Here is a 71,909-nt window from a genome sequence, read left to right on the forward strand (position 1 = left end):
ACTGCTCCGCTCATCTGGGTGTCAGGCCAAGACCTACTGCTGGATAAGGCAGATGGCAGAAAGGCTGGGCAGGCACAAAGCCACCACTCCTACCTGAGGGACTCAAGAATGATATCGAGACACAGGCAGTATTATTCCTTCTCCTTATCCAGGCTGCTCATTTTGTTTGTTTGTTTGTTTGTTTGAGACAGAGTCTCGCTCTGTCACCCAGGCTGGAGTGCAGCAGTGTGGTCTCCACTCACTGCAACCTCCACCTCCCAGGTTCAAGCAGTTCTCATGCTTCAGCCTCCCAAGTAGCTGGAATTACAGGCATGCACCACCACGCCCAGTTAATGTTTATTTATTTATTTAGTTTAGTTTAGTTTAGTTTTTTTTTTTTTTTTGAGACAGAGTCTCACTCTGTCGCCCAGGCTGGAGTGCAGTGGCATGATCTCCACTCACTGCAAGCTCCACCTCCCAGGTTCACACCATTCTCTTGCCTCAGCCTCCCAAGTAGCTGGGACTACAGGCACTCGCCACCACGGCTGGCTAATTTTTTGTATTTTTTTTAGTAGAGACGGAGTTTTGCCATGTCGGCCAGGCTGGTCTTGAACTCCTGGCCTCAAGTGATCCACCTGCCTTGGCCTCCCAAAGTGCTGAGATTACAGGTGTGAGTCACCACGCCCAACCTGTTCTTTTGAATATCCTGCTCAAGTAAGCACCTTCTATCCACCAAACCCAGACCTGTAAGCTCCCCTCTATCCCTGCCTGCACTCCATTTTTCTCTCAAGAAATTTATTTCTCCTAGGTTCTCATCAGAGGCAGTCCCTGGCCTTGGACCTTAAGTCAATTAGTCAGCAAGCAAATATTTATTGAAGACTTCCACAAACCAGGGCCCCTGCCAGGTACTAGGGACAAACCAACTTCTTGTCCGACAAGCATTAAACTGGTGCTCACAAATAATTACTAATGTGATGAGTGTTACACAACCCAAGAAACAAAGGGAGAGGACAGAAAGAAAGGCATGTGAGGAGTAGGGGGCCCCACAGGGACTCATTAGCTGAGCACTGCTATTTTACAGAAGAAACTGGTTTGCCTCGCTCTTTGAAAGGCCCTGCCTGGTGTCTGTGAATACCTCCCATAGCCCCATGTGTTGCAGAGGACAGAGCAGACATGATCTCCACCCTCAAGGAACATCTCCTTTGATGGCTCATTAACATGAGAAGATGGCGAGTGAAACCTACAAGCGGCTCTGTGCCTGCTCACTTATCCGGGACAGTTACTCAGAGTTCACTGATTTCATCTCTGGAGGAAGAATCCTTCTTTCTTTGGAGGAGAAATCCTGGATTGTGCATCCCTGGTAGCCCAGAACCTCAAATAGAGGGGCCCAGTAAATGATTGTCCAATAATTGGATGAGTAAACAATTCAGAAAAAAGTGAGGACCAGAGGAAGAATTCAATTAGTGAGAAGGATGACTCATAGGTAGGGTGACCATATGACCCAATTGGTCAGGGTTAGTCTCCATGTAAGCCTGTCATCCTATAGTAATTATGATTCCCACCCCATTTTACTCTTGGAAGTGTCCCAGGTTATATGGTCCATGATGCTCACCCTACTTAGAGCACATTTTGTAAAGAAATGCAGTTTTGTTGTTCTTCAGATCGTAAGTGGGGCTAGCAGCCAATGCCATTTGCTCCAGGTGGGCTAACAGCTCATGTGGCGGGTCCATTGTGTGCCCCAAATCTATCTAATCTTCAGCTGTGAACACTCAGAAACACTAATGCAGATGGAGATTCAGGGAAAAAAACTACACAAACCAAAATCAAAATGCATGGATCCAAAACCGAGGTCCTCCAATGTCTTACTGACAAAGGGCACTGTAATTCGTAAAAATCAAATCATTCATTAATTTATTTTTCCTGAGCTTCAATCTCATTGTCTTGGAAATGCAGGAAATCATACCTGTTCTACTTCCTTGCCAAGCTGCTGTCATAGCCAATGGGCTCGTGCGTGTACCTCCTAAACTGTTAAGTGCTAAACCAATACAAGGTGCTATTATAAGCTAGTTCGATATCATTATTAAATCTTACGTATTCAACTACACCCGCGTTCACAGGTCCATCTGACTCCTCACCGTGCCCCTCCTCCACTGCACTCCCAAGACAGACATGAGAACGAGACCACGCTCCTTCCTTCCTCCTCGGTCAGCATCAGAACCTTTGCCTCCCCTGTTCCCCTGTGGCTTCCTTCAGGGCAGGAACCTTCTCCTGGTCCCTCCTTTACCATGGGGCAGAGCCTACTGCTTGACACCAAGTAGATAGATGTTCAATCATTCTTGCTAACAAATGAATAAAAGAAAGCTCAACTCTGGTGCCACCTCCAGAAAGCCTGCCTCAACTTCCCTGGGCAAGGCCTCTGAACAATTCCAGCTCCTTCTCTATGTTTCTTATCAAACTGGACTCCAGGGTCAGTACCAATTTATATCATCTGACTCGCACTCCTCTGGGGCTAATTTCTCATGTTTTGTCTCTGTCTTCTAGTGCCCGACATTCTTTTCAAACAAGGAATTTGCCGAAAGACACTTTTTATCTCTTTAGTTTGGGGTTTTCTGCACATGCTGTCCCCTCTGTTTGGTGTCCTTTTCCCTCTCTTCTTCACCCACTTACCTTGTATCATCCTTCAGATCCCAGCTAGAGCACTCCTCCCCGCTAGGAGCCCTTGCTGCTCTCCCTGACTTAGAAGAGCCCCTTCTCTTAGCTCACTCAGCGCATCGTGAACCTCTGTTTTCCAGGGCTCACCTTGGCAGGAATAGTACATAACTGTATTTTTTTTAATGTCTGACTCCTTAACTGGACTGCAAGCCAAGGTGGAACCAGAGAATAGAAATCTGGCCTCCTTGTGCATTGTGGTATTCCCACAACCTAGCACAGTGCTGGAGGATAATACATACTGGTCAAATGAATCAAGGTGATGGAAGGGCACTCGAGAGGAAATGTCAGGAGTCCTTTGGAAGATGAAGGTGGACATTCTTCTGGCTCCACTAAAATCATCATCATCACCCTCTCTATCAAGTACTTTATATGGGTCTGGCCCTGAAATAAGTGCTTTTGTATAAATTTACTCCTTTAATCCTCACAACCACTCTGAAAGAGGGGTCCCGTGTTACAGATGAGAAATATGAAGCACCGATTTTTAGGCCTGAATATACTTGTGAATCATTCAACTGAACAATTTTCTCAACCTTGTAACCTGTAAGTTCTAAAAAATTGGGAAGGGAGGTATACGTTTGAGAATGCATTGAGGGGACTTTAAAGTAACTAAGAAATATCTGAAATAACATCTATTTTTTTGTCCTAATTTCTGTTTTTTATATGTATGAGGGTATAGGAGGGGGGATGGCAAAAAAGATCTGATTTGTTTTTTCTGCTTTCTTCTAAAGACGTGTTTTGGCAATTCTGGAATGAAGGTGGGAATGGACACCCATCTAGACATTGCCCTGGGAAAATCACTGCTCTTTGTGCCTAGATGTCTTCATCTACAAAAGGTGGATAAATAATATTTACCTCATGAGGTGTTTGGAGATTTAATTAACACTTGCAAAGCACTTTGAATAGGAGATGAAAGGCCCTGTTAAAGGAACTATTAGTGTCAGCACCTAGCGCTCTTTGGCCACTGAGGAAATTTAATCAGGATGGGGAAGTCGGTGCAGGCCCCTCCTAGGCCATCCTCTCCTCCACCAGAAGCCATATTGGCCTTTCACTATCCTCCAAGCCTGGAATTCTCTCCACCAAGCCGCTGGTTATGTCATTTCTCTGCCTACAATTCCCTCTCTTCAATTCTCTCCCTCCTCTTTTCCAAGTATTAAATCCTCCAGGACCACTTCAAGCCCCATCTGCTCTGCAAAGTCTTCCCTAACCATTCATTGACTGATTCATTCATTTACTTATTCATTCGACAAGGCTTTGGTGAGAGCCTCCTCTGTCCCAGGCTCCACGAAGAGCCCTGAGGTTGCTGTAAATTGCGTATTCTTGACCTCGTGTGCCGGAAGGCGAGACTGGAGCTCAGACAGGTTACAATGCGTCCAAGGTCACACAGCTAGTTAGTGAGTAAATCTGGATTGAAACTTACATTTCCCAGGCTCCAAAGCCTGTGGCATTTCCTCTCCTTTGTGCCGCTTCCCACCACAGATCAAGGTACACGATACAACAGAGTAAAAGATTCACCTGACTAATAACTCACAAGCTCAATACAAACTATGTCACTAAATCTGACGTATGGGTTGTCCTTGAAATTCCTTTCATAACTAGGTCCCTCTCCGTGGCATCACCAAGGGCTTACCTGGGGGTAGGAGGAGAAGAAGGGAAAGCGCCTCATTCTAAGAGAAAAAACAAAAACAAAAACAATAAGCTGTGCCTGCTCTATAGGCACTGCTTTACACGTCCCACAGCCTGACCCTCCTCCTATCAGATTGTCATCGCTCAGTTCCTCTCCAATAAGAACTCAGAAACCCCAGTGCTTTCTTTTTTTCAATGCCAGGGAGAAAAATTACGGCAGAGTAGACAAGAATATAGACTTTTAACAGTCCCAGAAGAGATGCTGCCCTGCCTCTTATTGGCTGCAAGACCCTGGACAAATCAGTAAGCTTCCCTGGGACTCTGTTTTCTCATCTGTAAATGAGAACAATGATAACACCAATCTTCCAGGGCTGTTGGGAGGATTAAATAAGCTTCTCTATGCACAGCCCCATGCTTGCACACAGTTAGCCCCATGCTTGCACACAGTAAGCCCCATGTTTGCACACAGGAAGCCCCATGCTTGCACACAGGAAGGCTTCCATAAACTCACTGTCCTCTCTCTAAGATATGGACACTCCCACAGCCACATACCAGTGTCTTGAAAAGTCACTAGGTGGCCAACCCTGGATGCTATCAGTAGGTATCATGGCTTCAGAAATGCACAAAGTGCTCACTGTCCACCAGATTAACTGCCTTACATTCTGTAATTTTGCTTTGACACCTTTACCATAACAGTATTGGGCTATAGAGGGCTTTGCTGAGGAGCTATGGAAGTCTACATGTGAATAAACACCAACTTTCTTTCCCCTCATGGGAGATCAGTGGAGCTCAGGTGTTACATGCCACCACTTAGAAAACTATTGAGACAATTAATCATTGCACTAGTCACACAGGACTCAAGCTAACCAGAAGGCAGAGGACAAAGTTTGGCAGTCAGCACAGGAGAGAAGCTGAAGTCTCCCCCAGCCAACTCATGGAGCCCCTGAACAGAAGGCTGGAAAGAGACAAATTCGACCACAAGTTTGGGCTGGCTGCCTTTTGAAAATTAGGAGACTTTATACTAAAATTCAATTTCTAGATTATCTTGATAAATTGGAAGATCTGGCCAGATTTGGGCTTACATTCTGGCATGCCAGCAAACAACTGGAGCTGAGAAATGGTGGGCCTCTCTTGGGAACTGGGCTCTCCACTTCTCACTGGCCTCACCCCTGACTCCCAGTGCACCACGCAGCTTCACTGGCTTGCATTACTTGCCTAGCCCCGGTGGGCATTTGAGTTTTCTACGCCTAACCAAGCAGTCTCAGAATATGCAACTTACAGCAACCCCAGTGCTCTGCATGGAGCCCGGGATATAGAATGCTCTCATCAAAGCCTTGTCGAATGGATGAGTAAGTAAATGAATGACTCAGGCAGTGAATGGTTAGGGAAGATTTTGCAGAGCAGATGGGGCCTGAAGTGGTCCATTATACATATTGTTCCTCCTGCCCAGAAAGCCTTAGCACCCCAACACTCTTTGCCTCACTAACTCCTACTCAGAACTCCTCATTCTACAAGACATAACTCAGCTAACACCCCCTCCAGGAAGCCTCTCCTGATTACCATCTCCATCCTTCCCAGACTGGGCTCCTGTTTACGGAGTTTCCATTATCTACTGCTGCATAACAAATGAACTTAAAACGTAAGTGATTTGAAACAACCATAAACATTAATTATTTCACAGTTTCTGTGGGTCAAGAATGTGGGAGCAGCTTGCCTGGACAGTTCCGGCGTGGGGCCTCCCATGAGACGGCAGTCATCTTCAGGCATGGCTGAGACAAGAGGATCTACTTCCAGGATGCACTCACATGATAAGTAAATTGGTACTGGCCATAGATTGGAGGTATCAATTCCTCACTACATGGAACTTTCTACAGGGTTGCTTGAGTGTCCTCATAACATGGACTGACTTCTCCTAGAGGGAGAGATCCAAGAAAAAGAGTCAGAAACTGCAAAGTCCTATATGACCCACCTTGTAACTCACACGCCTTCATTTCTGCAATACCCTATTCGCTACACAGTTTACAAGGTGGGAGGGAACTGACTGCATAAGGAGACACACAAGGTGGCAAGGAACGTGGGGCACAGTCCTGAGTGTCGGTGGCCTCTCACCTCCGTCACAGCACTTTTCATTTGGACTGTAGATGTTGCCCTATATTTCTCCCTTAGTAAAACCATGACTTACTAAAAGATTGTTTCTTTAATCCTGATATTCCCAACACTGACAAATAGTAGCTGCTCAATAAAAGTGTACAGACTGGGCTCAGTGGTTCATGCCTGTAATCCCAGCACTTTGGGAGGCTGAGGCAGGCAGGTCATTTGAGATCCAGAGTTCCAGGCCAGCCTGGCCAACATGGTGAAACCGTGTCTCTACTAAAAATACAAAAAATTAGCCAGGTGTGGTGTCACATGCCTGTGATCTCAGCTACCCAAGAGGCTGAGGAAGGAGGCTCACTTGAACCCGGGAGGCAGAGGTTGCAGTGAGCCAAGATCACACCACTGCACTCCAGCTTGGGGGACAGAGCAAGACTCTGTCTCAAAAAAAAAAAAAAAAAAAGCATACCACGTCACTCCTTTTCTCCAAACCCTCCAGTATCTTTCTATTTCACTGAGTGAAAGCCAATGTCCTTTGAACAGTCTAGAAGGCCCCACACTGCCTGGCCGCATCACCTCTCTGCCTTGCTCTTGTGTTTTTCTCAGTGCTCACTCTGCCCCGTCACCTGGAGCTGAAGCCTGTGGTTCCTCGATCACTCCGGGCAATCTCCTCTCTAAGATCTTTTGACGGACTGCTCCCTCTTCTTGACGGGTATCCCTAGGATTTATCCCATCACTTTCTTCAAATATTGCCCAAACATCACATTCAGAGAGACCTGTACTGAGGCATCCTCACTAACAGCACTTCTGACTCCCTTAACCCTCTTCAAATTTTTCATATAGCACTTGTCACTACATCATTGATTTATTTGTCATGTTTATTGCTCATTTTCTGTCTCCTCACTCCAAGACATAACCTCTCTGAGAAGTCTTTGTCTATCTTGTTTGCTGATAAAGTTGTAGCACCTAGATCATGGTAGGTGCTCAAAAAAATGTGTTGATGGGCCGGGCGCGGTGGCTCACACCTGTAATCCCAGTACTTTGGGAGGCCGAGGCAGGTGGATCATGAGGTCAGGAGTTCGAGACCAGCCTGGCCAACATGGGGAAACTCCATCTTTACTAAAGATACAAAAAAATTAGCCGGGAGTAGTAGTGTGCGCCTGTAATCCCAGCTGAAGCAAGAGAATCGCTTGAACCCGGGAGGCAGAGGTTGCAGTGAGTCAAGATCACACCATTGCAGTCCAGCCTGGGCGACAGGGTGAGACTTGGTCTCCAAAAAAAAAAAAAGGTTGATGTTGGCCAGGCACAGAAGCTCAGGCCTGTAATCCCAGCACTTTGGGAAGCCGAGGCAAGTGGATCACCCGAGGTAGGGAGTTCAAGACCAGCCTGGCCAACATGATGAAATCCTGTATGCACTAAAAATATATAAAAAATTAACTGGGCGTGGTGATGGGTGCCTATAATCCCAGCTACTCAGGAGGCTAAAACAGGAGAATCCCTCGAACCGGGGAGGCAGAGATTTCGGTGAACTGACATCATCACACCACTGCACTCCAGCTCCAGCCTGGCGACAGAGCAAGACTGTCTAAAAATAATAATAATAATAAAGCATTGATGTAAATGAATAAATGAACCAACTAATTCATTGGTGCCGCACCCCTTGAGATTAGATGTCAGGAAACTGCCAAATTATTTAAAAGTGTAAATTAAGAAAATTCAAGATTCTCTTTTGGTTTAGACAGAAGGTTCTAGAGATGCCCAGAAGTAGGTGAACCTTGCTCCGAATTTAAAATGAGACTCTGTAGGCAAAAGATTTAGCCCTTTGCTCAGCATGCAGCAAGCAAACTTTGAGGATTAGCTCCCTTTGCTTCTGTCACCTGCCACTTTCAGCACATGAAAGAACTTCCCTGCCCCACAGCTGCAGGTATCCCCATCATTCAATAGCGTGTGACCATCAAGTGCATAAACTCACAGAAGAAACTTGACTTCAATCCCCAAGAAGCTTCCTTACTTATGAGCTGAATGGATTTCAGCAAATTGTTGCACTTCTTTTTGCCTCAAGTTTCTCATCGGTAAAATGGGAGTTGAAATATGTGTCTTTTGACACTTGTATGGTAAGGATAGAATGAGACAATGTGTGTTGCTTACCACAATGTCTGGCACAATCATAATAAGCATTTAATAAATGCTAAACATTATCATTATTCAGCACTTACGCTGCAAGGCTGCAATGGAATATATTAAAAGTGTCAAAAAGATAAATTTAATAAACAGTGTTTTTAATGCCCCCATTAGTATGGATTGGAAGATTAAATCTGTTCTAATTCCTGCTGTCTGGGTAACATGCCAGCCAGGAAACCTCAAATATAAAATCGCTTCATCTACCTTTCATATGAGAAAAAAAAAAAATCAATGCATTTTTGTTCTCCTCTCTTATCCTTGGCTTATTTATATGCCCAAATAAGGTTACTGTACAAAACACAATTGTGTGGTCTATAAATAATGAACAGCTCCTCCATGTAGTCAGCATCAGCAGAGAAAAGTTCTAAATGGATTTCCTTTGCCGGCATCGTTTTCTGCCCTAGATCTGACCCTAAACGTAAATATAGGCAGCCTGGTTGGCATATAAAAGGCCCAATTGAACTGTTGACCCAGTTTGCAGAGACAGCTCCATGCACAACCACTTTAGCAGCTGCTATAGAAAAACCTTTTGGCCACACAAGCCAAAAGCTGCTCACTCATTCACTGCAATTACTCCTTGAGCCCCCAGTGCGCCGGGCACTGGACTCAGAGACATTCCTGCACCATGCTTTGAGACACCCACTTCAGTCTAGCACTGGTGGACTTGAGTCTTGCATCTGTTATGGACAAAGAATAACAAAGGCTTTTTAGTCATTCCTAAGAGAAGTGGCTGGCCTGGTGCAATGGCTCACGCCAGCACTTTGGGAGGCCAAGGCGGGCAGCCAGGAGTTCAAGACCAGCCTGGCCAACACAATGAAACACCGTCTCTACCAAAAACACAAAAATTAGATGAGCTTCGTGGTGCATGCCTGTAATCCCAACTACTCTGGAGGCTGAGGCACGAGAATTGCTTGAATCTGGGAGGCAGAGGCTGCAGTGAGCCGAGACCACGCCACTGCACTCCAGCCTAGGTGACAGAGCGAAATTCCATCTCAAAAAAAAAAAAAGAGAGAGAGAGAGGCAGAGAAGTGGCTCACCGTCATGCGGCAAGATTTAGTGATAAATTCTACCTTAATCTTCTTCAGGATCCAGCTTTTCCTAGTGAAGTAGCAGATCTTCTCTATTTAGCAAACTTCCATATCTTGTTTTCCTTCTGTTGCCCTCATCTGCCGTATTATTCCAGCTGAGTAATACAGAAAGGCAAAGTGATTCTACAGGCGTGGTTATAACCTCACAGAAATAGGAGGCAGTGAAAGAACGGGGGCTGTGGGCTGAGTCCCGTGGGTCACTGTGAAAAAGAGCATTTCATGCACACGACGTTGTCTTGTGGAGGCTGGCAGTCAGGTAGTCATGGCTTCTCTCTCTCCACTGCCATTGGAAATCAGAGCCCCAGGTCACTAAAAGAAATCATAGTCAGTCTTCCTTCTAGCTTTTTCCAGTTGACAAACAGCTATCCCATGTTTTTATTTCATTTGATCCATACACCACTCTGTCATGGGAACACTAAGAACTTGTGAGGAAAAATAGCTTACCCAAAGCCACAGGGTTAGTAAATAGCAAATCCATTAGTGAAAACTGTGTTTATCCATTCTGGAACCCTCCATACAGCGTGGTGGTGGTGTAGCCTCTAAAGCTGGCTTGCCAGGGGTCAAATCCAGGCTCTGCCCTCGGGCCTCCTCATCAGTACAATGGGCATGCCGCTAATAGTGCCCATCTCATAGGGTGACTGTGAAAATATTATAATAAAAGCAGCTCTGTAATACATGTGGTTGGCACACAGTGAGTGCCCATGAAGACTTCCAGGTTATGACCACTATCTTTGCACCAGACTGTCCACTGAGGCAGAAGCTGCTACTTGTCCCCCTTCTTCCAATAATAAAATCTCAATTTTCCAGCCTTCCTGGCAGCAAGGTGTAAATACAAACTCAGGTTTGTCCAAAGGGATATGAATGGAAGTGAGGTAACTTCCAGGCACCATCCTATGGATGAGACAGCCCATCTCTCCACCCTCCTGCTGGCCCCTAAGCAACCATCTTGGACCGAACGGGAAAACCACATGTTGAGGATTGTAAAGTATCAGGATAGAGCCACCACACCACACCACACCGTAGGCAGCTGTATTTTGATGAGAGCTAAGTCACCTTCATCTCCTTCTCACAGCAGGGAGAACTAAAGAAGTTCCACCCATCTCGAAGCAGCCTCTGTCTCAGGACCAGACCTGGTGTCCCCGCTCACTGGTGCTCCAGACACCTTGGATGCTGAGGGCCAGCTGCCCTGCCTCTGCCGCCAGATGGGCCCAGACAGGCTGACTGCAACATGAACTGACTGCCTGCCACATGCCAGGCACGAGGACGAGGACTGCACATCCTCACAGGAGGTCTATAACAGCTCTGCAAAGTGGCTGTGCAACCCGTTCCACAGGTCAAAAGTCTGAGGCCCAAGGAGGAGCTGTGGCACTGCCTTGAGACACAGCCCAGATCTAAAATTCAGGCTGCCTGACTCCACATCCCGCACTCTTCTCACAGAGCACCCCAGAGTCCTGCACCCTCACGCAGAGCTCCTCATGCCCCAGCTCTCAAGCCCTGGGGTGTATAGAGATGAAGTTGCCATGGAGTACTTGCTATCAGGGAACCAAAAGCCAGACTTCCTAGGTTTGACTCCCAGTTTAGCAGCTGTGGGAACTTGAGCAAAGGAACTCTAACCTCTCCGAGTTTCAGCTTCCTCGTCTGCAAACCAGGAATAACAATTCACAAGGTGTTATAAAAATTAAATCAGTGAACATGTACAACGCTGCAAATATCAAGTTACGAGTAGTAGTACTATTGTTGTTGTCCTTGTTGGTTTTTGTCTTAAGCCTGAATCCCTAGAAGCATAGCCCAAGATGGGGACTCTTGTGTAAGTAGTATATTGGGGCACTGTCTGGAGAGAAACATAAGGGAAAAGGGAGAGGAGAAAGGCCAAGGAGCTAAGCCACGTGGTGACTTCAGCTGAAATCTAGGCTCAGCCCGAGCTCTAGAATGTGAATGGCACCACAGAACTGCCGTACTTTGAGTTGAGGCATGAATAAGTCATTATCTGGGAGCTATCCATGTGGCGAGAGCACAGCCACTCATGGGGATGGGGAGTGGGGGCTTTTATTAGCAGAGGGAAATTCTTCAGAGAAAGGTGCCACCGTTGGCCTTAGAAACCAACCACCCTGGCAGCTGGACCCAGTGAAGGGGAACCAAGTGAGGCACGAACAACATTGACAAGGTTAGTGTGAGTCATCAAATGCCACCTCTTTCACAAGGTCTGTCCACCCTCTCAGCTAGAAGTCATCTTCACATGCCCATAACATTTTCTCTCTACCATGCCTACTAAACTGAACTTTGTTTAATACTGTATTATAGCCATTCACATACAATTCTTGATGAGTATTCTTCTTGCTCCATGCTCATCCCTCTGAGCCCTTGAGAGCTGAGATGGTGCTGAAGATGGGGCTGTCCCTCATGCCTGCACTGTACCCCCAGTAAGTAGCACAGGGCTTGGCATGTGACAGGCTCTCAGCCAACCTGACCAGAGACTGAAGGATGCCCTTATCTCACACATGCCAAGACACAGGGTAGTATAATGCCAGTTCTTGGAAATACATGGACAAAAACATTAATATTCAAGTTTTAAAGCCCAGATGCCAGTAAAAATTGTCTTGTGCAATGATTGTAGATGAAGAGTCTGATATTTTCAGTAACTCAGAGTGTCCACCACGAGTGTCCTGATGCACCTCCTTAAACGTTGTGTTTTAGGCAGGGCATGATGGCTCACGCCTATAATCCCAGCACTTTGAGAGGCCGAGGCAGGTGGATCTCACTTGAGGTCAGGAGTTTGAGAGCAGCCTGACCATTGTGGTGAAACCCCATCTCTACTAAAAATACAAAAATTAGCCAGGCGTGGTGGTGCATGACTGTAATCCCAGCTATTTGGGAGGCTGAGGCAGGAGAATTTCTTGAACTCAGGAGGTGGACGTTGCAGTGAGCCGAGATGGCACCGCTGCACTCCAACATGGGCGACAGAGTGAGACTCTGTCTCGGGGAAATAAAAAAAAAAAAGGTGTGCCTTAGGTACCTCACTCATTTCAACCTAGTATCAACCTTGATGCCCCAAATCATCAGATTGATAGTCATTATGTGCACCCGAGGCAGCATTAATTTATTCACCAACTGCTTATTCTGGGCCAGGTATTATGGTCACGAATACGGAAACCACATTTGGTCATTTCCTCAAGGAGCTGCCAGCATTTGGAGGATACAGACATGAATGCAGACTATCTCAGCATCAGATGGAAGGCACTGAGAAGGAAGGGTATGCTGGCAACACCTCTGATCTCTGCTATAGGTGGAGGTGATCATGGCAGGCTTCACAGAGAAGGTGACACTCCAGCTTTGTCTTGAAGGTTGAGGAGGAATTTGGCACAAAAGGACAATAGAGAGAAGTGCAATGTGCATATGGGTGGGAAAAGCGACAGGCTACATGGCTGGGGAAGGGGAGAGGGATTTGGAATGGCCAGACTTTCTGGGCCAGAAAATGGCTCATCTCAGATTCTTGAAAGAAATATTCATTGAGGAGCTTCCAGGTTGGTGAACACATGGGCATACTGAGAGCACAGCACACATGGAGAGGACACAGAAGCTCCACGCAACCCATGTTTCTTCCATTTGGCTGTTTATGAGTTGTACCCTTTATAATAAGGGTATAATAAACAGGTAAACGATAAAAAAGGAAAGTGAAGGAGCCGGGCACAGTGGCTCACAGCTGTAATCTCAGCACTTTGGGAGGCTAAAGGGGGCAGATTGCTTGAGCTCAGGAATTCGAGACCAGCCTGGGCAACATAGTGAAGCCCTGTCTCTATCAAAAAAAATACAAATTAGCAGGATATGGTGGCATGCTCCTGTAGTCCCAGCTACTCAGGAGGTTGAGGTGGGAGGATCACTTGAGTCCAGGAGGTTGAGGCTGCAGTGAGCCATGATTGCACCATTGCACTCCAGCCTGGGCGACAGAGCGACACATTGTCTCAAAACACACAGAGAGAAAAGAAGTAGAAGAAAGGAAAGGAAATAAGGAAGGAGGAAGAGGGAAAGGAAGAATGAAAGGAAATAAAGAAAAGGGGAAAATCGTCACTAAGGTAAATAGTAGCATTGTAATACTATAACAATCAATAATTTGTTGAGAATCAACTATATTTCAGAACCTTTATAGTCATTCATTATATCATTTAACCTCCACTACAATCCTATAAAATCCATATTAGAACTCATCCCCCCATCTGACAGGTAAGGGGGCCCAAAGGTTACATGACAGCCCATCATTCTCTAGCTACTAGGAAGCAAGGCCTCGGTCTTTCTGACTCTCTCCAGAGAGGGAAAGCAGTTACCCCTTCACATTGACCAGGCATTTAAAATCTGCATATCTGTGCCCAAGATAAAGTTGGTTGAGTCTAATAAATTTCTGAATAGACTTCCTCCTATAGTTGATTGGGATTTTTTTGTGGGAGTTGTTTGTTTAATTTTTTTTAGTGAGATGGCGTCTCGCTATGTTGCTCAGGCTGCTCTTAAATTCCTAGGCTCAAGTAATCCTCCCACCTCAGCCTCCCAAAGTGTTGAGATCACAGGTGTGAGCCACCATGTCCAGCCTTCTAGTTAACTGTTGATTCCTTAAATGTTTTTTCCCCCACCTTAAAAGGATGACAGATTCATTAAGCTATGAGACAGTATCTGCTCATTAATGTGTGCTAAATTGCCATGGAATTTCTATAGAATTAAATTACACTTCAATGAATAAGCAAATAATTCGTCAAGACTAATGTTACTCCCATGAATGCCAGAGTAAGACTTGGACCATTTACTTATCAAATGCTGATTTAAAAAAAAAACTCACAATGAAATAATAAATAAATCATTAACTCAAAAGTTTAATTTGGTATTCTGGCTCAATCAGGAAAATATGCATAGCACCAGGTACCCTCCTTGGTTTCCAAATAAGGTAGCAGTCAGAAATATGAGCCCATTCATTTTCATACAGCTGTACAATTACCTGCTAAGGCTATGTAGCTAAAATACAAGCACACACACACACACACACACACACACACACACACCCCTCACTCACACACACAAAGCCAAGCACCACAGCATCTATGCTACTTGATAGGAACCATACTCAAATGCAATAGAAATATTCAGAGCACATTTGGTATTTTGTACAATCTGCCTGGCCCTCAGCACCCCTGTAGATCGAGATAAGGAAGAGGAGCATCTTCCTACTCTAGAGTTCTCAAAGTGTGGTCCCTGAACCAGCAGCAATAGCATCACCTGGGAAGTTGTTAGAAATGCAAATCTCAGGTCACTCCCCTCCCACTCCACCCCCAGACCTGCTGACTCAGAAATTCTGGGGGTGGATGATTCTTCCAGGTGATGCTAATACAGCTAAAGTTTGAACCACTAGTGTATATGTATAAAATACCAAAGGAGCTAGGGATTTTCCCTCAGATAGACCCAAGTTTGAATTCTAGTGGCTAAACACCAGTTGTATGACTAGGCGGGTTATTTCACTTCTCTGAGCCTCACTTTTATCATCTTTTTCAAAAGAAAATTAAGAGATGAATGATACCACCTTCCTGACATTGCTGATGAGGTCACTGAGATGACCCAAGTGATGCCAGCGGAGCCAACACAGACCTCCATGGATTCGGCATCATCCCCTCTCCCTTCTAAGTTCCCATTCTAAGGGCTCATTTCCAAGAATCCACTTCCCGTGTGGTTCCCAGCAAGAGTTTGCCAGTGAGAGGACACGGCTAGACCCAGAAGGCACAGAGGAGGTGGGGTCATTAGCCTTGGAGGTAGTTGCAGCCAGGCCTGTGTGGTTCACAGCAGCTTCCCACATGGTTCCTGAGAACCACCAGCTTTCCCACCATAGTCTAAGAACATTAGATTGGCATTTCCACACATACTTGAGCATTAGAGCTCATGAGAACTTCTGTTATGGCACTTCAGGATAAGATCAGCCACAGTGGAGATCCAGATGTCTTTTATAGTCCCAAGTCCTTTGAACAAAGCCCTTACTCCCTGGAATCTATGGTGCACCTTCTGCTGTCCAACCAAACCCTGAGATACACATCTAATTTCCACATTTACCCAGGAATATCTTATTTCTATAATAAGCAGAAAAACCTACTTTCTCCAGACTCGAGGGAAAGTCCTGGGATCAAAGAAATCCCCCTTTCTTTAAAGACCTTCCTTCAAAGAATCATATAGGTTCACTGTCACATTACACTCATATATCCATAACCTATTTTAGTATTTTAAATGACTGCTTACAGATTTCCTGCAATTTTGAGTGTGATTTTGCTTCGTTGCAAGCCACCTGCCCCCATGGAAACCAATCATCATTATTTATGCAAATCAATGGAGAAATATGATTCAATTAACAGAAACTTGCTCAACAGTCATCAAGCATTGGCTTGTTTTTTTATTTGACTTTTAATGTTTTTATAATGTCACATAAGCCGTTTTTCTCCCCTCTTGCAGAAAATGACTAAACGTAAAAGACAAAATAATAATGAAACCTCAAATAGGTAAAGCATTTACAGCACTTCAAAGCCTCCTGATAGTTTATCTCTGGTCAACAGATATTCTCAGACTCCTGCAGAGAAAGAGAACGAGATGCAGAGAGGTCACACAGGTTGTTAGAGAAGAGCAGTAACTAGTACTGTAGTTCTCTGAAGGCACTAACAAATCCCAGGTCCTTGTTGCATGAAAATAAGTCTGTGATTAGATACTAAATAAATTATCTAGTCCTCAGTAATAAATTCCTTATTAGCAGAATTAGGTCACAGCTACAAAAGTGGTTCTCTCTCTCTCTCTCTCTCTGTCTCTCTGTCTGCTAAAAAAAGATTTTTTTTTTGGAATTTTACCCATGAAAATCTGAATGGGAATTTGAGTTCTTTGGCTAAAAGGTTTTTCTCAGAACATGGGCAGCTTTCCAGACTTCCGTTTTATAATGAATATTCCTACTATTTTTGACTTCTCAGTTTTCCAAGGCCATGGCTACCCAATTTGGCTGTTATAAGAATGTTGTTACTCTAAATCCGTTAAGCTCTGCAATGCAGAAATTTTCCCGAAACCAATTCACAGAGATGGTATCACTGAGGATATGGTGGAGGAAAATATCCCAAGATATTGGTCCCATTGATTTTCAAGTTGGGTAAGAAAATATAACTGGTGGTGAAAATGAAAGTTGAGGCATATTCTAAAATGAAACCTTAGAACAAGATAGAGAAATAAAAGATAAAAATAAGTGGCAAAGATATCTATATAAATCTCTCATATTAAATTTTTAAAATCTCTCACACTGAGTTGAGTGTATAAACAGGATCAATGCTATCCAGACAACTGCAGCTTTTCTCTCCTAGGGTTAGATGGTCCCTCCAGGCAGCCTGCTTCATCAGGACCTAACATGACCCTTCAAATTGTCTCTCAGAGATGACCAGCCACGTCTGGTCCATGGGAAGCATGGAAATTGAGAGACAGGATGCTTGAAGATTTGTTTGAAAAGAGCTGTTTCCTACCTAAAGGAAGGCTTGCTTTCTAATACTGTATTAGTTATCCTTTGCTGCATAACATATCATCCCAAAGCTCAGTGACTCAAAATATCCATAATGATCTGTAATTTCTCACAGTTCTATGCCTGCAGAATTCAGGAGCAACTCGCCTGGTGAGTTCCTACTTCAATTTTCACGAGGTTGCAATCAAATGTCCTCCAGGACTGCTGTTATATGAAGGCTTGATGTGGGCTGGAGGACTCACTCAAAGGTAGATTATTCACACAGATAGCAAAGTGGATACTGGCTTTCGACCAGTTCTTCTCTGCAATGTCATCTCCATGGGGTTACCTGAGTGTCCTGGAGGCGTGGTAGCTGGCTTCCTCCTGAGTAAGCAAATCAGGAAAACAAAGCCAAAATGCTACAACACCTTTTATGACCTACCCTCAGAAGTAATGCCTTGTTATTTCTGCCATATTCTATTGGTCACAGAGGTCAGGGCTAAATTTTTACGGGAGGTCATAAAAATCAAGAGGCAAGGATCACTGGGGACCTTTTGGAGGTCTGGCTAGCACAAATACTGATGCAGGCTGGTCACAGTAGCTTACATCTGTAATGCCAGCACTTTGGAAGGCTGAGGCAAGAGGATCACTTGAGTCCAGGAGCTCGGGACCAGCCTGGGCAGCAGAGTGAGGCCTCCACTTCTAAAATAATAATAATAATAACTCATGCATTGCATATGACTTACACTGAGAAATCTAGAAAAGGCTGGCAAATGCAATAGTGTCAACAGAGTGCTGGGCAAAGGATGTGGCATTTCATGGGCCAGATGTAGAGCTCTCTGGGAGAGACCTGATGTGGAGTTACCTAATTGCAAACATGGATATAAAGGCCAGAGGCAGGGCTAGATTCATGAATATGAAGCCTGTACAGCCACACAGGGTCCTCCACTAAGAGGGACCCCACACTTAGGTGTAATGCACTGCCATTGCCTTCTCGAAATTCTGAATACTTTCTGAACAAGGATCGTGACATTTTCATTTTGCACCGGGCCCCACAGATTATGTAGCCATTCCTACCTTAGTAGCCATGGGTGAAAATAATGACCCATGGAAATAAAGAGGTGATTGATTGCTCTGTCAAGAAACCATGGATGAGAAGTCCCCAGGGACAGGGTTTTCTAATGAACTCATAAAAGCATCTATAAGAAAGTAAGTTCTAAACTGCTGCAAAAACTGAACAGATATCTAATTGCTTGATATCTCCAATAGCCTGAGTTCCTCCAAAACGCAGAGCTTAAGACAAGGGTTTTCATGCAGGTAGTTTGTTTTGGGAAATGACCACTAAAATAAAAAATGGGAGTTAGAAAGAGTAAAAGGGGAGGAGAAAGAGCTGGTCCAAGGTTGCATCATTGAACTCATTGCTCTGTGAGCAACTGGGGCTCAGTCTCATCAGAGGGCTTGCTAAGGAGCTTTTTAGGATGCTCTGCAAGATTGACCTTCTGAGACAAAGAAAGAGGAAGCATTTGTCCTCCAGTTGCCACCCTGATGGCCAAACATTGCTCTATGGGTTTATAACGCTCTCAAGCATGCATCAGAAAGGCTGAGTGGGTCCCTTTGGGATGCTGCAGGGTGGAAGCAAAGAGGCCCTAGAGCAGAAAGCAAAGAATACACTATGTTTCCAAGCAAATCCCATTACAGCTGGTCGCTGAAGCAAGAGATGGAGTGAAAAAGTGGATGCGAGGGGCTCCCGTGACACTACAGTCTCCATGCCAAAGTCAGCCAAGCAATAACTTCCTTGCTCCTCTACTCACTCCTTCCCTGAGCTCCACCCCTGGGGAAATGGGGGAGGGAAAAACTAGCAAAGATAGAAGAAACCATCTCTAGCCCTTCCCCAGTTGAGGCTTCCCTCTTGAGCAAGGAGAAGGCAAAAGCCTCAACTGTAATCAATTTGGAATTACATCAGAACGGGTAGTTTAATTCCTCCATTTGAGACATTGCTTTATGATAAAGTGAAAAGAGCCTAGGAACGTCCTGGGGCCTGCCTGAGTTTTCTTCTAGGGCCATGGGGATTAACAAGCCCCCAGAGTGGACTTAAAAGGGGTTGGATGGTGTAAGCTGGAGAAAGCTGCTTTGTGATTACCTCCTCCAAGCTTGTTCATCCTAATCGAAGACATTAGAAATATCCAGAACGCACTTGATAGAACAAGAAGACAATGTTAAGGCGGTGAGGGGGAATGTGTTGTTAGTTGAATTCCTTTCATGACACAAAAATGGAAGCCAGAACTCATGCGCATTTCACATTTCTTTGCTTTTTGAGATGGTGTTCATTCTGCCTGAAATATCCTGTTCCACTATCCAATTCACCTCCCCTATCATTTGTCCCCTCCTGAGACAGGGAGGGTTTTGTTATTATCATTATATAGTATTATCATATATATAGTCTGCCTTATACTAGAAATATTCATGGAGGCTTTTTAAAAATAGAGCAAAAATGACACAAATTAAAAGGCATGGAAAATGAAAGATAAAAAATAAAAACCAAGTGCAGGAAATTACAACAGAGTACAGAGAGAGACTCTGTCTGTTGCTCTACACATACCTTAAGTTACTGACAGCTGATAAGGGTACAGTTTTGGCTCTCAACTCTCAATTTTGTACCAGCAGCTGATACAAAAAAGGGAACCTGATCCAGTCTCAGTTAGCATCCATAAGGCAAAACCCACACCACTTCTCAGGAAAAGCAGAGCTACTTCTGATTCTGAAGTCAGGTGGACAATTGCCTCTAGGGATCTCCTAAAGAGACACACAGTGTACAAAAATTGAACAACATCCTCCATAATATCTTTTCTATTTATTTGTTTTATTTATTTATTAGACAGAGTCTCACTCTGTCGCCCAGACTGGAGTGCAGTGGCATGATCGTGGCTCACTGCAACCTCCGCCTCCAGAGTTCAAGCGATTCTTGTGCCTAAGCCTCTCAAGTAGCTGGGATTACCATGCACTACCATGCCCGGCTAATTTTGGTATTTTTAGTAGAGACAGACTCCTGGCCTCAAGTGATCCACGCGCCTCAGCATCCCAAAGTGCTGGGATTACAGGCATGAGCCACCTCACCTGCCTAACATCTTTTCTACAGGCAATTTTTTTTTTTTTTTGAGACAGAGTCTCACTGTCACCCAGGCTGGAGTGCAGTTGTGCAATCTCGGCTCACTGCAACCTCCACCTCCGGGGTTCAAGCAATTCTCCTGTCTCAGCCTCCCAAGTAGCTGGGACTACAGGCGCCCGCCACCACGCCCAGCTAATTTTTGTATTTTTAGTCGAGATGGGGTTTCACCATATTGGCCAGGCTGGTCTCAAACTCCTGACCTTGTGATCTGCCCACCTCAGTCTCCTAAAGTGCTGGGATTACAGGAGTGAGCCACTGCACCCGGCCCAGGCACTTCTTATAATGTCCCTGAATCTGTGACACAGACATGACAAACAGGAGAGAATCACCAAGACCCAGGCTGACTGCAGACACCTTCGGGCCACCATGCACTATGGCTTTAATCCCCTTCATTGCACTCACCATTTCTCGTTGCAATCATTTCTACATGCATCTTTCTCCTTTTATTTTTTATTATTTATTTAATTTTTGAGACAGGGTCTCACTCTGTTGCCAAGTCTGGAGTGCAGGGTTGCAATCACGGCTCACTGCAACCTCAACTTCCCAGGCTTAAATGATCCTCCCACCTCAGCCTCCTCAATACCTGGGAACATAGGTGTGTGTCACAATGCCCCACTCATTTTTTTAAATTATTTTTTATAGACACAGTGTCTTGAGGGCTAAAAGCCATGTCTTGTTTATGTCTGTGCCACCACTGCCAAACATTTGGGTTGGTATGTATACCGCAACATATTTTCTGCATAAATGAGAGAATTACAGATTAATGCTTTTAATTAATGCGAGGCAACATAGAAAGCAGGAGACAAATGATCAGATGCCATTTCGTCTGGAGCTCTTGAGAAACTAAATCATGCACAAATGAGATCAGCCAGCCTCTAAGCTGCAAGAAGCAAGGTGGGACGGAATCTTCCAGTCAGCCTCTGAGTGAAAGAATCAAAATGTATAGTACAGAGATCACAGATTACAAAATGTCTCAAAACTTGTCATCAACGCCCATGTTGGTTCCTTATTTCTCGTAGCCATATCTGCACAGCATGTGCACCATGTTGGCCAGGCTGGCCTCGAACTCCTGACCTTGGCCTCCCAAAGTGCTGGGATTACAGGCGTGAGCCACCATGCCCGGCCCCTTTTCTTCTAAGAGTTCATCTTATAATTTCAGCCATCTCTGATTTTCACTTAGATGGGCCTCTTTGGTTAGAGGAGCAGCGTGATTAAGTCTTGATGTAAATTTTGACTTAGAAGTGTAATAGATAGTGTTCTTTTTTAGTTTTGTTTTGTTTTTGAGACAAGGTCTCACTCCATTGCCTAGGCTGGAGTGCAGTGGTGTGATCACAGCTCCCTGCAGCCTTGACCTCCTAGGCTCAAGCAATCCTGCCACCTCAGCCTCCTGAGTAAAAAATTAGCATGTGCTACTGTGCCTGGTTAATTTTTTTTTTTTTTTTTTTGAGACAGAGTCTTACTCCACCTCCAGAAGTCAAGCGATTCTCGTGCCTAAGCCTCTCAAGTAGCTGGGATTACCATGTGCCACCACACCCGACTAATTCTGGTATTTTTAGTAGAGACACAGACTCCTAGCCTCAAGTGATCTACATGCCTCAGCCTCCCGAAATGCTGGGATTACAGGCGTGAGCCACCTCGCCTGGCTAACATCTTCTCTACAGGTAATTCCTTTTTTTTTTTGAGACTGAGTCGTCCTCTGTCACCCAGGCTAGAGTGCAGTGGCATGATCTTGGCTCACTGCAACCTCCACCTCCCAGGTTCAAGCAATTCTCTTGCCTCAGCCTCCCTAGTAGCTGGGACTACAGGCGCCAACCACCACACCCAGCTAATTTTTGTATATTTGGTTGAGACGGGGTTTCACCATATTGGCCAGGCAGGTCTCAAACTCCTGACCTTGTGATCTGCCCGCCTCAGACTCCCAAAGTGCTAGGATTACAGGTGTGAGCAACCGTGCCTGGCCAATTTTTAAATTTTGTAGACACGGAATCTTACTCTGTTGCCCTGGCTGGTCTCAAACTCCAGTGTATTTATTTACAAAATAAAATACACTAAGATTTGAAGAACACTTACTCATCTTTAAAAAGATTCAATGACAATGAATCACTTTTCTACAAAGGCTAGAGTTAGGAGAACCCTCGGTTGATGGCTTTGTTAATTTTTTTTTTTTTTTAAAGATTCAGGTTCACACCTGTAATCCCAGCACATTGGGAGGCCAAGGTGGGCAGATCAGCTGAGTTCAGGAGTTCGAGACCAGCCTAGCCAACATGGCAAAACTCCATCCCTACTAAAAATACAAAACTTAGCCAGGTATGGTGGCGCATGCCTGTAGTCCCAGCTACTCAGGAGGCTGCAGCAGGAGAATCACTTGAACCTGGGAGGGGAAGGTTGAAGTGAACCAAGACTGTGCCACTGCACTCCAGCCTGGGTGACAGAGCAAGACTCTGTCTCAAAAAAACAAACAAACAAAAAACGAAGTGCACTGTTTGGTCAAGAATTCAATTCATGATAATCAAGCAGCTCCTAACACAGCTCTCTAGTCACACTTTCAGATTTAGCTTTTGGGGGAAAAAAAAAGTCTGTATTTCCCTGTAGCTCTATGGGATAAGCCTTCCATACCCCTCTTGGGTTATTATATTTGAAGGATTCCTGAGATATGGAATGAAAGAACTAGCAAAAAGCTATAATGATCGCTCACATTTGATTTTAATTAGAGAAAAAAACAAATCCCTTGCTCTCCTCCCTCAGCTGGGATGGGATTCTTCTCCACGATGCCTCTATGGTTTTTCTTTCCTTGCCTTGAGTGCAAAGGCAATGTGCATTTTTCAGAGGGAAAGAAGGCAAACATGCCCATCTCAACACACATACATTTTATTAAGTATATATACTATGCAGAACCCCCCCAAAAAATTTAAATGTGCTTTTTTTTTTCTAGATCCCTGAGGAATCGACACATTGACTTCCACAGTGGTTGAACTAGTTTACAGTCCCACCAACAGTGTAAAAGTATTCCTAGTTCTCCACATCCTCTCCAGCACCTGTTGTTTCCTGACTTTTTAATGATTGCACATACATTTTATTAAATATATATACTATGCAGAACCCCCCCAAAAAAATTTAAATATGCTTTTTAAAAAGGCTAGGCTGGTTTCAAATGTTCTCAGAACCAAAGCAACACACCCCTTTCAGAGGGCTGGAGAAAAGGCTGTTGAACAAGCTCTCACGGCTCAACAGTGGAGATCTGAACGATGTATCTGACTATCAACATCATTTGAGAAGAGAGGCTCCCTCTTAACCTGTATTTTTGGCTCACTCAAAAAAAGTGCTCCTGTCAGCCTTCAATTTCTCTACCTGGGTCTCTAGTCTGAGGACAGCATCCTTTGGAAGGCTTCGGCAATTTCTGTGGAGCCATGTTTAAATTGGGTGAGTGGAAAACTAACTCCCTTTAAGAAAAGTGGCATTGTTTTGCAGTCAGGTAATTCCAAGTGGGCTCGCTGGTTACTTTCCATGGGAATAGTCTTTGAGGAAGAAAGGGCCTTTGTTGAGTTTTGTTTTGTTTTGAGAACAGTCAATTGGTTCTTTCTACTCTTCCTTCTGGGGCGCCAATCTTTCCAAGGATAACCACAAAGTGCAAGCAAAAATAATGAAAAAGGAAAGAAAGAAAGAAAATCTGTATGCAAACCCCGGTTGTCATTATCTGGGGTTGTTTTTTGCCATTCTTGTCTTCTGACTCCTACCTGGCACACAGATCACTCCTGCCCATTACTCACTGTCTTGTACATGCCTTGCTGGTACCTATGGAGGACCATGGAGGAAAATCATTGCTGTAAATTTCCTCCTTCTCAAGGAATCCTGCTCCCTGAGTTTCTGCTTAAGTGACTTCTCACCTTCAAACTCACTGAGGTTATTCTTGTTTGGCTTCAGATAAGTGGCAGAGATTTTAATTGTTCTCAACTGGTCTTTTTATCAGGGTAACTGTTTCAGTTTTCTTCAAGACAAATGATTAGGTCCTTCGGTCTTTATCAGTATATTAAGTATGTTCTTCAGGTGTGGACTTAACTTTGCCCTCCACTCCTGGCAACTGTTTCCTTTCATAACTTGGGTGTAGTTTAAACACAAACACACACACAGACACACAGACACACACACACTTGCTCAGAGTTATTTTGGAAAGTGTATTCTTTACCAGTGACACCAAACCAACCTCAAAAGAGTTAAGGATTCCTTAAAAAGGAGAAGAATTTATATATTAAGTCTGAATTGAGAAAGGGGGAAAGAAAGGAATAAAACAGAGAGTGATAGGAAAAATTAGGAGGTCTCAATGGATTGAAAAGGTAGCAATAAAGGACACTAAGTGTGCACAATGGCTGGGTTCTCTGTATTTTCTCATTTCATTCTTAGGACAACTTAGGTAAGAAACAGTTTTTTCTCTTTTTAACAGATGAAGAAATTGAAGTGGAGAAAGATAAGAAGCTTGCTGAAAGACAATGAATGGTAGAATATCTCAATAAGCCAAACTATGTTCAACTTTTTACTGATGAAGTAACTAAGGTTCAGAGATGTAAAGCAATTTGCTCAACGTTAACCAGTAAATCAGTAGAAGAGCTGTGATTCAAGCCAGGTGTGTTGCTCCAAAGTAATTTCAAGGCAAAACCTGAAAAGCGGGAACTGGAAGGTGAATGACTGTATACTGTGAGATGATCTTTTCCTAGTTTAAATAAATCTCAGCCAGCAGCCACCCAAAGAATCTACTGCAGGAGAAGTGCAGGCTTTTATTGCTCAGGATAGGCTAAGCTATGATGCAATAATAAATAAAGCCTGAAATTTCAGTGGCTTATAAAAAAAAAAGAAGAAGAAAGAAAAAATATTTGATTCTTACTCACACAAGTCCACTGCTGGTCAAGCAACTCTGCAGTGCAGCTTTCTTTGGTACTTCTAGTATTCAGACTTCTTTCATCCTGTAGTTCCATCATCCCAATAGAACAATTCTATGGTCACCCCAAAGAAGAAAAGAAAAAAAGAGGAGACACAAAGCTCTTAATGACCTTGGCTGTGAAATAATATGCATCATTGCCACTCACAGTCCATGGCCAGAACTAATCACCGGCATCAGCCTTCCTGCAAGGGAAGCCAGGAGACATACGCAGCCCCTTGGGTATTTGGTGAGTGCTTAGTACAACTGTGCAACACTCCCCAACTTTCCTTGGCCTCATTTTCTCTTTTTTCTTTTTTTTGAGGCAGATTCTCACTCTGTCACCCAGGCTGGAGTGCAGTGGCACGATCTCAACTCACTGCAACCTCTGCCTCCCAGGTTCAAGCTATTCTCTTGCCTCAGCCTCCTAAATAGCTGGGACTACAGGTGTACATCACCATGCCTGGCTAATTTTTGTATTTTTAGTAGAGATGGGGTTTCACCACATTGGCCAGGCTGGTCTTGAACTCCTGGCCTCAAGTGATCTGCCCACCTTAGCCTCCCAAAGTGCTGGGATTACAGGCATGAGCCACCATACCTGGCCTCCTTGGCCTCATTCTTGAGTTTTTAATATCTCTGTAAAAAATGAACACTATTGAACCTTAGTATAGGCCTTTTGGGAGTAGCAACAGGTTAAAGCAATTGCAGAATGCTTTCTTCAACAAAATAGTAGCATCTGAAATTTGAGTCATGATGGGGACCTTTAGAAGCTCTAGGTATTCCTGAAAAATCTGGAGGTTACTGCTGCAGCCCTCATATGATGGTTTAAAAAAAAAACTGCAGGAGATCCTCCCACCTCCACATTTAAGAAAAACTGAGAACACCCACCTTTTCAACTGGTTTATGATGGGTTATCTTCAGAACAAAAGAAATATTCTAATTTCAGCGGCTTTCAAACAAACTGAGTGTTTAACACATAGGCCTTTTGATTTCCACGGGAGGAACCATCACATAAGCTTATATTGTTAAGTGAAATATGCCCAGGGTAGAATCTCATTCACAAGCCATGGAGAATTAGCCCTGGAGAACTTAAGATCACAAAGCTATGGAGTAAGAGAACAGGGATTAGAATCAAGCTGTTGGACCCCCAAGCCCAAGCTGGTAACTACTGTGTATTCCCCCACTCTTTGCTATATTATCCTCTGCCACTCAGTGCCCACTTAATAATAGGCTCAATTCCAAAACACTGCATAGTTCTTGATGGGGACTGAGCAGAATTTGGCCACTATGTGCTAAACTAAAAACTCCAAATACCCATCACCTTCCCCAGTGGAATAATTTCCAGCATTGTTATTCAAGCTCCCCTCTCCTAAAACTACAGTTATTTAGAAGCAAAACATTAGGGAGCAAGATAATGAGGCTTTGAAATTACCAACATTACTTAACCCCAAAGCTCAAATGGAAGCATTCACAGCTTCCCTTCCTCTCCTGGTGACAACCAATGTCTCCAGTTCACCACTGAGGAACTGGGAGAAGTGTGAAGATGCAAAATTCTACACTTTCAGAGCTGGAAGGGAGTTTCACGCAGCTAGTCCCAATGCACAGATGCAAAAATGAAGCCTGGAGAGAAAGGGATTTGTCCACAGAGCTAACCAGAAATGTGAGAAATCCAAAGGGTTTTTCTGTCCAGCATTGCATTTGATCCTGACGAGAACAGTGTGGAGCAGCAGAGCACATACATTTACGTTAGAGAAGACAGGCTGAGTTAGCCACTGCAGGGCATCCAGAGTGTCTGGAGCAACACTGAGACTAGAACCACCTTCCTACTCCTAGAGCATCACACAAGACTTGTCTAGGCTGATTCCGATTCTTTTTTTTTTTTTTTTTTTGAAATGAAGTCTGCTCTGTCACCCAGGCTGGAGTACAGTGGCGCAATCTCCGCTTACTGCATCCTCCACCTCCCAGGTTCAAGCAATTCTCCTGCCTCAGCCTCCCAAGTAGCTGAGACTACAGGTGCCCACCACCACACCCAGCTAATTTTTGTATTTTTTTAGTAGAGATGAGATTTCACCATGTTGGCCAGACTGGTTTCAAACTCCTGATCTCAGGCAATCCTCCCAACTTAGCCTCCCAATGTGCTGAGATTACAGGCATGAGCCACTGCACCGGGCCTGATTCTGGTTCTTAACTGTGTGTCTTCAGGTAAATTATGACTTCTCTAACCTCAGTTTTCTCATCTATAAAATTAGAATCAGGATGATTCTGAGTGCTAAGTGATTAAAATGAAATAACGATGCATCAAGCTCTAGGTGTAGAATTACCATGTGACACATGCTGCAAAAATGATAGCTGTTTATATGATAATTTTTGTACCAAATCTGATTTTTTTTTTTGACACAGGATCTCTTTCTGTCACCCAGGATGGAGTGCAGTGGAATGATCTTGGCTCACTGCAACCTCCTTCTCCCAGATCCAAGCAATTCTCATACATCAGCCTCCCAAGTAGCTGGGACGACAGGCATGCACCACCACACCTGGCTAATTTTTGCATTTTTAGTAGAGACGGGGCTTTTCTATGTTGGCCAGGCTGGTCTTGAATTCCTGGCCTCAAGCAATTAACCCACCTCAGCCTCCCAAGTTGCTGGGATTACAGGTGTGAGCCACCACACCTAGCTAAATCCAATATTCTTTAAAAATACTACTTAATAGGATAAGGCTGGTGGCTCACGCCTATAATTCCAGCACTTTGGGAAGCCAAAGCAGGAGGATCCCTTGGGCCCAGGAGTTTGAGGCCAGCCTGGGCCATATGGTGAGACCCCATCTCTTAACAGAAAAAAATAGCCAGGTGTGGTAGCACAAGTCTGTAATCCCAGATACTAGGGAGGCTGAGATAGATGGGAGGATCACTTGAGTCTGGGAGGTCGAGGGAGGTCGAGATAGTGGGAGTGAGCTGTGATCAACCACTGCCTTCCAATATAGTGAGACGGAGTCTCACTCTGTCCACCCAGGCTGGAGCGCAGTGGCACAATCTCAGCTCACTGCATCCTCGACCTCGCTGGACTCAGGCAATCCTCCAAACCTCAGCCTCCTGATTAGCTAGGACTACAGGCATGTGCCATCATGCCTGGCTAATTTTTGTATTTTTCTGTAGAGGCAGGGTTTTGCCATGTTGGCCAAGCTGGTCTCGAACTCCTGGACTCGCAATATGCCTGCCTCGGCCTCCCAAAGTGCTGGGATTACAAGCGTGAGCTACCGCGCCTGGCCATTTTTTTTTTTTTTTAATCACAGGAAAAGTGATTCAAAGTATCACTTCAGAGACACAAAATTTTGTTTGAGCTCTGATGTAATATTTAGATGATTTATTCACAGAAGGTGATCTGCTAATTCAGGGACCTTGTTTTATGGCCCAAATTCTTTCCAGTTCATTCAATTCCGCTTTCTCAGAGACGGGGGTAAACGTAGCTTTCTGACAGAGGTCCTCATTTTGACATTAAGTAGCAAAGAAGTGCTAGTGTTTGGGTTGTTTCCTTTTGTTCATCATAGACAGCTAAATGGCACATAGGCCGCCTTGGCTCATACCTGTAATCCCAGCATTTTGGCAGGCTGAGGTGGGCAGATTGCTTTAGTACAGGAGTTTGAGACTAGCCGGGGCAATATAGTGAGACCCTGTCTCTTCACATCCCTGTGGTCTCAGCTACTCAGAAGGCTGAGGTAGGAGGCTTGCTTGAGCCTGGCAAGTTCAAGACTACAGTGAGTCGTGATCACACCACTGCACTCCAACGTGGGTGAGAGTGAGAGATCCTGTCTCAAAAGAAATAAAAATGAAAGACACATAATTCACAATCCATGTCGAGAAGACCTTGCTCACTGTTTTCTCAGTGGACTTTGTGGCCATTCTCTTTCTCCTGAGCTATCTGTATCATAGGTAAGTTATGCAGTCCTAGCCCTCCAAAACTCTTACCTTTAAACACATTTCTTGAAAGAGGGTTTTGCAGCTGAAACCTTTACCCTCAGAATTTTATCTTATCCATTAGTGGGTCATCCAAGACATTTCCACCAACCCAATAGTGCACAAGTAAAGCTAAGTGAACATTTGTTGAAAAAAAATTACTAAATATTAAGTTTACATTGATTGAACACATAATATGCGCCAAGTACTATCAGCAAATTATATGCATTATCTTAGTTATTCCTCCAAGAATTCCATGAGGTATTTATTATCCCCATTTTAAAGATAAGAGGATGAAGGCCGAGAGAGTTTGAGTAGTACAGATTTATGGAGTAGGGACAAAAGCATTGGAATCTGATGTCCTCTCTTCTCTAACCACGACACTGCCTAGTTCAGAAATTACAAATCTGAGGAAGAACAAGTGAATGGACAGTTAATAGGAATGTCCTATTGATTTCTTCAGGCTCTTTCTCTCAAATGGCTAAATGAGGGTCTCCTGACCTTCCCTGCCATCCATCTCTTCTGCTTACTTCAACTGCTTGATTTAATTGATATCTTTCAGGAAGCCAAGGTTGGCTAATATCAACTTCAATGAAACTTCAGCTTTAGAGATGAACCAAAATGAACCACATTTTCCCAGTGATAATCCACTAAGCTTAGCTCATGCTCTCCAGCTTCAAAATCTCCATCCTGTCCTCTTCACACTGCCTGAATTTGAATCCCTGTTCCACCATTTACTTTTTTTTTTTTTCTTTTTGAGATAGTCTCACTCTGACGCCCAAGCTGGAGTGCAGTGGCATGATCTTGGCTCATTGCAACCTCTGCCTCCTGGACTCAAGCAGTTCTCATTCCTCAGCCTCCCGAGTACCTGGAACTAAAGGCATGCACCACCACACCTGGCTAATTTTTGTGTTTTTAGTAGAGACTGGCTTTTGACACGTTACCCAGGGTGATCTTGAACTCCTGGCCTCAAGTGATCTGCCCACCTTGGTACTATTTATTCTTGAATCCCAGGCAAGCTAACTTTCCCACACTGCAGTTACCTCTTTTGTAAAATGTAAATAAAATGGGCACTGATCTGATTGGGTTGCTGTGGGGACTAAATGATGAATACATGTAAGTGCTTATTGGAGAGTCAAAGGCTGAAAATCTCTCCATCCTTTCAGTATGTCTCTGAGACTGCATTAATGATCTTGCCTGGAGACGCAGAGGTTGCAGTGAGCCAAGATCGTGCCACTGCACTCCACCCTGGGCAACAGAGTGAAACTTCATCTTAAAATGATAATAACAATAATCTCACCCAGAGACAATGGCCAATATCTCAAGGCCCTTGATGAGTGAGAGAGTGGACCAAATCACCCTTCTGTTTTCCCCTGTCCATCCCCACCCCAGGTTTCATGTTGAGATTTTACAGAGAAAAAAAACATAGTCCACTTGTAAAACAAACCAAATAAAGGCTGGGCGTGTTGGCTCATGCCTGTAATCCCAGCACTTTGGGAGGTCGAGATGGGTGGATCACTCAAGTCCAGGAGTTCGAGACCAGCCTTGCCAACATGGTGAAACCTCATCTCTACAAAAAACTGCAAAAATTAGCCAGGTGTGGTGGTGTGCACCTGTAGTTCCAGCTACTCAGGAGGCTGAAGTGGGAGGATCACCTGGGCCCAGGAGGTTGAGGCTGCGTTGAGCCGCGATCATACCACTGCACTTCAGCCAGGTGACAGAGGTGAGAGGCCTTGTCTCAAGAAAAAATAAAATAAAATAAATCCAATAAAATGTCTGAAAACTCCTAACCTCTCAGTGTTCTCCAAGGCTTCTTTCATTGCAACTGTCAGCATCTTCAGTTCTGTGTCTTCTGCACCGGGAGCCATCTCTGCAGCTCTTCCCATCCACCCACAGCACTTTTTATTACACTGCCAGGTGTAGCCATCATTTACAGGGGAGCAGCCCTCTATTCTGATAAGGCATAAAAAATGAGCTACGGACTGATAGTCCAGCCATGTGTCCTTCTGCTTTATCTGCAAATCCCATTATCAGCAATTTTCTCGGGCCTGTTCAGGTCACTTCATTCTCTTATCCTCACCTACAAATGCTCCTGTTCAGTCTTTCTTGCGCTCCTTTAGGAAAATGCACTAATAATGTACTATCTATTTTTTTAATTGGAGTATCAATTAAGATGTGTTTCTGTCATTTGTGCAATTATTAGATGTGTTTCCACTGTAAATCAAAGAAATGCAGACTACAGCAAAGCTGTTTTTAAAATGATAATAAACAGTACTGACATGAGTCTGGTTAGTATAGCATGCTCAAATATTCCTGAGGCAGTGCAAATTACAACATCTCCTTTTCTCCTCAAGCTTTAGTAATATGAATCAAGGACTTTACAAATGCCTCTGATTCAATAACTGGATTCTACACTAAGAAAAGTATTCTAAATATTAAAAACAGATTTATTCCCAAAGATGTTCATATCAGTGTTATTTACCATAGCAAATCAATGACACACTTCAAATTTTAAAAAGGAAATGATTAAATGAGATATTTTATAACCACATAATAGACTATTTTGCAGCCATTTAACATTTGCTTTCAATGATGCTGACAATTTTTGTAACACAATGTGAAATAGGAGAAAAGGCAGATACAAAGGAACATTTATAGCATGATTACAAATTTATAAAACAAAAACTTTCATTTAAAAGAAAGATAAGGCCGGGCGCGGTGGCTCACGCTTGTAATCCCAGCACTTTGGGAGGCCGAGGCAGGCGGATCACGAGGTCAGGAGATCGAGACCACGGCGAAACCCCGTCTCTACTAAAAATACCAAAAAATTAGCCGGGCGTGGGGGCGGGCGCCTGTAGTTCCAGCTACTCGGAGAGGCTGAGGCAGGAGAATGGCGTGAACCCGGGAGGCGGAGCTTGCAGTGAGCCGAGATCGTGCCACTGCACTCCAGCCTGGGTGATAGAGCAAGACTCCGTCTCAAAAATAAATAAATAAATAAATAAATAAATAAATAAATAAATAAATAAAAGAAAGATAAGAAAATATAAAGGCACAAAAATAAATGAATGTTATTATGGTAAATCCACATATTATTATCCTTATTCTGTGAAAAAGAATAAGGGTCCTAATTTAGACAACAAGGTCAGGAAAGCCTCTCTGAAAATGTAGAAGATAAACAAAAATTAGTCAAGGAAAAAATTAAACAAGGAAATAGCCAGGAAAGGCCAGGTGTGGTGGTTCACGCCTGTAATCCCAGCACTCAGATGGGCAGATCACCTGAGGCCAGGAGTTTGAGACCAGCCTGGCCAACATGGTGAAACCCCATCTCTACTAAAAATACAAAAATAGCTGGGTGTGGTGGTGTGTGCCTGTAGTCCCAGCTACTCAGGAGGCTGAGGCAGGAGAATCGCTTGAACCCTGGGAGGTGGAGGCTGCAGTGAGCCAAGATCGTGTCACCACATTCCAGCCCGGGTGACAAATCGAGACTCCATCTCAAATAATAATAATAATAAAATTAAAGCAGAAATAGCCAGAACAAAAATTTACATGGAAAATTTAAATTAAATTTTAAAATTAAATTTTTAAATTAACCAAGGAAATAATTAATCAAGGAAAAAAATAGCATGTACAGTTTCTGAGTCAGGAAAAACAGGATGAATAGGAATTATTGAGGCATTGACTATTAAGTGCTAACTATACATTGACAGTTGAGTCGGAACTAAAACGTCCTTGCATTGAATAGTATTCATTTTATTTGTTGACAAGAAAGCTTGCAACTTAAAGTCTGAGCCTGGCATGTGATAGGAAAAGGTAGTAACAATAGTACTTGTCCCCACGGCTGTCATGGAGTAAAGCATTGCTAGACCTAAGCACTTACAACAGGCCTGGCAAATGACCAATAGGCACATGGAAAGTTGCTCAATGTTGGCAGGACATGGTGGCTCATGCCTGTAATCCCATCACTTTGGGAGGCTGAGGCAGGGCAGATTGCTTGAGCCCAGGAGTTCAAACCAGCTTGGGCAAGGTGGTGAAACACTCTCTATGCAAAAAATACAATAATTAGCCATGCATGGTGGCATATGGCTGTAGTCCCAGCTGTCCCAGCTACTCAGGAGGCTGGGATGGGAGTATCAATTGAGCTCTCAAGTTCAAGCCTGCAGTGAGCCGTGACTGTGCCACTGCACTCCAAGCTGGGTGACAGAAAAGACTCTGTTTCAAAAAAAAAAAACAAAACAAAAAAGAAAGGTAAGTCAAAAAGCACAGTGAGATACCACTTCACACCCACTGACATGACTATAATGAAAAAGAGAGAAAGATAACAACAAGTATTGACAAGGATGTGGAGAAACTGAAACTTCATATACTGCTGGCAGGAATATAAAATGGTGCTGGCCGGGCACAGTGGCTCATGCCTCTAATCCCAGCACTTTGGGAGGCCAAGGATCACCTGAGGTCAGGAGTTCGAGACCAGCCTGGCCATGGTGAAACCCCATCTCTACTAAAAATACAAAAAATTAGCTAGGCGTGGCCGGGTGTGGTGGCTCACACCTGTAATCCCAGCACTTTGGGAGGCCGAGGCGGGTGTATCATGAGGTCAGGAGTTCAAGACCAGCCTGGCAAAGATGGTGAAACCCCTTCTCTACTAAAAAATACAAAAATTAGCCTGGCGCAGCGGTAGTGGGCGCCTGTAATCCCAGCTACTCAGGAGGCTGAGGCAGGAGAATCACTTGAACTCAGGAGGCAGAGGTTGCAGTGAGCCGAGATCATGCCACTGCATTCTAGCCTGGGCAACAGAGCAAGACTCCTTCTTAAAAAATGTGGTGGCAGGCACCTTTAATCCCAGCTACTTGGGAGACTGAAGTAGGAGAATCACTTGAACCCAGGAGGCAGAGGTTGCAGTGAGCCAAGATTGTGCCATTGCACTCCAGCCTGGCCAACAAGAGCAAAATTCCATCTTAAAAAAAATAAAAATAAAAATAAATAAATAAAATGGTGCAACCACTTTGAAAAACAGTTCAACATTTCCTCATATGGTGAGAATAGAATTACTATATGAAGGCTAGGTGTGGTGGTTCATGCCTATAATCCCAGCACTTTGGGAGGCCAAGGTGGGTGGATTCCAAGACCAGCCTGGGCAACATGGTGAAATTCTGCCTCTACCAAAAATACCAAAAATTAATTGGATGTGGTGGCATGCACCTGTGGTCCCAGCTACACAGGAGGCTGAGGTGGGAGGACTGCTTGAGCCCAGGAGGCAAAGGTTGCAGTGAGTGGAGATTGTGCCATTGCACTCCAGCCTGGGCAACAGAGGGGGAGACCCCATCTCAAAAAAAAAAAAGCAAAACTATATCAAAACTATATGATCCAGCATTTCCATCCATCAATAGATAGATAGACCCAAGATAAAAGAACACATATATTTACACAAACATTTGTACAGAAATGGTCATAGCAGTATTATTCACAATCCCCAAAAAGTAGAAACAACCCAAATGCCCATCAATGGATGAATGGATAAATAAAATGTGATATATCCATGCAATGGAATATTATTTATCAATAAAAGGAAGTGAAGTACTGATAATGCTATACCATGGATGAACTTGGAAGTGATTATGCCACATTAAAGCAGCCAGGACAAATGACCACACATTGCATGATTCCATTAATATGAAATGGCCAAAATAAGCAAACTCATAAAGACAGAAAGTAAGTTGATGTTTGCCAAGGGCTGAATATGTTGTGGGAAACGGGGAGTAACTGCTAATAGGTACAGGGTTTCTTTGGAGGTAATGAAAATGTTCTAAAATTGACTGTGGCCGGACACTACAGCTCACACCTACAATACCAGCTACTCTGGAGGCTGAGGTGGGAGGATGGCTTGAGCCCAGGAGTTCAAGACCAGCCTAGGCAACATAGTGAGACCCTGTCTCTAAAAGGTTTTCTAAAATTAGCCGGGTGCATATGCCTGCAGTTCCAGATTCTCAGAAGCCAGAAGTGGGGAGGATCACTGGATTCCAGGGGTTTGGGGCCACGGTAAGCTATGATTGTGTTACTGCACACCAGTTTGGGTGACAGAGCAAGACCCCTTCTCTCAAAACAAATAAATAAAATTGTGGTGATAGCTGTACAACCTTGTGAGTAACTAAAAATTGTTGAACCATGCACTTAAAGTGCATGAATAATATGGCATGTGAACTTTATCTCCATAAGGCTGTCATTACAAAGTTAAAAAGGGAGGCAGGTGCATGAGCATATATGTGTCTAATATTAGCTAAAATAGTATCACCATTATTAAACAAACCTTTAAAAAATACCTTCTTTCTGAATGCAATTCTTCCCTATAATCCGAACCATGAATATACCAGGAAACTTTTTAAATCAGGGAACAAATGCCTACGAAGGACAGGCACAAGCCAGAAAGGGACTATGGATGAATAAGTGGGCTGAGCATATGGGAGCAGCGGAGACTGGGGCAAACTGAACAGCTCCTGGCTCTTTTAAAAGAAACCGGCTGCTCCTCAACTCCCATCCACTTCTGAATGCAGGCCCAGAATTACCAAATCTGCCTGTTTAAGGAAAGGCACAAATTCAGATTGTTAATGTGAAATCTATTGACTTGTAAGTGTTGGCACCTATTTTTAAATGTTATAAATGCTGAGAGGGTCAAAATCTGTCATCCAAGCCAGCCTACCGGTAAGCAAGACTTGGTCCTCAAGCAAGTTTGCTGCCTCTGCTCTGAGTACGTTAGCATGACTTTCAAAACCTCCCACCTCCCTCTCGCCCTGCCTAAACCCACTTTACCCCTCAACACCACTGCAAGAAGTTATCCAAGCTATGAAGAGAGACAGAAGAATTCATACGTAAATAAAGAGTCCCATAACATTCTCAAAGATGCCAAAGTCAGGCTACGGTGGCACGGAGAAGGAGTGGGGCATAAAGTTTTTGATTCCTAATCTAATTAAAGAGCCCTATAACAGATTCTTTGTTCAAAGACCAAATTTAATTTACAATTTTATATTTCCAATGAAGTCAGTTTTTATTAATTTCCAGCACAGTATTTGGATATACTGGCCAGAACTTCAATAAGTTCATATTTAGTGTTTCACCTTCTAATGTATTCCAATTAATTATTTCAGTTTTACGGCAAACTGTCTTCAGCCAACATCCAAGCTGGACACCCCATGCCTCTCCACCCACCCAAAAAGCCAGCTCGGGAGGTGTCAATATAATGACTAAGGAGCTGAATGGTAAAGGACAGGAGTGGAAGGAAATTGCGCCTGCAATTATGCACTAATGCTTCACCAGAGAAGCAGATGGCATTCCTTGCATAAATTATTATTTATCCTTGGAATTCCCCTCTGCCTATTACCAAATCAACCCTTGAAAAAAAGTCTTTGTTGGGTCTGTGAAGTCCCCTGGCCAGTTTCCAACATCTGCTCCCTCCCTCACATCCCACCCTGCAGAGCTGCAGCGAGGGTAAGAATTCCAACATGGCCCACAGGCAAGGGTTTCCGAAAGCATCGACGTTCTAAATACGTTTGGATGGAGGTGCACAGAAAGGAGTCTGCTTTATTTTGCAGACTGGGAATCCGGATGCAATGACCACAAGCAGAAAGTGTGGAGCAGAACTTCCCAGCCTCGGCTGTACCCCCAGTGATAAGGCTTGCCACATATAGACGTCACCAGGTTGCCCACCACAGCACGGGGCTTAGGCTGTACTGTGCATTCTCTCATGGAATCCTTGAATAAGGATTGAGGTGGGCAGTGATGTTCCACCCTGAGGACATGAAATGAAGAAAACAGAGACTCTGAGACAAAGAAAAGGACTTTGGGTTTTTTTGTGGTTTTTTGGCTTTTTATTTATTTATTTATTTTGTACAGATGAGGTCTCACTTTATTGCCCAGATTGGTCTCAAAGAATGGTGCTTTGGATTCGATCTTTTTGTGATGAAAAATAAAAATAATTAAAAAAAATTTTTAATTTAGGCCGGGCGCGGTGGCTCATGCCTGTAATCCCAGCACTTTGGGAGGCCGAGGCGGGCGGATCACGAGGTCAGGAGATCGAGACCATCCTGGCTAACACAGTGAAACCCCGTCTCTACTAAAAATACAAAAAATTAGCCGGGCGTGTTGGCGGGCACCTGTAGTCCCAGCTACTCAGGAGGCTGAGGCAGGAGAATGGCGTGAACCCCGGGGGGGGTGGAGCCTGCAGTGAGCCGAGATCGCGCCACTGCAGTCCAGCCTGGGCCGACAGCGAGACTCTGTCTCAAAAAAAAAAAAAAAAAAAAATTAATTTAAAAAGAATACTGCTTTTTTTTTTTTTTTTTGACACAGTCTCTCTCTATAGCCCAGGCTGGAGTGTACAGTGGCACAATCTCAGCCCACTGCAACCTCTGCCTCCCAGGTTCACGCGATCTTCCCACCTCAGCCTCCTGAATAGCTGGGACTACAGTCATGTGCCACCACGCCTGGTTAATCTTTTTAGAGATGCGGTTTCACCATGTTGCCCAGGCTGGTCTTGAACTCCTGAGCTTAAGCGATCTGCCCACCTCAGCCTCCCAGAGGCTGGGATTACAGGTGTGAACCACCACGCCCAGCCAGAACACAGTTAACCTTAACATCAACAGGCAGCTACAATTTTTGAGTGCCTGCAATGTCATTTAAGCTTCAGGACAGCTCTAGGAGACAGCTATAGTTGTTGCCATTTTCGACAGATTGAGAAACTGAGGCTCAATTAAGTGAAGTAATTCTAAGGCACCACACCCAGTCAAGCGCAGTGACAGAATTCGAACTCTGGCTTGTAGGGATTCACAGGACTGCCAAGGCTTATGTTAACCCATTTCTTCTCCTGTGCACCCATCATTGCCTTGTTCTCTGCTCTCATTTTCTTTATTTTTTTTTATTTTTTTGTTTTATTTTTTGTGATAGAGCTTCACTCTTGTTGCCCAGGCTGGAGTGCAATGGCATGATCTCGGCTCACTGCAATCTCCGCCTCCCGGGTTCAAGGGATTCTCCTGCCTCAGCCTCCTGAGTAGCTGGGATTACAGGCATGTGCCACCACGCCCAACTAATTTTGTATTCTTAGTAGAGACAGGATTTCTCCATGTTGGTCAGGCTGGTCTCGAACTCCCTACCTCAGGTGATCCGCCCACCTCGGCCTCCCAAAGTGCTGCGATTGCAGGCGTGAGCCACCGTGCTTGGCCGCTCTGCTCTCATTTTCTTACCAAAACCAAAGTCTACTTTACAAGCACAGATATTATTAACTTGTCTTATGAAACTTTCCAGAAGAAAGAGAAAGAATATATGTTTTAACAAGCCCCTTGGAGGACAAGGATTTGTCCATTTTTCTGTATCCACTGTCTCGATACTCATGGTGCCTTTTACCCCTCGGCATTATGCCCCCGGAAAATGGCAAAAGTAAGAGGTAACCTCTCCTTCCTTCCTTATTTCCCTAAGAAAATTTGCTCGGGTCATCACCAGCAGCAGAGAAATAGAAAGCACCGGGCACCTGGCTCAACTGGGGCAGTGACAGGGCAGAGGCAGCCCAGGTTATGATATCAAAAGGTTTCTGGTGCTGAATCTCATGACTGCTATTCACCGTGTGAGTTTAAGCAAGTCCCTGTAAACCTCAATTTTCCCCATCTGTTAAATGGAATTTTAACCTACACCTCCTGGGATTACTGTGGAGATTTAAGGAAGGAATGCAGTGGGGCTTTCTAACCTTTTTAACTCACAGAGATACATTTCCCGTATCGTCCAAGTGCATACACACACACACACACACACAGAGAGAGAGAGAGAGAGAGAGAAAAGATTCATAAAAGAATACTTCATCTGCAATACACTTTGATATTTTCTGTGCTAGTCCATTTTGTGAAATTGCTCATCATGAGTCATTAAATTCATTTCTTATTTACTATTTTTAAATTTTTATACCATGTAGAGGGCTCAAGTGAGGATTTCTTTCACGTATACATTGCATAGTCGTCAAGTCTGGGCATTAAATGTATTCATTATCCAAATAGTGAACATTGTTAAATTGATTTCATGATCCACTAAGGGGTCATCATTTGCCATTTGAAAACTCTGACAGTATGAGCTTCTCCCTAGCCCAGTTTCTGTTACCATCTTCCCATTCTTCCCTTCCTTCTTCAATTCAGATAGGGTTTTCCTCCAGAGGGATTATAAAGTTGTGAGGAAAGCACCTGCAGGGGGTGCTGTCCCACACTGTTGTTGAAGTGTGGTTTGGTTTTTATTTCATTGCATTTGCTTTTTGGTCAATGAAGGCAATTCATATGGAATGACTCCCATCCTCATCACCCTTGCTCCAACAATGTCGGGGCCCAGCTCATCAACAAGGACACTTGAACAGAGCCCTACCCATCAATGGAACCAAAGCAAGGGCAAGGAAGAGTTCTTAACCCTTCTCTCTATATATGATTAAAACTGGGTTAGGCTAGGTGTGCCTTCAGCTCGGAAGCTCTCTCTAATAGCATTCCTTCAATAAGCATTTACAGAGAGCCTACCACGTGCCAGGCACTGTGCTGGGCTCTGGAGACCACCTACTCTGTAAATAGCACCTTGAGGCTTGATGGGTGAGAACGGGAGTAAAACACAATCCATACTGACCCCAGAAGCTTCTCCTCAAGGAATCAGACATTAAAAAGGACAAAAACTATAAAGTTGAATTTTTTTTTTTTTTTTTTTTGTGATAGAGTCTTGCTCCGTCACCCAGACTGGAGTGCTGTGGCACCATCTGGGCTCACGGCAACCCCCGCCACCCAGGTTCAAGCAATTCTCCTGCCTCAGCCTCTCGAGTAGCTGGGATCACACGCATGCGCCACCACGCCCAGCTAATTTTTGTCATTTTTAGTAGAGACAGGGTTTCACCATGTTGGCCAGACTGGTTTCGAACTCCTAATCTCAGGTAATCTGCCCGCCTCAGCCTCCCAAAGTGATGGGATTACAGGCGTGAACCACCGCATCTCTGGCCAAAACTTGAACGTTTGTTTGTTTGTTTGTTTTGAGACAGGATCTCACTCTGTCACTCAGGCTGGAGCACAGTGACACAGTCTTGGCTCACTGCAGCCTCAACAGCCAGGGCTCAAGCGATCTCTCTCCTCCACCTCAGTCTTCCGAGTAGCTGGGACTACAGGCATGAGGCACTGCACCCGGCTAATTTTTTTTTTTAATTTTTTTGTAGAGACAGGGTCTCACTGTGTTGCTCAGGCTGGTCTCAAACTCCTGGGCTCAAGCGATCTGCCAAAGTGATGGGATTACAGATGTGAGCCACCACGCCTGGCCAGACTTGTATTTTCTAACACAGAAGAATGAGAGGATGGTTTAAACTCTCAAGGGAAGGGGAAAGGATCATGAAAAGCTCCTACAGGGAGACGCTTGAATTGGATTACTAAAACATATGAGCAGAGATGTCAGGCTGGCAGCCTTAGGGCCACCTCTGCCCATAGACACACTTTGCTTCTCCATTTCTTTTTTTTTTTTTGCCAACACACTGCTGCTGACTTGAAATCTCCATATAATTCTTACAATAAGTTGCTAACATTTTAAAACCTGGATTTCCACCCTCCCTGAAAAACTGGAAGCATTGCCACCCATGGGCCCATATTTCAGGGTAACCACCAGAGCAGGTGCCAAATGGGAGCCACCAGATCTACACAAGCAAATACTCTCCAGTTTACCATAGTCTCCACCACTCCCTATTGTATTCTTCGTTTAGATTTCCTGCCAAACCTCTGTAAGCATCTGAGTTGGCAACCCTTGATGTGTTAGCAGAAAATGTGGATCAGAAGTTAGAAAGAGTTTCTAAACCTGGGTGTTGATCTATGCTTTACGCTTTGAAGGAAAACAGTTTTTCCAATGTCCAGATCCGCTCACCAAGGCAAAAAAAAAAAAAAGCAAGCTGTAGATTTCAGTAGCAGCCTTGTCTAGCTAGCAATAAAGGTGCCCTGGGTTTCCAGGACCACACCCCAGGGATCAGCCCCGGGGCATCATATGAATTCAGTGAAAGGAGGGAAATCCTAACATAAAGCATTGATTCCTATTAAGTAGGAACAATGCCTAATTCTGCCTTCCTGAACTTCCAGAATTTTGCTTTTTCTGAATAGAATGATCTGCAAAACAGCATACACTTGGAATAGTAAGTAAGTCGTGCAAGAGTTGGAGACAGGAAGCGGGTGGGTTTGGAATTGTCTCCAAACATTAGATAATCTCTTTGTGATTCTAAACCTCAACTTGACAAGCTTGTATTAGTCCACAATTTTTCACACTTGATGAAGTGATAAAGGACATCAATTTCATGGAACTCACTATGAAACACCATGAAATATTGATACATTTAACTTAAAACAGCTCAATACATAACTTTCTGCTAAATCTGGAACTCACATTAACAATTGCTAACATTTGCTGAGTGTGGGCCAGACAGCAGGCTCTGTGTTGAGTGGCTTATCTCATTTAATTCCTGTAACACCTTCAATAAGATAGGTGCTACAATTATAGTAGTCCCATTTTACAGATGAGAAAAGTGAGATTCAGAGAGGTCATGTGACTTGACAGATTTATCAGGTGATCATGACAGAGTAGGTCTCCAACCAACCTGATTCAGCAACCTGTCCTTATATTCTAGATTCTTGTATAGCCAAAAAGTTATTGAGAAAGTCTGCCCATTGACTTCATTCTCTTACCCAGTGTAGAGTGAGCATATATTCATTCATATTAACTATGGGCCAGACTTGATTCCTGGCCTTGGGACTTTTTTTTTTTTTTTTTTGGCAGGGGCTAACATTCTATTTTTTTCGTTTATTTATTTCTCTCTCTTTTCTTTTAATTATACTTTAAGTTCTGGGATACATGTGCAGAACACACAGGTTTGTTACATAGGTATACACATGCCACGGTGGTTTGCTGCACCTATCAACCCATCATCTACATTGGATATTTCTTCTAATGCTATCCCTCCTCTAGACCCCCAGGACATTTATAATCTCATGAAGAAAAGAAAAAGGAGGCCTTTCTCTGATAGCTAGAAAACCACAGTTAGTCTATTTTGGCCAGAGACCCTGGATTCCACCCTGAGAACAAAGGTTTATGTCTCAGAACAGCTTAATTAGATGCTTTCCAGAACTTTTTCTGGCTCCATACTTTTATGATTCTGTAAGATGATCATGGGAAAAGGAAGAGTCCACAGAGAAAATGGGGCTTGAGCTTGGGCTGGGAGGAAAGGTGGTTCTTAGATAAATCAAGAAGAGAAGAGACAGTAAGTCTGGGGAACTGCCTGAACCAAAGTGCTGAGGTGGAAACTTGTGTGTCACTCAGAGTGGCTGTAAATAGACCTGTTTCTCTGAAGTGCAGAGTTGGTAAGAAATAGGGTAAGATAAGGAGGAGGCCAGATGCATGAGGGCTTGGAATTCCAAGCTCATAAGGGAGAACCTCATTTTGGACCATGGGGGTCAACTGAAGAATTTTAAATGAAGAGGAAAATTAATCAGTGCGCAAGGTTAAATGGAGTGGCAGAGACTAGGAGCTATTAGGAAGCTACTGCAAGATGATTCTAACAGCTATAGGTAGTGGGTAAAAGAGGAAGGTGAGCCAATAAGGGAAACAGAAGAACAAGTTGAATATGTGGGAATATAATCAGGAGAATGTGGAGTGAACCCAGGGATTCTCAACCTCAGCACTGGTGACATTTTGAGCCCCACTCTCTGTTGTGGGAACTGTCCTGTGCAATGTAGGACATTTGGCAGCATCCTTGGCCTCTACCCACTAAAAACTCCAAGTAGTAAGGCCCCATCCCTTAGTGACAACCCAAAATGTCTCCAGACATTGCCAATTGCCTCTGGTTGAGACCCATGGATTTATGGAAATCAAAAGAATAATCATTTCCAAAAGCCTGACAGCAAACAGAAAAGTCCAAAAATAAAATGAGAACAAGGCCATTGGCTTTGGTGGTTGGAGGTCGTGAGATGCCTTCAAGAAAGCACCCTCTATAATATCAAGTCCATGTAGAAGAAGTTACAGAGGAAACAAACAATATAAAAGTAAAAGCAACCAAGGGTGAGCTACTCTCAGAAAGTATGCCTTTGAAAAGAAAGTCAGAAGCCATAGCTTGGGATCTCTGCAGATCCCTAAAAGAATAGATTCCTATTCTACTGACTTTCTATGAAGATCAAATTGTAAAAAGCAAAAGTTTCTCTCCAAGGGTTTCCTTTGCAGTGACCTGTATGTCCAACCATGCAAAGGCCCATTGTGGGGACATATGTTGCCCAAAAGGACCATAGCAAAGACAGGCCACTGAGCCAAAGTGTGGAAACTTTTGAGACTGGCTTGAGCTTGGCACTTATAGAACAATAAACCAAGCCTTTGAAGAGGTTCAACAAAGGAACCATTTGTCCACTCTAGTAGCTACAAAGTAAGGCAGGGTTGCAGCAAAGAACAAAAAAATAAAAGACGGCCAAGCTGGAGATATGACCAGAGTTTACTAGGTCCATCCTGAGACCTTCTGCTAGGGTCTGAGATCTAGAAGACAGTGAATAAGGAAACAAACCCAAAACTCAATGCAGCACAGGATATGGAAGCTCTCAGGCCTTACGTTAAAAACATCTACCATTTTTTTTCTCAGCTACTTTAATGAATGCAGTGTACTAAAAGCCAGGAGGGGAAGGGACGACACTAAGAAAAAAACATGCATTTTTAAAAATGCACAGATTTTCTTCACTGCCGTTTTTGTTATCATTCCTATGAATTAGTGATGCCGAATTTCATTTTCTCATCTGCTGAAGAGCTTTCCTGTGCTCCTCTCATTGGAACACATGGTTGGCATTAAAATGCTTGTGAGAACTTCTCTTCCTTTAACATTCCCTGGCCAGCTTGGTTTTTAATCTAAGAGCCCTTCTTTCAAAATGATTTTTCCACTGGAGATAGATATTTATCATTCTCTTCCTTCACCTCATCTCTTGACAGGCCGCACGTGACTTGAAGGAATTTTAAAAATAACAGCTCAGCCACCCTGAGGAGCTTCAGTCTCACCCCCAAGTTCGCTGGCTTTTTCATCACCATGTCCGGTTGCTTTCCATATTATTAACTGCTCTTTTCACTACAGGACCAACTCAGTAGGAAATTTTTTGAGAGTTGGGGAAAGAGATGTTTAAAGAAAGTGTTGGGATCGGGGGAAACTGGTGTTATTTTATACAAGTCACATTCTGAATCTCCCCTTTTGTGTCTCTGGGGAGAAAGGAGAAAGTTTGATCAAATTGCTCATTATTTTCACACTTCTTTCTTTTTTCCTAAGTATCAAAATATATGACTGCTACTGTGAGACTATGTGATTGTGAGAATGAATGATTCTTTTTTTTTTTTTTTTTTTTTAGAGATGGCATGTCACCACATTGCCCAGGCTGTTGTCAAACTCCTGGCCTCAAACGATCTTCCCACTTGAGCCTCCCAAAGTGCTGGGACTACAAGCATAAGCCACCACACACGGTCTTTTCCTTTCTTTTTCTATTTCTCAGTGGATTTTTCCAATGGACACGTGTCACTTTGGTAATCATATATGATACTAGTTGTAATCTCAGCCATTTTTCAACCCAGCAAATGTCTATTCTAGGTCAAATATGTCTCAAAAATTACTAAAAGAAAATCAGTTACGTCCTTTAACCTGGCTGAGGTCTGGCTTCGTTTTCTCTCATGTAAAAATGGAGATGGCACAAAACAGCTCCAAGCTGTTACTTGAAAGTAACACCTCAGGTGATGTCACCAGCCTGGGGGAGAATGAGGTTGAGTTCTGAACCCACAGGCACTATATCCGCCTGGGGTTCGCATGCCCTACACTGGACTGGCATAATTTGAGAGTCAGATCCGAAGATACGGTATATCTGCCATCTTTAGCAACTTTCAAAAACTACCCTATAAGGTCAAGCTGGACCTACTTTTGGTTTTGTGATTGTTGTTTGTTTGTTGTTGAGGGTTTTCTCTGAGGGGAGTGTGTGCCCCTGTGGAGAGCACTTATTTAGCTTCAATTAAAGTCATGCCAAAAGTGCCAGATTCCTGGGAAATCAGCCTATGAGGCTCCTGCAGGAAGGACCCTCCACTGCCAGAAGTCCTCAGGGCATCTAAGTGATCAGACACCATCAGGGATTCTTTGCCCCGTAAAAACCTACTTGGCCAGGGACATGTGCCAGGCAAATTTCCTTCACATTTACTTCAACCTTATTGCATACTCATTTTAGTATTAAAACTTTTAATAAAATGCTCCTATTCCTTCACACTTTTTTCCTATGAGATCTCAAATACCCCTTCTTGCTATTAAAACAATCACTTATTATTCACCAGCCCAATATTTTAAAAGTAAAAATAATAAGCCAAGGCCAGGAGCGCTGACTCGCACTTGTATTCCCAGCACTTTCAGAGGCAAAGGCCGAAGGATCGCTTTAACCCAGGAGTCTGAGACCAGCCTGGGCAACATGACCAGACTGCCTCTCTACAAAAAATTTAAAAAATTAACCGGGTGTGGTAGTGCACTCTACTCCCAGCTACTGGGCTGGGGTATCAGGCTGAGGTAGGAGGGTCGCTTTGAGCCCGGGAGATTCGAGGCTGCAATGGGCTTTGATTGTGCCACTGCACTCCAGCCTGGGTGACAGAAGGAGACCCTGTCTCAAAAATAATAATAAGAAGAAGAATTAATAATAATAGGCCAAACCAAATACCCATCACCTTCTGCTTTGCCTCCCCTTTCCCCAATAAATCCAGTGTCTTGCTTTCAAATTTTGTGGTTACAAAAGATGATGAGTTTCTAAGACGTGGGGGCTAAAGCTTGTTTGGCTGTTTTAGGGTTTGTTGGAATTTTTTTTTCGTCTATGTACTTGTGAATTATCTCACGTTTGCCATCACCGGTTCTCCATAGGGTGAGGTTCATTAGCAATAAGTGGTGATAGGTTAATTTTCACCATCTCTTATGCAGTTGAACAGTCACCTCTGAACCACTTTTTCCTCCAGTAACTCCTCTTTCTTCGGCCCTTCTGCAGCCAACCTGAAAGAATAGCAAGGTGGTGGCTGGAAACTTGTTTTAAGGAGCCGCCTGTCCTTCCCCTGCTGGAAAATTTGCACCTCGGACGCTCCCGCTCCTGCCCCCATCTGACCCCCGCCCTCGTTGACATCCAGGCGCGGTGATCTCTCCTGCCAGTAGAGGGCACACTTACTTTACTTTCGCAAACCTGAACGCGGGTGCAGCCCAGAGAGGGGGCGGAGGGAAAGACGCTTTGCAGCAAAATCGAGCATAGCGATTGGTTGCTCCCCGCGTTTGCGGCAAAGGCCTAGAGGCAGGAGTAATTTGCAATCCTTAAAGCTGAATTGTGCAGTGCGTCGGATTTGGAGGAAGCTACTATATTCACTTAACACTTGAACGCTGAGCTGCAAACTCAACGGGTAATAACCCATCTTGAACAGCGTACATGCTATACACGCACCCCTTTCCCCCGAATTGCTTTCTCTTTTGGAGGTGGTGGAGGGAGAAAAAAGTTTACTTAAAATGCCTTTGGGTGAGGGACCAAGGATGAGAAGAACGTTTTTTGTTTTTCATGCCGTGGAATAACACAAAATAAAAAATCCCGAGGGAATATACATTATATATTAAATATAGATCATTTCAGGGAGCAAACAAATCATGTGTGGGGCTGGGCAACTAGCTAAGTCGAAGCGTAAATAAAATGTGAATATACGTTTGCAGGTTACATACAGTGCACTTTCACTAGTATTCAGAAAAAAATTTGAGTCAGTGAACTAGGAAATTAATGCCTGGAAGGCAGCCAAATTTTAATTAGCTCAAGAACACCCCCCCCCCCAAAAAAAGGCACGGAAGTAATACTCCTCTCCTCTTCTTTGATCAGAATCGATGCATTTTTTTGTGCATGACCACATTTCCAATAATAAAAGGGGAAAGAGGACCTGGAAAGGAATTAAAAGTCCGGTTTGTCCGGGGAGGAAAGAGTCAACGGTTTTTTTTTTCACAAGGGTCTCTGCTGATTCCCCCGGCTCGGTCCACAAGCTCTCCACTTGCCCCTTTTAGGAAGTCCGGTCCCGCGGTTCGGGTACCCCCTGCCCCTCCCATATTCTCCCGTCTAGCGCCTTTGATTTCTCCCAAACCCGGCAGCCCGAGACTGTTGCAAACCGGCGCCACAGGGCGCAAAGGGGATTTGTCTCTTCTGAAACCTGGCTGAGAAATTGGGAACTCCGTGTGCGAGGCGCGGGGGTGGGACGGTGGGGTACAGACTGGCAGAGAGCAGGCAACCTCCCTCCCGCCCTAGTCCAGCTCTGGAACAGGCAGACACATCTCAGGGCTAAACAGACGCCTCCCGCACGGGGCCCCACGGAAGCCTGAGCAGGCGGGGCAGGAGGGGCGGTATCTGCTGCTTTGGCAGCAAATTGGGGGACTCAGTCTGGGTGGAAGGTATCCAATCCAGATAGCTGTGCATACATAATACATAATACATGACTCCCCCCAACAAATGCAATGGGAGTTTATTCATAACGCGCTCTCCAAGTATACGTGGCAATGCGTTGCTGGGTTATTTTAATCATTCTAGGCATCGTTTTCCTCCTTATGCCTCTATCATTCCTCCCTATCTATACTAACATCCCACGCTCTGAACGCTCGCCCATTAATACCCTTCTTTCCTCCACTCTCCCTGGGACCTTGATCAAAGCGCGGCCCTTTCCCCAGCCTTAGTGAGGCGCCCTGCCGCCTGGTACGCGCGTGGCGTGGCGGTGGGCGCGCAGTATGTTCTCGGTGTGGAGGGCAGCTGTTCCGCCTGCGATGATTTATACTCACAGGACAAGGATGCGGTTTGTCAGACAGTACTGCTACGGAGGAGCAGCAGAGAAAGGGAGAGGGTTTGAGAGAGAGCAAAAGAAAATGGTAGGCGCGCGCAGTTAATTCATGCGGCTCTCTTACTGTGTTTACATCCGAGAGCTAGAGTGCTCCGCTGCCCGGCTGAGTCTCCTCCCCACCCTCCCCAGAAGCGCCCCTCCCGGGTTCCCAAAGCAGAGGGCGTGGGGGAAAAGAAAAAAGATCCTCTCTCGCGAATCTCCGCCCACCGGCCCTTTATAATGCGAGGGTCTGAACGGCTGAAGACCCCCGAGCTGTGCTGCTCGCGGCCGCCACCGCCGGGCCCCGGCCGTCCCTGACTCCCCTCCTGCCTCGAGAAGGGCAGGGCTTCTCAGAGGCTTGGCGGGAAAAAGAACGGAGGGAGGGATCGCGCTGAGTATAAAAGCTGGTTTTCGGGGCTTTATCTAACTCGCTGTAGTAATTCCAGCGAGAGGCAGAGGGAGCGAGCGGGCGGGTCGGCTAGGGTGGAAGAGCCAGGCGAGCAGAGCTGCGCTCCGGGCGTCCTGGGAAGGGAGATCCGGAGCGAATAGGCGGCTTCGCCTCCGGCCCAGCCCTCCCGCTGACCCCCCAGCCAGCGGTCCGCAACCCTTGCCGCATCCACGAAACTTTGCCCATAGCAGCGGGCGGGCACTTTGCACTGGAACTTACAACACCCGAGCAAGGACGCGACTCTCCCGACGCGGGGAGGCTTATTCTGCCCATTTGGGGACACTTCCCCGCCGCTGCCAGTACCCGCTTCTCTGAAAGGCTCTCCTTGCAGCTGTTTAGACGCTGGATTTTTTTAGGGTAGTGGAAAACCAGGTAAGCACCGAGGTCCATTTGTCTTTTAATTTATTTTTTTATCGCTTTAATGCTGAGATGAGTCGAATGTCGAAATAGGGTGTCTTTTCTCCCATTCCTGCGCTATTGACACTTTTCTCAGAGTAGTTATGGTAACTGGGGCTGGGGTGGGGGTTAATCCAGAACTGGATCGGGGTAAAGTGACTTGTCAAGATGGGAGAGGAGAAGGCAGAGGGACAACGGGAATGGTTTCTAAGACTAGCCTTTCGAGATTTCTGCCTTATGAATATATTCACGCTGACTCCTGGCCGGTCGGACATTCCTGCTTTATTGTGTTAATTGATGTCTGGGTTTGGGGGGGCTGGGGGTTGCTCTGCGGTGAGCAGAAAGCCCCTTGCATCCTGAGCTCCTTGGAGTAGGGACCGCATATCGCCTGTGTGAGCCGGAGAGCTCCGCAGCCTCTGACTTGTCCCCGTCTCCGGTAGGGCATTTAAATTTCAGCTCACCGCATTTCTGACAGCCGGAGACCGACACTGCGGCGCGTCCCGCCCGCCTGTCCCCGCGGCGATTCCAACTCGCCCTGATCCTTTTAAGAAGTTGGCATTTGGCTTTTTAAAAAGCAATAATACAATTTAAAACCTGGGTCTCTAGAGGTGTTAGGACGTGGTGTTGGGGAGGCGCAGGCAGGGGAAAAGGGAGGCGAGGATGTGTCCGATTCTCCTGGAATCGTTGACTTGGAAAAACCAGGGCGAATCTCCGCACCCAGCCCTGACTTCCCTGCCGCGGCCGCCGGCGGGTGTCCTCGCGCCCCTGAGATGCGGAGGAACTGCGCGGAGCGGGGCTCTGGGCGGTTCCAGAACAGCTGCTACCCTTGGTGGGGTGGCTCCGGGGGAGGTATCGCAGCGGGGTCTCTGGCGCAGTTGCGTCGCCGTATTGAGTGCGAAGGGAGGTGCCCCTGTTATTATTTGACACCCCCCCCTTGTATTTATGGAGCGGTGTTAAAGCCCGCGGCTGAGCTCGCCACTCCAGCCGGCGAGAGAAAAGAAGAAAAGCCGGCAAATGAAGGAGTGTGGGGGGTGGGGGGGCGGTACTGGGGGTGGGGACGGGGGCGGTGGAGAGGGGAGGTTGGGAGGGGCTGCGGCGCCGGCGGGGATAGGAGAGCTGCGAGGGCGCGAGTGGGAACAGCCGCAGCGGAGGGGCCCCGGCGCGGGAGCGGGGTTCACGCAGCCGCTAGAGCCGAGGCGCCTCTCGCCTTCTCCTTCAGGTGGCGCAAAACTTTGTGCCTTGGGTTTTGGCAAATTGTATTCCTTACCGCCACCTCCCGCGGCTTCTTAAGGGCGCCAAGGCCGATTTCGATTCCTCTGCCGCTGCGGGTCGGACTCCCGGGCTTTGCGCTCCGCGCTCCCGGGGGCCGGGGCTTGGCGGGCACCAAGCCGCTGGTTCACTAAGTGCGTCTCCGAGATAGTAGGGGACTGCCCAAAAGGGGTGAAAGGGTACCCCCTTTATTCCCCCACCAAGACCACCCAGCCTCTTTAGAGGATAGCTCTGCAAAGGGAGAGGTTCGGGACTGTGGCGCGCACTGCGCGCTGGGCCAGGTTTCCGCACCAAGACCCCTTTAACTCAAGACTGCCTCCCGCTTTGTGTGCCCCCTCCAGCAGCCTCCCGCGACGATGCCCCTCAACGTTAGCTTCACCAACAGGAACTATGACCTCGACTACGACTCGGTGCAGCCGTATTTCTACTGCGACGAGGAGGAGAACTTCTACCAGCAGCAGCAGCAGAGCGAGCTGCAGCCCCCGGCGCCCAGCGAGGATATCTGGAAGAAATTCGAGCTGCTGCCCACCCCGCCCCTGTCCCCTAGCCGCCGCTCCGGGCTCTGCTCGCCCTCCTACGTTGCGGTCACGCCCTTCTCCCCTCGGGGAGACAACGACGGCGGTGGCGGGAGCTTCTCCACGGCCGACCAGCTGGAGATGGTGACCGAGCTGCTGGGAGGAGACATGGTGAACCAGAGTTTCATCTGCGACCCGGACGACGAGACCTTCATCAAAAACATCATCATCCAGGACTGTATGTGGAGCGGCTTCTCGGCCGCCGCCAAGCTCGTCTCCGAGAAGCTGGCCTCCTACCAGGCTGCGCGCAAAGACAGCAGCAGCCCGAACCCCGCCCGCGGCCACAGCGTCTGCTCCACCTCCAGCTTGTACCTGCAGGATCTGAGCGCCGCCGCCTCAGAGTGCATCGACCCCTCGGTGGTCTTCCCCTACCCTCTCAACGACAGCAGCTCGCCCAAGTCCTGCGCCTCGCCGGACTCCAGCGCCTTCTCTCCGTCCTCGGATTCTCTGCTCTCCTCGACAGAGTCCTCCCCTCAGGCCAGCCCGGAGCCCCTGGTGCTCCATGAGGAGACACCGCCCACCACCAGCAGCGACTCTGGTAAGCGAAGCCCGCCCAGGCCTGTCAAAAGTGGGCGGCTGGATATCTTTCCCATTTTCATTGGCAGCTTATTTAACGGGCCACTCTTATTAGGAAGGAGAGATAGCAGATCTGGGGAGATTTGGGAGCTCATCACCTCTGAAACCTTGGGCTTTAGCGTTTCCTCCCATCCCTTACCCTTAGACCGCCCTTGTTTCCAACCCTCCTCCCCGTTTGTCTCCCACCCCTCAGGATTTCATTTAGGTTTTTAAACCTTCTAGCTTATCTTACAACTCAATCCACTTCTTACCTCCTGTTAACATTTTAATTGCCCTGGGGCGGAGTGGCGGGGAGTGTGTGAATGAGGGTAAGAGAGGACTGATCTCTGAGAGAGTGAATGAATTGCTTCCCTCTTAACTTCCGAGAAGTGGTGGGATTTAATGAACTATCTACAAAAATGAGGGGCTGTGTTTAGAGGCTAGGCAGGGCCTGCCTGAGTGCGAGAGCCAGTGAACTGCCTCAAGAGTGGGTGGGCTGAGGAGCTGGGATCTTCTCAGCCTATTTTGAACACTGAAAAGCAAATCCTTGCCAAAGTTGGACTTTTTTTTTTTTCCTCCCCCGCCCTCTTGGACTTTTGGCAAAACTGCAATTTTTTTTTTTCATTTCCAGTAAAATAGGGAGTTGCTAAAGTCATAGCAAGCAATTTGCAGCTATCATTTGCAACACCTGAAGTGTTCTTGGTAAAGTCCCTCAAAAATAGGAGGTGCTTGGGAATGTGCTTTGCTTTGGGTGTGTCTAAAGCCTCATTAAGTCTTAGGTAAGAATTGGCATCAATGTCGTATGCTGGGAAGTTGTAGTTTTCTTGTCCATGCCATAACCCAGCTGTCCTTCCCTTTAAGAGACTCTTACCTTCATGGTGAGATGAGTAAGGGTGGCTGGCTAGATTGGTTCTTTTTTTTTTTTTTTTTTTTTTTTTTTAAGATGGAGTCTCACTCTATCACTAGGCTGGAGTGCAGTGGCGCGATCAACCTCCGACTCCCTGGTTCAAGAGATTCTCCTGCCTCAGCCTCCTAAGTAGCTGGGACTACAGGTGCACACCACCATGCCAGGCTAATTTTTTTTATTTTTAGTAGAGATGGGGTTTCACCATGCTGGCCAGGATGGTCTCTATCTCCTGACCTCGTGATCCGCCCACCTCGGCCTCCCAAAGTGCTGGGATTACAGGCATGAGCCACAGCGCCCAGCCTAGATGTGGCTCTTTGGGGAGATAATTTTGTCCAGAGACCTTTCTAACATATTAATGCCTTGTATTTGTACAGCATTAATCTGGTAATTGATTATTTTAATGAAATCTTGCTAACGGAGTGATTTCTATTTCCTTTCTTAAAGAGGAAGAACAAGAAGATGAGGAAGAAATCGATGTTGTTTCTGTGGAAAAGAGGCAGGCTCCTGGCAAAAGGTCAGAGTCTGGATCACCTTCTGCTGGAGGCCACAGCAAACCTCCTCACAGCCCACTGGTCCTCAAGAGGTGCCACGTCTCCACACATCAGCACAACTACGCAGCGCCTCCCTCCACTCGGAAGGACTATCCTGCTGCCAAGAGGGTCAAGTTGGACAGTGTCAGAGTCCTGAGACAGATCAGCAACAACCGAAAATGCACCAGCCCCAGGTCCTCGGACACCGAGGAGAATGACAAGAGGCGAACACACAACGTCTTGGAGCGCCAGAGGAGGAATGAGCTAAAACGGAGCTTTTTTGCCCTGCGTGACCAGATCCCGGAGTTGGAAAACAATGAAAAGGCCCCCAAGGTAGTTATCCTTAAAAAAGCCACAGCATACATCCTGTCCGTCCAAGGAGAGGAGCAAAAGCTCACTTCTGAAAAGGACTTGTTGCGGAAACGACGAGAACAGTTGAAACACAAACTTGAACAGCTACGGAACTCTTGTGCATAAGGAAAAGTAAGGAAAAAGATTCCTTCTAACAGAACTGTCCCAATCAATTACCTATGAACTTGTTTCAAATGCATGATCAAATGCAACCTCACAACCTTGGCTGAGTCTTGAGACTGAAAGATTTAGCCATAATGTAAACTGCCTCAAATTGGACTTTGGGCATAAAAGAACTTTTTTATGCTTACCATTTTTTTTTTCTTTAACAGATTTGTATTTAAGAATTGTTTTTAAAAAATTTTAAGATTTACACAATGTTTCTCTGTAAATATTGCCATTAAATGTAAATAACTTTAATAAAACGTTTATAGCAGTTACACAGAATTTCAATCCTAGTATATAGTACCTAGTATTATAGGTACTATAAACCCTAATTTTTTTTATTTAAGTACATTTTGCTTTTTAAAGTTGATTTTTTTTCTATTGTTTTTAGAAAAAATAAAATAACTGGCAAATATATCATTGAGCCAAATCTTAAGTTGTGAATGTTTTGTTTCGTTTCTTCCCCCTCCCAACCACCACCATCCCTGTTTGTTTTCATCAATTGCCCCTTCAGAGGGTGGTCTTAAGAAAGGCAAGAGTTTTCCTCTGTTGAAATGGGTCTGGGGGCCTTAAGGTCTTTAAGTTCTCAGAGGTTCTAAGATGCTTCCTGGAGATTATGATAAGAGCCAGAGTTGACAGTTAGAAGGAATGGCAGAAGGCCGGTGAGAAGATGAGAGGTAGGCAAAGGAGATACAAGAGGTCAAAGATAGCAGTTAAGTACACAAAGAGGCATAAGGACTGGGGAGTTGGGAGGAAGGTGAGGAAGAAACTCCTGTTACTTTAGTTAACCAGTGCCGGTCCCCTGCTCACTCCAAACCCAGGAATTCTGCCCAGTGAGACAGCTGATGGGGACAGGGCGGGAACCAGCTTCTGCTGCCTTCAAAACCAGGCGCCAGTCCCGTCCATGGGTTATCTCATAAACCCCAGAGGATCTCTGGGCGGGAATGCTACTATTAACAGTATTTCACAAACAAGGAAATAGAAGAGCTCAAAGAGGTTATGTAACTTATCTGTAGCCACGCAGATAATACAAAGCAGCAATCTGGACCCATTCTGTTCAAAACACTTAACCCTTCACTATCATGCCTCGGTTCATCTGGGTCTAATGTGCGGAGATCAAGAAGGTTTGGGGCCTGATGGACAGACCCAGGTCATAACAATGCTAAGCTCTATTTGAGTCCCAAGCACTCCTAAGCATTTTATGCCTAACTCTACATCAACCCCATGAAGGAGATACTGTTGATTTCCCCATATTAGAAGTAGAGAGGGAAGCTGAGGCACAGAAAGACTCATCCACATGCCCGAGATTCACTGATAGGGAAAAGTAGAAGTGAGATTTGAACCCAGGCTGTTTACTCCTAACCTGTCCAAGCCACCTCTCAAACAACGGTAGGAATCAGCTGGCTGCTTGTGAGTACAGGAGTTACAGTCCAGTGGGTTACATATTTTAAGTCTCAACATCTAAGCCTGGTCAGGCATCAGTTCCCCTTTTTTTGTTGTTTATTTTGTTTTTATTTTGTTGTTCATTGTTTAATTTTTCCTTTTACAATGAGAAGGTCACCACCTTGACTCCTACCTTAGCCATTTGTTGAATCAGATTCACGGTGGCTCCTGGGAAGAAGCCAGTTCAGATCGTAAAATAAAACGCATTTATTCTTTGTCATGGGAGTCATTATTTTAGAAACTACAAACTCTCCTTGCTTCCATCCTCTTTCACATACTCATGACACATGCTCATCCTGAGTCCTTGAAAAGGTATTTTTGAACATGTGTATTAATTATAAGCCTCTGAAAACCTATGGCCCAAACCAGAAATGATGTTGATTATATAGGTAAATGAAAGATGCTATTGCTGTTCTAATTACCTCATTGTCTCAGTCTCAAAGTAGGTCTTCAGCTCCCTGTACTTTGGGATTTTAATCTACCACCACCTATAAATCAATAAATAATTACTGTCTTTGACTCTGACTCCTAGAATAATCTATTCAAGACCTTAATATCTTTTTCTTGATCCTTCTTTTGAGTCCTAAGTACCGCCATTACAGCTTCAAATTGGCACGTCATATAGGTGAAATTCGAAGGGAGATGCAATCCACAGAAGTATAGTAGTTCAAAGGGTTACAAAAGCAAGGCACTCTTAAACAGCTCAGTCTTTGCCCCTTTGTGGCCCAGGGCTGGAGTGCAGCTCTGGGGTGACTCACTTGGGAATTGGGAAGGTGTTAGTCTGAATCACTAAGTCCAGGCAAGCCCTCAGAATAGGAGAGAGTGTTCCTAGCAAGAAAAACAACTCTCCATTCCAAATGATCAGGAAAGAACTTTAGGGATGTGGAGCTTGGCTATGGGAATAGAAAGGAACCATTCCAAGTGCCTATTAGGCCACTCTTACCTTTACTGAGCCAGAGAATGGCTCTGAAAACAGGACAGATGCCAACTTCCTTCCCGAAAGTCAGGCTGATCTTGACCACAATACAAATTGGCCCTCAGAGCCTATCCAGGGTGTCCCAGGGGTCTCTGCCATTGTGCAATCTATTTTGTAGATAATAATCAAGAATCGGACATGAAGGGGAGGAGTTTGCAACTTGGTCAGGAATATATAAGAAGGAATAAGCTAATTCTGACTATGCCCTTTATCCATGACACTATCCAGGAATTAATGACTCTCCCAGAGGATTCCTGGAATGATTTTGTTTAGGGACGGAATGTATGAAGAGGAAGGAAGTGTTATTTTATGCTGCCATTTGGAAGCAACAAAGGAGATCAACAGTATGAAAACAGTCAATCAAATTTGAAAATGAACAAAGTTTTCACAATCCCAGCCTAATACTTAGAGAGCTCACAGCTTAGATGCATAAGTAGAGACTTCTCTGCTGGTTTTTAAGACAAACTCTCACACAAGGCTTGGGAGCAAGGACAAAAATGTTGCATTAGGGGGTTTTCTGTGGTTTGTTTGCAATAACTATAATTGGTTCAGTCAATAATTATTTTTTAGTATACATGCTAAGGGCCCCCTAGCATTTTTTCCCAACGATAAATAATCCTTAGTCTAGAAAATGCTGAAGGATGTTCTCCACCCTTGTCTATAAATGCACTTCTAGATGACTTTATAAAAGGCTCCTCCTTCGAGGTTACAGAACATTATAGGACTATATTAAAGGAGAAGAAGAGAGGCTGGTCGCGGTGGCATGGCCTGTAGTCCCAGCTACTCAGGAGGCTGAGGCAGGAGAATCGCTTGAACCTGGGAGGCAGAGTTTGCAGTGAGCTGAGATCGTGCCACTGCACTCCAGCCTGGACGACACAGTGAGACTCCGTCTCAAAAATAAATAAATAATAAATAAATAAATAAATAAATAAATAAATAAATAAATAAATAAGAAAAGAGTAAAAAAAAGCCAGTAGGATGGGAGCAAGGACTTATCTTAAAAAATAAAACTAAAAAGACTCTGCTGCCTACCTCCAAAGCCTCAGCAAAAAGTCTTTTTTCTAGCTCCTTCAGGAGAGAACTTACACCAACTCTCCATTTAGAGGAAAACACCCAGAAATGCTGGCTTTGCCAAACTGGTTGGAGATGACTGTAAATGACTGTAAGTTGATTACGTTTTTAATTTTGTTTCATTCATTATTAGCTTATACTAAGCTCTTTCGGAAGACAGAGTTGAGGGAAACAAGTGTTCATGGGATGTAGATCTTCTGAGGTTGAAAGGAATGCTCTTTGTTTTCAAAGAATGCCTGAGAGCTCAGCCACAGTCCCCAACACTTTCTTTCCATTGTGATCCCCGTCAGCGCATTAAGGGATAAAACACTCCAGTGCAGTCTGAGGTCTATGGGGGTGGGAAAGGAGAGAGATCAGAGAGAGAGAATGAACCTGTATTACATGCATACACTCTTCCAGACTCTCCATCTCACCAGACCCGACAACAGCCAGCTGGAAGAATGTGACAGTTGTTGAATGTGACAATACTGAGGTTTAGGCAAGTTAAATGGCTGTCCCCAAGTCACACAAGTACCAACAACAAAACAACAGTAATATGGCTAAGCATGGTGGCTCACGCTTGTAATCCCAGCACTTTGGGAGGCTGAGGCAGGTGGATCACTTGAGCCCGGGAGTTCGTGACCAGCCTGACCAACATGACGAAATCCTGTCTCTACTACACACACACACACACACACACACACAAATTAGCTGGCCGTGGTGACAGCCTGTAGTCCCAGCTTAGGCTGAGGCAGGAGGAGAATCGCTTGAACCCGGCAGGAGTGGATTGCAGTGAGCCACGATTGCACCACTGCACTCCAGCCTGGGCAACAGAATGAGGATCTGTTTCAAAAACAAACAAACAAAAACCAGTCATAGTAGTTAACACTTACTGTGTGCTAAACATTTTTACATGTGTTATCTGACTTCATCCCCAAAGCAGCAGTTAGGAGGTAAACTCTATCTCCAATGCCCATTTCCCAAATGAGAAGACTGAAACTTTGAGGGATTAAGTAAGTTGCCTGAATTCACAGAGCTGGCAAAATGGTGAAAGCAGAAATTATTTATTCATTCACCAACATTTGAGTATGCTGTTTGCCCGCACCATGCTAAAGGTAGGAAGAGATACCAAGATAAATGGGATGGATAAGGTCCTGGCGCTGAGGGGTTATGGATTAATGGAGAACAAAGAAAACAGGCATTTTTTTTTCTTTTTCTTTTTTTTTTTTTTGAGATGGAGTTTCTCTCTTGTTACGCAGGCTGGAGTGCAATGGCACAGTCTCGACTCACTGCAACCTCTGCCTCCCGGGTTCAAGCGAGTCTCCTGCCTCAGCCTCCCAGTAATCCTGTGGAATCACAGGCAAGCACCACCACACCCAACTAATTTTGTATTTTTAGTAGAGATGGGTTTTCACCATGTTGGTCAGGCTGGTCTCCAACTCCTGACCTCAGGTGATGCACCTGCCTTGGCCTCCCAAAGTTCTGGGATTACAGGCATAAGCCACCTCGCCCCACCGAAAACAGGCAATTTGAGTCTATTTTACAAACACTTTAGAGCTTACTATGCAGCAGGAGGAGGTTCAAGCTCCAGGAGCTGCTAAAGGCATTCCTCCTCCCCCCAGAGAAAATGGAATCCAGGAAAGAGCCCAGGAAATTCTGGAAGAGGAGCCAAAGGAGAAGACATCATCAGAGAGATAAGGAGAAGCTCGGAGGAAAGTGTGTAACCAATGTCAGGGAGGAAGCCCTGGTGTGTCAAAGGCAGCAAGAAGCACAGCAAGATAGCAGAGGAAGATCTGTTGGATTTAATCACATGAAGGCAGCTTCCTGGCTACACCCCTCATGAGTGGGATGACAGCCCCATTCACCAGCATCCTCTCCTTCATTCCCTTCATTCAATCCATCTCCAGAAATGGCTGCCTTTTTGCTCTCCCAGCACCCTGCCCTACCTTCTCCAAGAGTTCCCAAAGCATGATTCCAGACAAGCAGCATCCACATCACCTGTGAATTTGCTGCAAATGCAGGTACACAGCCTGAATTAGAATCTCAGGAGATGGGGCCCGGAAAACTGTTTCAATAAGCCCTGGAGGGCTTGATGAAGTTTGAGACACTCTGCCTTCTCCATCATTCCCAGTGATCCTCTTCCACGATCCTGGTGATACTTATGAATCACAGTTAAAATGATGCCCATCTCTGCTTAAAACCGTCCAGAGGGGTCCTGCTATCTTCAGAATTAAGTTCAAAGCCATTCTTCCCAGTGGTCCATGTTCTGTGAGCTTTTTCAGATGCCTTGTCCCCTCTGTTCAAAGCATTGTTCACCCACCACCTACCCATCCACTGACACTGCTACCCACCAGCCTGTCATGCTCTTCTTCATCCTTTGTGGCTCATCTTCCAGTAACCTCTGACCTCCAGACAAGTTTCCACAGGGGAATGGGAGTGCCTGAGATAATACTGCTCACTTCTGTGAAAATCGCTCTTCCAGCCTCCTAAATCAACTCCTTGAGGAATGGACCCACTATCAGTCTTGTTTAACAATGAATCCTCAGTGGCAACATAAGTGCTCAGCATCTAATAGCGACTCAATAATCCTTTGATGGGGCTTGGCACAGTGACTCACTCCTGTAATTCCAGTACTTTGAGAGGCCGAGGTGGGTGGATCGCAAGGTCAGGAATCAAGACCAGCCTGGTCAACATGGCGAAACCCCGTCTCTACTAAAAATACAAAAATTACCCGGAGACGGTGGCAGGCACCTGTAATCCCAGCTACTTGGGAGGCTAAGGCAGGAAAATCATGTGAACCCAGGAGGCAGAGTTTGCAGTGAGCCGAGGTTGTGCCATTGCACTCCAGACTGGGCGACAGAGCAAGACTCCGTCTCAAAAAATAATAATAATAATAATAGTCATTTGATGAATGGCCGAATAGAGACCCATTTTGATGGAGTGAAGGCTATTGGAGCATGAGTCGCAGAGGAAGCACAAGCAAAGTTCTCGACCACCTTTCAAGACTCAGCTAGGAAGAGAAGGAAAGAGATGAATACATCAAGTGAAGTCAAACATTTTTATTTGGATTTATTTGATTGACTCAAACTTTCTTTTTTATTTATTTATTTATTTACTTATTTACTTATTTATTTACTTATTTACTTATTTATTTATTTATTTATTTTGAGACAGAGTCTTGCTCTGTCGCCCAGGCTGGAGTGCAGTGGCATGATCTCGGCTCACTGCAACCTCCACCTCCCGGGTTAAAGCAATTCTCTGCCTCAGCCTCCCTAGTAGCTGGGATTACAGGTGCCTGCCACCACACCCAGCTAATTTTTTGTATTTTTAGTAGAAACAGGGTTTCACCATCTTGGCCAGGCTGATCTTGAACTCCTGACCTCATGATCCACCCACCTCGGCCTCCCAATGTGCTGGGATTGCAGGCGTGAGCCACTGCACCCGGCCCAAATTTTATTTTATGTTATCAAAGATAGAAGAGATAATTAGTTTAGATGCTGATGGGGCAGAGCTGAGAGAGGGAGAACTGAAGATACAGGAGCAAAGGGGATGATGTAGCCAGATGTAGGCATCTCCAGGGCAGTGTCCGTCTTTGTTCAGTGCCTGGAGCTCTCAGCTGTGTGTGGAACTGAGGTGAGGAAGAATGCATTCCTGAACACAGCCTCACCTCCAGGTGGTGATTCTTCCAGGTAGGAACTTCAAAGGCCAGGCCAGGTCTCCTTCTCTGGGCTCCCAGAGCCCTCCACCCTTCCTCTATCACAGCACAGGTTCATGTGCTCATGTGTGTAAATAACCTGTTTAATTCTCTTTCTCTATTGCTAGATTCCTTGTGGGCAAAGACTATGTCTTTCTCTTTCATAATTATATCCTGAAGACCAGGCATGATGTCCACTCTCTAAAATTGTTTTGAATAAATGAATGAGCACATAAACAAATGAATGAATAAATGAATGTATGTGCATATAGTTTAAGTTTCTACTTCCTGGGGCTGTCTGTCTTTTTCAGCCCACTCAGTCCTATGCTGCTTCCTCAGCTCATGCCAAATCTCTTCCCTTATGTCTACCTATTTCATTCTAGATAGCAAAAGCCTCAGCAATAGCTTCTCTGAATCTATCAGTCAGGATATCCTGGTGACAAATGACAGAAACTCAGCTCAAATGGGCAAAAGCAAAAAAAAAAAAAAAAAAAAAAAAAAAGATAATATGTATTAGTTTATGTAACTGAAAAAGCAGGAATGACTCAATCTAGAGGCTTACACAATAGCCTGTCTCTGTAGCTTCATCTCAGTCAGGATCTATCTCCACCTGGGGCAAAGGTGTCTGCCAGCCTTTGGAGGCTTACACAAGCTTCTCAAAGACAGAACCCCTCTTTCCCTCCAAGGCAAAAGCCTTAGACAGGATTCCAATTGTCTCCCGCAGTCATGTGCCCACTCTGAGGCCAGTGGATCAACTGGATCCCAGTCCCCATCCTGTGGTAGCTTTGGGGCCCCTCGGTTGGTAGCACCATCAGGAAGGGGAAAGACAAGTTCTAAAAGGAAAGGATGGGCACGCAAAAAGGAACAGATGTTCTCTGCATTGACTCTTTGGGCAATTGTGGTGCTAAGCTCCTGAGAGCTACATAGAATGTAGCCCAGATGTTTTTAAAAACCTGGTTTTCAGAATTACCTTTTGTGAAATAGAGATTTCGAAAGTCCACCTAAGAACTGCTAAACCAGAATGTTCAGAGAGTGACGCCTAGGATTTCATATTTTTTTAAAGCTCCATAAGTAGGCCAGGTGTGGTGGCTAGATCTTGTAATCCCAGCACTTTGAGAGGCCAAGGTGGGAAAATTGCTTGAGCCCAGGAGTTCAAGACCAACTCAGGAAAGATGGTGAGACTGTCTTTACAAAAAATTAAAAATTAGCTGGGTGATGCATGCCTGAAGTCCCAGCTATATGAGAGGATCCCTTGGGTCTAGGAATTTGAGGAGGCAGAGAGCTATGATTGCACCTCTGCACTCCAGCCTGGGTGACAAAGTGAAACCCCAGCTCTAAAAAAAAAAAAAAAAAGAAAAGAAAAGAAAGTTCCACAGGGGAAGGGAGAAACAAATAAGTTTAGGAATGAATGTCAGGGCAGATGGCAAGTGGCTTCTGAAGTCCCATAGACTTGAGTTTCTATCTGGCTGTGCTGCCTAACCTAGAGCAGACAGCTGCCTGACCTAGAGCAGACCTTGCTGTTCTGAGCCTGACTTTCCTGATTTGCAGCAGGGAAAGAAATAAAGGAGTGGCCAGAAGAGTGTGGGAGCCATACCTCTCTGCCAGAGCTTTTGAGAGAATTAAATGAGACAAGATATGAGAAATGGTCCAGCACAGGTTTAGTAAATGAGAATTTCTTTCCCTCTTTCTCCTCCCTCATCCTTTCTTTCCTTCCTCCCTTCCTTCCTTCCTTCCTTCTCTCTCTTTCTTTTTCTCTTTCTGTCTTTCTTTCTTTCTCTCTCCCTTCCTCCCTTCTTTCTCTCTCTCTCTTTCTCTCTTCCCCTTCCCTTCCCTCCCCTTCTCTTTCCTTCCTTCCTCCCTTCTCCCTCTCTTTTTCTCTCTTCTCCTTCCCCTCCCTCCCTTTCTTTCTTTCTTCCTTCATTCCTTCCTTTTTTCCTTCCTTCCCTTCCCTTCCCCTTCCTTCCTTCCTTCCTTCCTTCCTTCCTTCCTTCCTTCCTTCCTCCTTCCTTCCTTCCTTCCTTCCTTCCTTCCTTCCTTCCTTCCTTCCTTCCAATAGTGTCTCACTCTGCCACCCAGGCTGGAGTGCAATGGCATGATCACAGTTCACTGCAGCCTCAACCTCCTAGGCTCAAATGATCCTCCCACCTCAGTCTCCCCAGCTAGGACTACAGATGCCCAGCTAATTTTAAAATTTTTGTAGAGATGGGTTTTTGCTATGTTGCTCAGGTTGATCTCAAATTTCTGGGCTCAAGCAATCCACTTGCCTCGGCCTCCCAAAGCGTTGGGATGACAGGTGTGAGCCACTGTGCCCGGCCTCACCCTCCCTTTCTAATGTATCACAAAGTCCTTTAGATTCTGCCTCCGAAACACTCTAGGCTCTGTCCACACATCCCCTGGCCCATTGCTACTGCTGTCTTGCTGCTTACCATCACCCTGTGCCTGGGGGTCTCTGCAGTATCTTCTCCCTGCAGGCTTCTCAAAGGCACAGGAGTAGGCTACCTCAAAAGCTAACAGAGCAGATCACTCTCCAACGTACAGGAATTTAGTACTCTCCTTGCTCCGATTATAAAGTAAAATTATCTTCCTACCTGTTCAAGATCTACCCTCAGATTACCTTTCCTGCTTCATCTGCTGCCATATCAGCTGCTCTGATCTAGGCTACAACCTTATGGAGGTAATTTCTAATGTTTCTGAAATGCTAGGCACATTCTCCCCTTGGGTCTCTACCCTTGCTCTTTCCTCTGCCTGAGAGAAGTTCATTCAGCAACCCCCATCCTGTATCTCCATGTCTCAGTTTGAATGTCACTTCTTCATGGAAGCCCTCCCTGATCTCTACTTTCCTGGTTCCCCTTGTCCATGGTTATCTTGATCACAATAGCCAGCAATCGTTAGCCACTGTGGTACCCTTCTCATTCACCAGGCTATTCATGTTTCATTTTCTTTCACGACACCCCCTTAGAAAATTACACTTCCTCCTTTTACACTTCAGGGTACTGAGATTTAGAGTCAGCAGGTAACATTCTCAAGGTCACATAGCAATTCAGTGAGAAGACTCGCCCTAGTTCTTTCTGATTCCTTGTCACCAGCCTTCTCCACTTCTTGCTACTTCCCATCAACCACACCATATTGAAATTGCCTATTTCCTCCTCTTGCTTCCCCATTAGAATTGGAGCTACTTGCTTATATGTCATGTTATCGCCCATGCTTAGCACAGAATGGGTACCTAGAACAGATCCAATTACATGGTTGAATAAATGCAGTCAGTGTGCTCAGGTGCTGAGATCCATGGCCAGAAAGAGACTGGTGATAGATTTATGCCCAGAGGAGTTTGTACCTGCCTGGTTGCTTGAGGGTTAAAATATAGGATGATGACTCAGAGCTGGAGACAACCTTAGCATTCACTTTCTAGATGAAGCCCCTGGAGAAGATGCAATCTTCCTGAAATCCCTCTACTGGCTTTTGGCTGAATTAGCTTATGACCTCAGGGCCTTGGTTGAATCCTAACTGATATCAAAGCAAAGTAAGACCTCAGGTCTTCTGAGATGCAGGATGCTTACCTGCCTTACTACTAAGACGAAGCTTTCAAACTCACCCTGTTTCCAAGTCCGTGCCAGGTCTTATCCACACACCCAGACTGGCCCAGTCAACAAATATTTATCGGGCACCTCCAATAAACAAAGGAGGCACCCGTGTGGAAGAAACAGATTCAACAGTCTAGTGGAGAAGAGTGGCATGATACAAGTATTTACATACATAATTACCTAAACAGATGCAAAGGCACAAAGTAATGGGGTGAGGAAGTACAGCGTATGTGGGGGCATCTGACAGCCTAGGAGTTCCAGGAAGTTTCTCAGCCAAGACATGGAGGGTGGGTAGGAGTTAGGTAAGTCAAACATCCTGAGACCCTGCTATGGGAGAGGCCAGACATGCTCAGGAAATGGAGAGCAAAGCAGAATGGAAGGAGCAGGAAGGACAAGACAATTTCCACCCCTGGGGGAGACCCATGGGTGGGCCCAAGTCAGATCATCCAGGGACTGGGTGAAACATTTTGAACTGTTGTCTAAAGACAAACTCCACAGTGGGGAAGGTCACATTGATCCCACCAGGGCTATCTGGGTCCTGTGGTCAAGGTGGCACCATCCTCATGGTTAAGGGGAAAGTAGGTCAGGCATGGTGGCTCACGCCTATAATCCTAGCACTTCGGGAGGCCAAGGCAGATCACTTGATATCAGGAGTCTGAGACCATCCTGGCCAACATGGTGAAACCTCGTCTCTACTAAAATACAAAAATTAGTTGGGCATGGTGGTGTGGGCCTGTAATCCCAGACACTCAGGGGGCTGAGGCAAGAGAATCTCTTGAACCCAGGAGGCAGTCGTTGCAGTGAGCTGAGACTGAGCCACTGCACTCCTTGCTGGGTGACAGAGCGAGAGTCCCTCTAAAAAAAAGGGGGGTTGGGGGGTGGGGGCAAAGTCATGGTGCTGAATGTTAGGATACCGGATTTTCTTTTTTTTCTTTTTTTGAGACAGAGTCTCTCTCTGTCGCCCATGCTAGAGTGCAGTGGCACAATCTTGGCTCACTGCAGCCTCCTCCCCCTGGGTTCAAGTGATTCTCCTGCCTCGGCCTCCCAAGTAACTGGGATTACAGACACCTGCCACCACGCCCAGCTAACTTTTGTATTTTTAGTAAAGATGGGGTTTCCTCATGTTGGTCGGGCTGGTCTCAAACTCCTGACCTCAGGTGATCCGCCCACCTCAGCCCCCCAAAGTGCTAGGATTACAGGTATGACTGGACACTGGATTTTCTACACTGCCATTATCTCCCTCCAGGCCTCAGTATCCTGCCTGTAGCATGGGTCAGTAAGTCCAGACCAGGTAACGTTAAGGTCTTTCCAGCTGGGACAAAACAGTAATAATAAGAATAGTAGGCTGGGCGCAGTGGCTCACGCCTGTAATCCCAGCACTTTGGGAGGCTGAGGTGGGCGGATCACAAGTTCAGGAGTTCGAGACCAGCCTGACCAACATGGTGAAAACCCATCTCTACTAAAAATACAAAAATTAGACTGGCATGGTGGCACACACCTGTAATCCCAGCTACTTGGGAGGCTGAGGCAGAATTGCTTGAACCCAGGAAGCTGAGATTGCAGTGAGCCGAGATTGCACCATTGCACTCCTGCCTGGGCGATAGAGTGAGACTCTATTAAAAAAAAAAAAGTTTCAATGAAGAATAGTGAGGCCAAGTGCAGTGGCTCACATCTGCAATCCCAGCACTTTGGGAGGCTGAGGCAGGATTGTCACTTGATCCTAGGAGTTTGAGGCCACCTGGGCAATGTAGCAAGACCCTATCCCTACAAAAAATACAAAATTTAGCAATGCATGGTGTTGTACCTGTAGTTCCAGCTACCCAAGAAGCTGAGGTGGGAGGATTACTTGAGCCCAGGCAGTCAAGGCCGCAATGAGCTATGATCACACCACTGCACTCCAGCCTGGGTGATACAGTAAGACTGTGACTCAAAATAACAAGCAAACAAAAAGAATAATAACACTAGCATTTATAACGTATTTTCTGTGTACCTAGTACTGTGCAAAACACTTCTCGTTGAATCTTCATGACAACCACATGAATAGGTAACTATGATTATGCACACTTGACAGATGAGAAAAAAGACTGAGGAATTAAGTAAATAGTGCAAGGTCCCCCAGCAAAAAAGTGAAAGAGCTGGGATTCAAGCCCAAGTCTGCTCTGACACCCAGCCTGACTCATCTGCCATCTCTTACTGCTAAGATACTTTAGGAAGTTTCAAAACCTGAAAAATCCATGATGCCTTGTGCCAGTTTAACTTGTTTTAAGGCTGTTTCAGCTGCTTTGAACTTTTGATGCCCTGTGTGACTCTGGATGGCTCCCAGATGAAGCACTGAGGAAGCATTCCCCGAGGTGCCGGGGCCTCCTCGAGATCTAATAGTAATGTGGCATGATGAACGCAGAGCGGACAGAAACCACATATTTGTGCCCCAGCCTCGTGAACCCTCACCAGGTCTACTCAGGCCAGACAGGGATCCTGAGGTTGTTTTTCCAGGAGCCTGGCAGGGCCCCCTCTCTCTCCCTAACAAACCAGGCTGTCATTCCCCTCACCTTGCAAATAATCTCCCTCCCAGGCATCGAGACTGCTGCCTTCTGCAGCATAAATGTGAACACTGTTGTGGAATGCCTGCCACACTCCCGTGGGCTTTTGCCAGAGGGCCTCCCGCCAGTGATCTGCCCTTCAGAAACTGGCCTCGGATTTCTCAGTCTCCATTCGTGACCTTGGTTGAGAGAGGTTTGGGAGTCTAAATACAAGGAAATCAACGATCAGAGCCGTGAGAGTTAACCAGAGTCCAGAGAACAATCTGGATGGAAAGACTACTAATGTCACGTGAGTGGACAGCCTCATTTTACAGGTGAAAAACCTGAGGTCCAGACAGGAGACAGATGGTACACAGAGGACACAGACATTCAGGTTGAGACAGCAGGTCAAGTTCACTTCCAGGGAGCCTTTATGGCATTGGGACTGCTCAATATTCTTTCCTCCTCTTTGGGTAATGCACCCCATCTCTTTTTGGAATTTTCTCTCTTTTAAAAAATTTATTTTTGGCCAGGCATGGTGGCTCACACTTGTAATCCCAGCACTTTGGCAGGCCAAGATGGGTGGATCATTTGAGGCCAGGAGTTCGAGATCAGCCTGGCCAACATGCCAAAACCCCATCTCTACTACTAAAAATACAAAAATTAGCTGGGTGTGTTAGCACACACCTGTAATCTCAGCTACTCAGGAGGCTGAGGCACAAGAATCACTTGAATCCAGGAGGCAGAGGTTGCAGTGGGCCAAGATTGTGCCACTGCACTCTAGTCTGGGTGACACAGCGAGACCCCGTCTTAAATATATATATATATATGTGTGTGTGTGTGTGTATGTGTGTGTGTGTGTGCATGTATATATATACACTTTATTTTTAAATAAAAAAAAATTTTTTCAGTAGAAAATTTTTCAGGGTCTCACCATGTGGCCCAGGTTGGTCTTGAACTCCTGGACTCAAGTGATCCTCCTGCCTTGGCCTCCCAAAGTGCTGGGATGAGAAGTGCTGGGATTACAAGCAAATGTCACCAGGCCCAACCTGGAATTTTCTCTTACCCATTGTGGGTGGTCTTTGTAGGCCCAAGGAAGTGCCTGCCCTCTTCTAGCCACAGAGATGTTCAGAAAAGATGGCCCAGACTCTTTCTCTCAGGACTTTGAATCTTTTTTTTTTGTTTTTGTTTTTGTTTTGTTTTGTTTTGAGACAGAGTCTCACTCTCTCTCCAGGCTGGAGTGCAGTGGCACGATCTCAGCTCATTGCAACCTCCGCCTCCCAGGTTCAAGTGATTCTCATGCCTCAGCCTCCCAAATAGCTGGGACTACAGGTGCATGCCACTATGCCCAGCTAAGTTTTGTATTTTTAGTAGAGACGGGGTTTCACCATGTTGGCCAGGATGGTCTCGATCTCTTGACTGTGTGATCTGCCCGCCTTGGCCTCCTAAAGTGCTGGGATTACAAGCGTGAACCACTGCACCCAGCCAGACTTTGAATCTTAACTGGAATGACCCTGAACAGAGCACATCTCTTCTGGTGCCTGTCGCTGGCGTGACTGAGTCATCCAGCTCTCTAAACACTTGGCATTGCCTGGGTCAAACCTGTCTCAGCCCTGGCTTCTCTATCTCCATCAATTCTAGAGCTCTCCAACACCCTTCTAGAAAATTCCTCTTAGGACTAAATTAGCCAGTAGGAGTTTCTGTTTCTTGCAACTAAAAAGCCATGAAGGATGAAGCATTCTTTAAATTTTCCCCACAATTTCATGCTGTCTTGCTCTGAGGCAACAACCTTTAAAAAAAAAATGGCACAGAGGCAGACACACTGCAAGTCATAACAAGGTATACATACAACCAAACCCTGGGTAGTTGTATCTTTTCAGTCAATGACTGCATATTTTGTTTTTTCACTATCTACATTTGGGGATAGTTTGTACTAGAGTTCAGCCCCCACTCACAACACAGCTGATAGGGTGGTCTACACACTATAGTGTCTCCACTCTTACTGTCTCGAAGTATCAAACCCAGATAAACTCTGTGCGGTTTAAACACAATTCTCAGAATTTTTTTAAAACTGCCTTTTTTTTTTTTTTGAGACAGAGTCTCGCACTATCACCAAGTTGGAATGCAGTGGCGCGATCTCGACTCACTGCAACGTCCGCCTCCCAGGTTCAAGTGATTCCCATGCCTCAGTCTCTCGATAGCTGGGATTACAGGCACCCACCACCATGCCCGGCTAATTTTCGTATTTTTACTAGAGATTGGGTTTCATCATGTTGGCCAGGCTGGTCTCCAACTCCTGACCTCAGATGATCCACCCGCCTCGGCCTCCCAAAGTGCTGGAATTACAGGCGTGAGCCACCAGGCCCGACCAAAACTGCCATTTAAGAAATTACTATTTTATGAAAGGTTTTGTGCTAAGGATTTTATATACCATCTAATCATCTGAACAATTCTACAGATGGTGCATTACTCTCAGCTTAATTGCATTAATGAGAAAACTGGCCCTCCAAATTGGGAAAGGGGCAGTTGTAAATGAATGTCAAGGTCACATAGTTCACAGTGATGGTCTTTGGGTATAATCCCAGCTCAATCTGATTCCAAAGTCCTTGCTCTAAAACCTTAGGCTGAATTGCCTGGAAATGACTCAGTGGAGCCCCAGTCAAGTGGTTCTCTATTCAGGGAATGCAACACCATAGGATAGGTGAGTATCAGGATCTCCAGGGAAATTGTCATTTGAAACGCATATTTAATATGATGTTATAATTTTATATTTGGAAAGTAAAAGGTAGGCTGGGAGCAGTGGCTCACACCTGTAGTCCCAACACTTTTGGAAGCCAAGGCGGGCTGATCACTTGAGGTCAGGAGTTCAAGACCAGTCTGGCCAACATGGCGAAACCCTATATCTATCAAAAGTACAAAAAAATTAGCCAGGTGTGATGGCACATGCCTGTAGTCCCAGCTATTCGGGTGGCTGTGACATGAGAATCACTTGAATCCAGGAGGTGGAGGTTGCAGTGAGCCAATCATGCCACTGCACTCCAGCCTGGGTGACAGAGCAAGACTCTGTCTCAAAAAGTAAATAAAGTAAAACATAAAGACAATCCCAATGTTTTTGTTTGTATTTTTATTTTTTTTGTTTTTAAGACGGAGTTTCGCTCTTTCACCCAGGCTGGAGTGCAGTGGTGCGATCTCAGCTCACTACAACCTCTGCCTTCCGGTTTCAAGCAATTCTCCTGCCTCAGCCTCCTGAGTAGCTGGGACTACAGGTGCCCACCATCATGCCCGGCTAATTTTTGTATTTTTAGTAGAGACGGGGTTTCACTATGTTGGCCAGGTTAGTCTCGAACTCTTGAGCTCATGATCTGCCCGCCTCGGCCTCCTAAAGTGCTGGGATAACAGGCATGAGCCACTGTGCCCAGTCCCCCAATGTTTTTAATACAAACCAGGCTACCTTTGAGAGTGCAAGTGGCTCCTGTGGTTGATTAGGTCTGGGTGTTCCAGGCAAACCGAGATGTATGATCACCTTTCCACAGAAGAGAAAACAGGTGCACATAGGTGAAGATGGCATAGCCAGCAAGTAGTAGAGTAGGTATCAGAATCCTGAAATAAAACAACACCCAACATTCCCCTGTGACTTTTCTGACAGCCCGAATTCTTCCAACCTTTTAAAACTCTGATCAAAACTAGCTTCTGCCAGGAAACCCTTCCCAACTAACCCCAGCTCCTTCTGCATCTTTGTCTTCTGACAGCCACCTTGCACTGTACTTCATGAATTTTCTGTTGAATTACAGACTGTGGTTTCTCATGTGTGTGTGCACATGTGTAAACAGGCAGTCCTTGCTTTGTATGGTTCTATTTTTTTCTTTTTTTCTCAATGTGATAGTATATCTCGTGTTAACTGAGACCTCACCTTGGTTACCATGGAACCATGAAAAACGAGGACACAGTTCTGATACAAATGAGTTTCCATGAATACAGTGCCTTACAAAGTGAGGACAGCCTGTTCTCTGTTTTTCTTTTATTTATTTATTTATTTATTTTGAGACAGGGTTTCACTCTATCACCCAGGCTGGAGTGCAGTGGCACAATCATGTCTCACTGCAGCCTAGACCTCCCAGGCTCAAGCAATCCTCCCACCTCAGCCTCCAGAGTAGCTAGCACTACAAACGTGTGCTACTTGCTACACCTGGCTACTTTCTAAATTTTTTGTAGAGACGGGGGTCTCCCTGTGTTGCTCAGGCTGGCCTTGAACTCCTGGGCTCAAGCAATCTTCCTGTATTGGCCCTCCAGACTGCTGGCTTTACAGGTGTGAGCCGCCATACCTCGCTTGTTTTTCTCTTATGATGGTATATCAGTTTCCTAGGATTGCCAAAACAGATTATGATGAATTGTGTGGCTTATAACAATAAAACTTTATTCTCACAGTTCTAGAGACTAGAAATCTAAAATTAAGGTGTCAGCAGGGCTGTGCTCCCTCTGAAGATTCTGGAGGAAAGTCATTCCCTGCCTTTCCCAGCTTCTAGTAGATGCTGTCATTGCTTGGCTTTCCTTGGCATATAGATGCATCTCTACAATCTCTGCCTCTGACTTCACATGGCCTCCTCCCCTGCATGTGTATGTATCTCTGTAAGTCCTTGATTTTTTTTTTTTTTTTTTTTTTTTTTGAGACATAGTCTCACTCTGTCACCTGGGCTGTAGTGCAGTGGTGTGACTTCAGCTCACTGCAACCTCCACCTCCCGGGTTCAAGCGAAATTCTCATGTCTCAGGCTCCCAAATAGCTGGGACCACAGATGCATGCTACCACGCCCGGCTACTTTTTGTATTTTTAGTAGAGACAGGGATTCATTACGTTGGCCAGGCTGGTCTCGAACTCCTGACCTCAAGCGATCCACCTGCCTCAGTCTCCCAAAGTGTTGGAATTACAGGCGTGAGCCACCTCGCCCAGCCTGGATTTAAGGATTTAAATCAGTCATTGGATTTAAGGTCCACCCTAATTCAGTATGATCTCATCTTAACTAATCACATCTGCAAAGACTCTATTTCCAAACAAGGTCACATTCTGAAGTTCCTGGTGGACATGAACTTGGAGGGTCACTATTCAGTCCACTACAGTTGGATAAGCACCTCCAGGGCTGGATTTATAGCATAAATCAACTCCACTCCCAGTGCTAAACTAGCAAGTACACACAGCAGGCACTCAATAATCCAGGTAAGACCCATTCACAGGGGCAGATCTGAATGAGGGCAATGAGCCTCCGTTCACTGGAAGCCAGTTTTATTTTCTCCTTCCAGCCCTCTGTACAGCCAACCACTCCCAAGCCCATTTCCTTCCCCTTTTTGACATGGCTTTCTCTTCCTGCTCCCCACCCACCCTTGCTGCCTC

General features: G+C 45.3%; 1 protein-coding gene and 1 long non-coding RNA gene across 2 annotated transcripts; one reads left to right on the plus strand and one right to left on the minus strand.

Annotated features, from left to right (window-relative positions):
* Nucleotides 1-17,312: 17,312 nt before the first annotated feature.
* Nucleotides 17,313-46,239, minus strand: LOC131384196 (uncharacterized). The gene is made up of 4 exons (XR_009214818.1): nucleotides 46,093-46,239; nucleotides 28,815-29,036; nucleotides 19,760-19,953; nucleotides 17,313-17,544 (listed from the first exon to the last, which is right to left on the minus strand). It is a non-coding gene; the product is annotated as an uncharacterized LOC131384196 (long non-coding RNA).
* A 2,261-nt stretch (nucleotides 46,240-48,500) lies between these two features.
* On the plus strand, nucleotides 48,501-53,686 carry MYC (MYC proto-oncogene, bHLH transcription factor). Its single transcript, XM_032760417.2, has 3 exons — nucleotides 48,501-48,886; nucleotides 50,521-51,292; nucleotides 52,661-53,686. Exons 2-3 carry the CDS (start codon nucleotides 50,536-50,538, stop codon nucleotides 53,221-53,223), a joined length of 1,320 nt encoding a protein of 439 aa, XP_032616308.1. The 5' UTR covers nucleotides 48,501-48,886; nucleotides 50,521-50,535; the 3' UTR covers nucleotides 53,224-53,686.
* The last annotated feature ends 18,223 nt before the right edge of the window (nucleotides 53,687-71,909 follow it).

The sequence above is a fragment of the Hylobates moloch genome, unplaced genomic scaffold (assembly GCF_009828535.3).
Source record: "Hylobates moloch isolate HMO894 unplaced genomic scaffold, HMol_V3 SCAFFOLD_9, whole genome shotgun sequence".
Lineage (NCBI taxonomy): Eukaryota > Metazoa > Chordata > Mammalia > Primates > Hylobatidae > Hylobates > Hylobates moloch.

What these genes read in the sequence shown, in the direction of transcription:
- MYC (XM_032760417.2), top strand. Translation starts at nt 50,536, where the DNA reads ATGCCCCTCAACGTTAGCTTCACCAACAGGAACTATGACCTCGACTAC. An exon ending in CACCACCAGCAGCGACTCTG is followed by an intron (nt 51,293 to 52,660) that starts GTAAGCGAAGCC and finishes CCTTTCTTAAAG; the next exon opens with AGGAAGAACAAGAAGATGAG.